Source organism: Medicago truncatula, chromosome 2 (assembly GCF_003473485.1).
Source record: "Medicago truncatula cultivar Jemalong A17 chromosome 2, MtrunA17r5.0-ANR, whole genome shotgun sequence".
Taxonomy (NCBI): Eukaryota; Viridiplantae; Streptophyta; class Magnoliopsida; order Fabales; family Fabaceae; genus Medicago; species Medicago truncatula.
The window spans coordinates 13,203,416-13,264,363 of NC_053043.1; the positions used below are offsets into that span (position 1 = coordinate 13,203,416).

At 33.2% G+C, this 60,948-nt stretch overlaps 6 protein-coding genes across 7 annotated transcripts; 2 read left to right on the forward strand and 4 right to left on the reverse strand.

Moving 5' to 3' along the window:
* Positions 1 to 5,950: 5,950 nt before the first annotated feature.
* On the reverse strand, positions 5,951 to 7,134 carry LOC11412496 (uncharacterized). The gene has a single exon (XM_003594721.4). The coding sequence runs from the start codon at positions 6,846 to 6,848 to the stop codon at positions 6,009 to 6,011; it is 840 nt and encodes a 279-aa protein (XP_003594769.1). The 5' UTR covers positions 6,849 to 7,134; the 3' UTR covers positions 5,951 to 6,008.
* Positions 7,135 to 13,904: 6,770 nt separating this feature from the next.
* Positions 13,905 to 16,671, reverse strand: LOC11412497 (glucan endo-1,3-beta-glucosidase, basic isoform). Its single transcript, XM_003594723.3, has 2 exons — positions 16,440 to 16,671; positions 13,905 to 14,969 (listed from the first exon to the last, which is right to left on the reverse strand). Exons 1-2 carry the CDS (start codon positions 16,654 to 16,656, stop codon positions 14,017 to 14,019), a joined length of 1,170 nt encoding a protein of 389 aa, XP_003594771.2. The 5' UTR covers positions 16,657 to 16,671; the 3' UTR covers positions 13,905 to 14,016.
* A 3,914-nt stretch (positions 16,672 to 20,585) lies between these two features.
* LOC11416839 (glucan endo-1,3-beta-glucosidase) lies at positions 20,586 to 22,277 on the reverse strand. Of its 2 annotated transcripts, none has more exons than XM_003594726.4 (2): positions 22,054 to 22,277; positions 20,586 to 21,731 (listed from the first exon to the last, which is right to left on the reverse strand). In XM_003594726.4, the coding sequence occupies exons 1-2, from the start codon at positions 22,130 to 22,132 to the stop codon at positions 20,722 to 20,724; spliced, it is 1,089 nt and encodes a 362-aa protein (XP_003594774.2). In that variant the 5' UTR covers positions 22,133 to 22,277; the 3' UTR covers positions 20,586 to 20,721. The 2 variants fall into 2 exon arrangements, with proteins under 2 accessions (XP_003594774.2, XP_013463108.1); XM_013607654.3 differs by having other exon boundaries at positions 20,586 to 21,764; positions 22,054 to 22,206.
* Positions 22,278 to 27,434: 5,157 nt separating this feature from the next.
* Positions 27,435 to 30,073, forward strand: LOC11417476 (glucan endo-1,3-beta-glucosidase). The gene is made up of 2 exons (XM_003594727.4): positions 27,435 to 27,616; positions 28,880 to 30,073. The coding sequence occupies exons 1-2, from the start codon at positions 27,451 to 27,453 to the stop codon at positions 29,896 to 29,898; spliced, it is 1,185 nt and encodes a 394-aa protein (XP_003594775.2). The 5' UTR covers positions 27,435 to 27,450; the 3' UTR covers positions 29,899 to 30,073.
* Positions 30,074 to 33,605: 3,532 nt separating this feature from the next.
* Positions 33,606 to 53,246, forward strand: LOC11416840 (PH-interacting protein). The gene is made up of 25 exons (XM_003594728.4): positions 33,606 to 34,013; positions 34,197 to 34,313; positions 38,563 to 38,910; positions 39,182 to 39,336; positions 39,468 to 39,707; positions 41,225 to 41,334; positions 41,437 to 41,514; positions 41,613 to 41,719; positions 42,864 to 42,955; positions 43,046 to 43,161; positions 44,614 to 44,717; positions 44,797 to 44,874; positions 45,010 to 45,088; positions 45,287 to 45,455; positions 46,673 to 46,743; positions 47,721 to 47,801; positions 47,891 to 47,961; positions 48,456 to 48,552; positions 48,637 to 48,696; positions 49,256 to 49,310; positions 49,425 to 49,825; positions 49,909 to 51,753; positions 51,897 to 52,469; positions 52,560 to 52,618; positions 52,700 to 53,246. Exons 2-25 carry the CDS (start codon positions 34,309 to 34,311, stop codon positions 52,893 to 52,895), a joined length of 5,190 nt encoding a protein of 1,729 aa, XP_003594776.3. The 5' UTR covers positions 33,606 to 34,013; positions 34,197 to 34,308; the 3' UTR covers positions 52,896 to 53,246.
* Positions 53,247 to 55,952: 2,706 nt separating this feature from the next.
* LOC11417477 (DNA-directed RNA polymerases II, IV and V subunit 9A) lies at positions 55,953 to 58,900 on the reverse strand. The gene is made up of 4 exons (XM_003594729.4): positions 58,742 to 58,900; positions 58,578 to 58,653; positions 57,762 to 57,920; positions 55,953 to 56,368 (listed from the first exon to the last, which is right to left on the reverse strand). The coding sequence occupies exons 1-4, from the start codon at positions 58,768 to 58,770 to the stop codon at positions 56,288 to 56,290; spliced, it is 345 nt and encodes a 114-aa protein (XP_003594777.1). The 5' UTR covers positions 58,771 to 58,900; the 3' UTR covers positions 55,953 to 56,287.
* Positions 58,901 to 60,948: the final 2,048 nt, after the last annotated feature.

Consider the following 60,948-nt stretch of genomic DNA (forward strand, 5'->3'; position numbering starts at 1 on the left):
TATATTACCTAATCTTTCTTCTGACCAGACCATCCATTCTACACCACGATCCACATTTAATCCTTCTTCCACTCTTAGAGTCTCTTCTAGAACTAAGAAAAGTCCATCTTATCTGCAAGATTATATCTGTAACCCTTCTACTAATTCTGTTTCTTCTGCTAATAAATCTTGCATTTTATATCCTTTATCCAATTTTATTTCCCATAAACATTTATCTAACTCACAACATACCTTTGCTTTGTCTCTTGTTTCTCACATTGAACCAAAATCTTATGCTGAGGCTATCAAATCTGATTGCTGGAAACAAGCTATGCAACTTGAACTTAATGCTCTTGATCAAACTGGTACTTGGACAGTTGTTGATATTCCTTCACAAGTTAAACCTATAGGATGTAAATGGGTTTGCAGAATCAAGTACAATGATGATGGTTCTATAGAGAGGTATAAAGCTAGACTGGTAGCTAAGGGATACAATCAAATTGAAGGGTTGGATTATTTTGATACTTTTTCACCAGTTGCCAAAATCACTATAGTCAGACTTGTAATTGCTCTAGCTTCAATTAATCATTGGTTTCTTCATCAATTAGATGTAAATAATGCATTTTTGCATGGTGATCTTCAAGAAAATGTTTACAAGAAGATTCCACCAGGATTATCCACATTCAAACCAAATCAAGTCTGCAAATTATCCAAATCCTTATATGGTCTCAAACAAGCCAGTAGAAAGTGGTATGAAAAGCTGACCACTCTCCTTATTTCCAATGATTATAAACAAGCTGCATCTGATGCTTCTTTGTTTACCAAATTAACTTCTGAGACTTTCACTATTATTTTAGTCTATGTTGATGATATAATTTTAGCTGGCAATTCTCTCACTGAATTTCATATCATCAAGAATGCTTTACATCAGGCATTCAAAATCAAGGATCTTGGCATTTTGAAATATTTTCTTGGCCTTGAAGTAGCTCATTCACACAGTGGGATTTCTCTATGCCAAAGAAAATACTGTTTGGATCTGTTGAATGATTCAGGCCTTCTTGGTTCTAAGCCTGTTTCTACACCCTCTGATCCCTCTATCAAACTTCATAATGACACTTCACTTCTTTTCCCTGACATTTCAGCTTATAGAAGACTCATTGGCAGATTGATTTACTTGAATACAACCAGACCTGACATTACTTTCATTACCCAGCAATTGAGTCAGTTTCTTAGCAAACCAACTCAAACTCATTATCATGCTACTCTTAGAGTTCTAAAATACCTAAAAGGTTCACCAGGCAAAGGAATTTTCTTCCCACGCGCTTCAGGATTACACATTCAGGGATACACTGATGCAGACTGGGTAGGCTGTAAAGATACAAGGCGTTCTATCTCAGGACATTGTTTCTTTCTTGGACAATCTCTTATATGCTGGAGAACCAAGAAACAACCTACAGTTTCCAAATCCTCTTCTGAAGCTGAGTATAGAGCAATGGCATCTGCTACTTGTGAAATGCAATGGTTATTATACTTGCTCAGAGATTTACAAGTTCAATGTGTTCAACTTCCTGTGCTTTATTGTGATAATCAAAGTGCTATGCACATTGCATCAAATCCTGTTTTTCATGAAAGAACTAAACATCTTGAAATTGACTGTCACATTGTAAGGGAAAAGCTACAAGCAGGCATCTTCAAACTCCTTCCAGTTACCACTCATGATCAAATTGGTGATTCTTTTACAAAGGCTTTATATCTTCAACCTTTTAGCCTCTTGCTTTCCAAGTTGGGGATGTTAGACATCTACCACCCTCCAACTTGTGGGGGGATATTACACAGTCCAGATTCTGATGATCAAAGGCATAGAAATACAAAGCTTATGGTACAAGCAACTTAGATAGTGTAGTACAATGTGTACTTTCTTGTAGTACAATTCATATTAGCAAGTACAATAGGCTGTAACACATTTTCAAGTTAATGAATCTTTTCACTCTTTCAAAGTTTCTTAATATTCTATATGAATATAAGAGCATCCACATTCACGCTATTCGTTTTAGTGGTATAAATGGACCTTACATAATATTTTGTGTGACTTAACACTTTCCAATTATTTATTCCCTAAAAAAAACAAAAAATATTTAAACAAAACAACGGAGATAATGAACCTTACATAGCTTATGTCTCAAAGATTCAACACTCTAACAAAGTATTGGTAACCATGGAGCCACACATTATTTTGTCTAGTATTTATGCTCTTAGAATCTACAATAGGTCTTTTACTACTATCGTGAACTACTATCTTAATTTGGCTTCATTGCACTAATTTGAATTTGCACAACTTTTTTGTTTCCTTTCCCATCTCTTCTATCTTAACTAAAAGAAAATTTTAATTGGGACAATTTACCTATAAACGGATGAGCTGGTTTCTCTTAAGAAAAAAGGATGAGCTGGTTCAATTAATCTAAAGGCCTAAAACGAAACTTCAAATGAGACCATTTAAAACTTTAGAAATAACAAAGTTAGAAGCCTTTTAAACTAAACTATTGTACATTGATGTAAGAGGGGTTAAACTTTACAATAACTCTCTATTTCTAATATATATAATATTTTTCATACGACATGCATTATTCAAAGAGACTTATTTAATACATGAAGAAGGAAGAAAATATGCATTCTTTACAAGATTTATTAGTGGTTCATGCATGTAGTTGGTGATGTTGTTATCAATTGAAATGAATGATTTTTTGAGTCATATTTAATACATATAAAATGAGGGAGATATATAATCTTTGCCAAATATATTAGTGGTTTGTGCATGAAGTTGAGGTTGTTTGTGATTGCAATGTATGACTCTAAAAGTCATGTTTAATATTGATCATGAGAATGGGAAAAAATGAATTTTGTGTGAATTATCTAATATTCAAAAAAAACTTTTTAATTTAAAATTAAAGATATATATTAACTTTTTTTTTATCTTTTCTTTATTTAATAATAAAGCATGATTGGGTCCACCATGGTTCGATATGTAAGTTATGGTGCCATTTAATTTGGGAAAGGAGAGTTCTTTCCCACCATAGGAAAGTTGATCATGTCCATTAAATTAAATGAGGAACATATTTCTATCATACTCTATCAACCACTAGATTATTTTTTTATACTATCTTTCACACAGTTTTACAAACTCTTTAACTATTCCTAAATGGCCTACATACCCTAGTCACCAAGTATAAAACTCTTGCCCCTGTCTCTACTTAAGAGGCAATCATATGAACAACACATCAAAGCAATATAACACGGCAATGGGAAAAAAAATAAGACAAATGACTTTTACATGATTTTATATTTTTACTATTAAAAAAAGCAGGGAAATTAGTGACGGAAAAAATAAAATCCCTCACAATTTTTTTAGTCGTAAAATTTATTGACAAAATTAGAAAGGGATTTCAAGTTTTCCATCTCTAAATTTTTCTCACTAATTTTTTTTTTTGTAGTGTTTAATGTTATATTAAGTGTGTTTTTTTTTTTGTACTGATCGACTGAGAAGCAAGTTGCAACTTTTTAGTATCAATTAAATTCATTCAAAATTATCTAAGCATAAGAGAGAGGGGGGAGCATCGGAAAAAAAAATAAGTTGTGAGGCAATGTAGCAAGCTTCATTGTAAGAGGAAATGGAAAAATCATAATCACATAAATGTTTAGATAATGTTAACAATTTAGATAAAGAGTCAAAGCATGCATGGCTACAGAGTCGCAAAAGGATTTAGGTCATGTTATAGGTCTTATTGAAAATTTACCAGGTACACGCACTTAGCAAAAGCTACAGACATTGGAACTCCAAAACACCTAGCTAAGCTCACGAGGACGAAGCATGAGTTGTCTATATGTGAGTATGATTTATGACCATAAATTTTTTATAAGAAAAAAAATATTAGCATAGAATAAAACTATTAATTCAGTTTGATATTAATATAGAGTAAAGTTTCCCATAGAAGGAAAAGAAACACTAGCAACCCTCATGAAGTAAAACATATTCATCATTAATTGGTCAATGATGATTGATAGATACATGAAGTTTTCAATTTTCATTAACTATTTTAAGGATATTTTCAAGTCAAGCAACACTAGCAACCCTGTGTACGTTTATTATTTTTTTACTCTTTTAAACATAATTGTTATTCTAACTTTTTACCTCTATACTAAAAGTTATTATTCATACTAGAGTTAAAACGATCCAAGTTCCAACAACTCCCTTACAAAAGTCAGCAAGTCATAAACGCCCTTTCGGGCCAAACCAAACATACATGAACGGAAGCAGAGCACAGAGTCGCATAAGTCTTGAAACTTCAATCGTAGTCCAAATCGAGGGATGAACAAACGACTAAAATTCATCATAATTCATCGACGGTGCAAAAAGCAATCGCAACGGATAAAGTCATTAATGTACGATGAACGACTACTACCGTCAACACGGAGCTTCTACGCACATAGCTCTTTCGAACAACATCCGGCAAAACAAGTCTTGTTGAATCCAGATCGTGGGATGCATCCAACGAAACAACACACAAATGAACAGAACCAAGAACCAGATCTTGAATCCAGGAAACCATAATCAAGATTATCAAACGAAAACAGAGAGTCGAAACCATACCACCACCCAACTTCATCTTCCTGGAACAAAAAGAAAACAGACGAAAACAAAGACTAAAAACACACCGTCGGATACCCACGAGAAAAACAGCTTGTCGCGACGAGAAGCAACCAACCCAGCGACGAACAATGCTACATCTCGACTTATTGAACTCCAGAAAGGACAACCACAACGGTTACATTTGGATTGGAAGGGGAGTTACGGCGGTGGAAACTTTTTCCTAGCTAGCGAGTTGTTAGAGCAAAATTTCTAGAGAGAGAAAAGCAATTATACACCTCCCGAATCAATTGGTCTTTCTAAAAATGGAACCAAACATACATATTTTAATAGGGAATATGGATTCCTTTCGCAACACATGAATAAATGGAATTCATTGGATTTTTGTCTCTAAATCACTAGCTTTACTCCAGGACCGGCATACACACAATAGTAGAATTTGTATGATCAATGACATGAAGATGTTATAAACAAATCATTAATAGTACAAGTGCACATGATGAATATAGAGACATAAAAAAATTTAAGTACATAAAAGTGATTTTGGTTTTTTCATAAATGAGAGTGATAATATTCTAAAAGAGAGAATAAGCTGCAACTACACTATTCTAATATAAATTATATAGCATAACTAAATTTTTCATTCATTTCTCCGTAATCATTACAGTGACCAGTCACTTATTTATAGCTTAAGATCTTAACAACTTAACCAATGAGTAATGACTCATCAATCTAGATCCTTCTAAAAACACGACTTCATCTAATATAACATGGCCTATTTTATTATGATGGACCTATCTTGATTCATTACATTTTCATATTACATGTTTCCTAATGACAGTCAGTCATTTGTTATTTTTAGAGTCATTTTATGATATTTTTGAGTTCACAAACAAGATTAAGCAGCAAGAAAAGCAAGAAAAAACTGAAGAAGCTGAAAAAAAGCATTGTGTCATGATTACTGAAAAACATGACACAATTTGGAGCTTTCAAGAAATATGCTTTCGGCATTTGTGAAAACGTGTCACGATGGCAAAAACGTGACACGATTATGGAAACCCTAATTTGGGTGATTTGTTAGACAAGGAAGAATAGGTGTAGTATACCAATTAGGGGAACATAGATGATTCGAAAGACCTGATCTCATCTCTCTTCATATTTTCTAACAATCAAATCAAAATAAACAAAATAATTTATATATTCTAAATATTTACTTTATTGCTAAATTGAGATTAAGACAGTCCTCGTGGATACGAACTTATTTTATTATTTCGATGCATTTTTAGTACACTTGCTAAAAATCTATCATTTTCATTTATCAAAATTACGTGGATACGAACTTATTTTATTATTTCGATGCATTTTTAGTACACTTGCTAAAAATCTATCATTTCCATTTATCAAAATTACAACCTAAAAAGATAGAATTATTTAGGGAACCTTTCGTGACTCCATTGGAATTGATAAGACCTTTGTTGGAAGCATATTTAACAAATTGAGCTATGATCTCATTGCTCTTCAAGGATGAACTATTATCTTCTTTTTTTGTATGATTAGACTTTGCTCCAGGAGACCATATACCAGTACGAATAGTTTCAGCTATAACTGCACGTATATCATCACTTGGATGTTTGTAAGGACCCTTCACTTCAACAATAAAACCTTTTCCTCTACTACGGTATATTTTTGCTGCAGAAGAAAGACCAGCAAAGTTGGTAACATAATAGTGTGCCATAGTCACCATGTAAGCATTGGCATGGTTTTTCTTTTTCTTCATTTGTAGAACAAAAAAATTGTCAGTGTATGAATTATCATATGAAACAATAGTGGTCTCTATAATGTAATCTTGTTTAACACTTATACAAGATTTGTATACCCCCGAATTTGCAATACCCTCTATCCCTCCATGAAGATAATCACTCCCAACCCTTTTGATATCCAAAGTAAAAGCAGATGTGATATCTGCATCGTCGTCCCTTAATCCAAAATATATACTCTCAACACCATTGTTGTCGTGTCTCGCTTCCAGTTGAAAACAACAACCATGCTCTAATTTCTTACCTACTTTGTAACGTACACCCCAAGTTTCTGTTTGGTCGTCTTTCCAATTGCTCATGGAAACCTCAAGGGAGTTTACCCATAGTGCCCTGGTACCGGTGGGAGCCGATATAAAACAAGGACAATTGATGCCAAGGTTGGAATTGCGGCTGCTGTAAGCATTTCCCATTGTAACTTGTAAGTATGTAAATCAAAGGTTTGTGTATCTGAAACTAGATCCTTTACGATTGCATGCAGTATGGCGATTTAGCCGTAGGCTGTTAGGTTTAGAGACAGAAACTTTGTCTAAAGAATGGGATATGGATAGTAGGATCGACGTTCGTAGCTAGAAGAAAACCATGAATGTCTATAGAGTTTGTTTTGAGCGTTTATATTTTTTCCCACCTTATTATATAATTACCTAGGGCATATACAATGTAAATTCTAAAGAACAGGTACATGTATGGTAGAATTTTTTAATGAGTAGTGGCTATGGCATATTGTAGAAAGATTCATAATGTTGGGTGCGAAAAAAAGAAGAGATTGAAGAATTGGATGCGTAAAAAAAAAAAAAAAAAAAGAGATTGAAGAATTGGATACCAAATTTCATAATGTTCGAAAGGGAAATCTTAAGGTTTTTTTTTTTTTTTTTTTTTTTTTGAATATTGGGAAATCTTAAGGTATTGGTTAAGAGAACAAAAATAAAAAATTGTATTGGAAAATCGTGAAAGTTTGTGATTTCAATTTTTTAAAAGTAAAAAAATTGTTGATTTTAATGCAAACTTAATAATTTTAGTTTCTTTATCAGTCCAAAAGAAAGTGCTACTACCATTTCCTACCACCCTCCTAATATTATCATCAAACCAATTACCTACTCCTGATCCGACCCCTTCCCTCACCTTACACATCATTCTCCACCAACCAGACACCTCTCTCCCTCCTTCCTTCCTGAATTCGACCACCAACCTCTCCGTACCGTGCCTTTAAGACACGATACCACAAACCATCTATATCAACCAACAACCTCCAGCACCATTTCCCTAACAAAGATAAATTAAATTCACCTAACCTCCGCACCCCCAAACCACCTCGATTCACAGGTAAACAAATAGAATCCCATTTTATCCAAGCAATTTTTTTAGAGACCTCACAACCCCAAAAAAAATAAAAAATAGATTCGATAGAAGAAATTATACTTGCAGGTGTCTTGAAGAAGGAAAGAAAGTAAACCGGAAGAGAGGATATGACATATTTCAAAAGAACCAAACAGTCACCAAACGATAAAAGATTATTATTCCACGACGACAATCTTGCAACAATTTGGTCCACTACCGGTTTCAAGAATCCATAGCACATATCAAATTGCGTAAAGAATCCATAGCATAAGAATCTCAAAGATCCCTTTCTATCCCTTCGTTCCCATTTACTGGTTCTTACTTTCTCACATGAGATAAGATTCTCCAATATCTTTTCTATAATATGATGCGACACCCATATAATTAAAATATCAACAAAAAATATTAGTGAACCAAAATTTTAGTAAAAATAATATTATACCAAGTTCTTTGAATTTAGTAATTTATTGTCCCTGAAATAACACTGTATACAATAACGAAGGTGGAAGTATAACAAATTGAAGAACCTACCCCAGAGAAAATCCATCACGTATGTAATTGTAGACTCACCATATATATAGACTGTTTATAGCTATGCCCTAACATGAACATTATTTTTTTCTTTTTAAAAACTAAATATAGCCATATACATAATCAATGGGAACCAGTCACAACACTCGCACCAACCTTGGTAACGATAGTACTTGCATGAGCAGATAGAATGAAAATGATCACACAGGTGTTTGATGTGTAGAATACAAAACAGGTCACAAAAATCGTACTTGTGGTTCGAGAGCATACATTTTGCATTATGCGATACTCTTTGTGGAGGGATCTTGAATGTGTTTAGTGTGACTATATGCACTCAGCCACATTCAAATTGTCTAATTAACATTACACGGCTAAATTTCAATGAAGATTTTGATTTATATAATCTTTTTAATTTAAAATATCAAACTTAAAATTTAAATTGTCTTGATCTCGATCAAACGACCTAAATATGGTTGACTATTTGAAGTCGCTGGATTGTGACCGCATACAACCCATATTACCACCTTATGTTACAAGAGGTTACATTACATGATCTATATACTCTTAGAGAGTAAGTTAGTAGCATCTTATCAAGCATTATTATAAAATAAAAAAAATAAAAAAACTGATGAAGCATATATTTTTTTTTTATCTCTCCCATAACAAACAATTTTGGCTTACTTGCATGTTTGATGCCTTATGTTTATTTTAGGTTTTAAGTTGGTCTTTTATGTTTTAAAAGTTTTAAGTTGGTCACTTACGTTTTAAAGGTTTCAAGTTGGTCCAACATGTTATTACTCATGTTGGAATAAGTTAGTCCATTCCGCGACATGATATTGAGTATAATAAAATAAAATAATTTTAAAAAATTTAAAGCTGCTTTTCTAAATAAGTTAAATTTCATCGTCCATATTGTCGGCTCGAATCTTCAAACAGTCAAGTGATAGAAGAAACTAACTTATTATAATGTGAGTAACGTATTGAACCAACTTGAAACTTTTAAAATATAAATGACCAACTTAAAATCTAAAATAAACACAAGGGACCAAACATGCAATTAAGCCAACTATTTTCTACTATGTCTCCCTCTTCTCGTTTTTCTATTCCAATGATTCTTCCACTATTTTTTTTAATTCATATAAGTCTTTTTTTTTTTATCATATTTGTTCTTTTATTTTTTTAACAATGTTACGTACCTATCTTATTTATCGAATCTCAACTTTTTATGAAACAAGATTTTGTTTAAATTTGAGGATAATAAAAAAATACTTTGTTTAAAGAAAACAAATTTCAGTTTTTCAAATAGATAACATTTATTAGTTTTATTGAAAAATATAGAGTAATTGAAGAAAGGTATAATTGATAAATTATACCCTTAAAATACCAAAATGACGAATTGGTGGTATAGATATTCGCTTGAACTTAAAAAAAACAATATTTGCTTTTTTTTTTTTTTGGTAGTGTAAACATATATTTGCTTGATTAAATATTATCATATCTTCGGATCGCTATCAGAAGGAAAAAAAAAACAAAAAAACTATAAATAATATGATAAATTAAGTTTACTCCTTTTGTTTTTATAAAAGTTTGATATTATGAATTAATGAAGCGAGACAAACTGGGAAATAAAGAAATTAAGGTTACGAAAGAAAATCGCCTCTTAATTTTCCAACATGACATCTCTAGTGTTCTCATTATAGGTTTTCTCTTCCATTTTCTTCTTTGATGGGTTCGTTTTGGTCAATTTTTGACCCAAAATCATCCATCATCATCTTTTTATTTTCATTTCAATCTAAATAAGTTTTTTTTTTTTTTTTTTTTTTTTTTTTTACAGATTTAGATCTTTTTTCTTCGTGATTTCATCGTCTAAATGTGACTTTGTGTTGTTCGTCGTTTTGTGCATTGTTGTTTGATTTTATGTCTTGTTTTGGTATTCATTTGGTTCCTATTTAAAGATCGACTATTCGATCAATGATTTGGACGTCAACGTTGTAGATTCTGAAGCATGAATATTCCAGCCACTTTTAGTTTATCATATTATTTGTAGATATTTTATCGGGTGTATGTTATTAACTTTGATATTGTGAATTTGTTCTCATCTTCATCCTTTATATTTTTAACAATGTTGATTGATGTAGTCTGTCAATTTGAATGAACGAATATCATTTTTTTTTAAGTAATATTTTTTTTGAAAAAAAAAATATTAAAGTTCATATAATACATAAGTAATTGATTCTCATTCTCATGAATTAATTATTACTATGAGAGTTCAATTTTTTAATCACAAAGAATACCACTAACTGCATGCATCACATTCTTCTCATTTTAATGTATTCAATATGTTTTTTTTTTAAATCATACATGTTATGTGAGAATTAATATTATATATGTTTAAAATATAAAGTGATATAGTTTATTTGTACATAAAGAATAATAATAAATAAAATGCAAATTGATGGTAAAATTTAATATTTACTTTTTACCAAAAAAATTATAACATTAAGTACATTTATGTGGTATATGTTATTATCTTTAAGTAATTGATTCGTCTTCAATAATAGGGATGGCAATTGGACCCAGACTCAATAGATACCCACAAAAAATACCCACAATGGGTAGGATAAAACCCCGCTTTTATGGGTCTGGGCACGGGTACAGGTAATACCCACAAAATTAAATGGGCAAGGGCACGGGTAAGGGTACTATACTGCCCAGACCCGCATATACATATTTATATAATATCATAAATTATTTATTTATTTTTTATGTATAATTAATTAATTTTATTTAGTTATTTAAGCCTAAACCTAAACTTAAACCAAACAACTACTTAATACAATAACAACTCCATCATGCCGGTGTATAATTTTTTAGGAATATTTCGGATGTTTTCTATTTGACTAAATACCACGGTTCATATTATTTTATGAGTTAATTTTAAAAAATTGAGATCGTAGTTTTATTTCATTTGTGATGTTTTTTTTGTTTTTCCATAGTTAAAGTGCGGGTAATGGATGCGGGTATGGGTACTTAAGTACTCATAGGGTATGGGGAAGGGGACTAAAGTTGTTGCCCAAGAGGGTACGGACACGACTACAAGTATTTTTTATAAATGCGGGTATAGGGACGGGCACCCATTGCCATCCCTATTCAATAATGACATAAAGGTCTGTAAGATTTCACTATTTTATAAACAGATTATAAATTCAACAGTTTTTTTTAATAAAATAAGTTACATCAGTTTTCACTTTAACTTATGCGAAAAAATATTCTCAACATTGGTTTTTTTTTTTCTTTCCAAAAAAATTAGTTTTTCTTTAGTTTATTTTAGAGGTTATTTGTTTAGTTTCTCATTTGTCTTCTTTTATTCATTTTTATTATCTTTTTTCGTTTCTTCCTTCTTTTGGCACACATTAATAAAAATAAAAGATTATTGTGCAAACACAGAGGTATATTGCTAGTACTAAACAAATATGGTTTTTTGTCCTGATGAGTTTAGTTCAGTTGGTATGAACAAACAATGCATAATATATGCAAGGTCGGGGGTTTGAACCCTGACCACCACAAAAAAAAAAAAATAGGGTTTTGTTATAAAAAAAAGTTCACCCATCTAAATAAGGACATATATTAATTATTATACAATATATTTGTTGGTTAAATTTATTATACAATATTTAATTCTCATCTAAACATTTATGCTAGCGAAAAGACGAGCAAATGACGTCTTTCGGCTCTATTATTTTGCATTAACATGTGACTTTTTTGTGTCAAGTTGTTTATTGGCTGGAGCCCACACATTTTAAATGTGGAGATGTGGGGTGTCTGAAGAATTTATAACTAACTCTGGTGATGTGGCAAGTTAGTTACTTGATTCACTTCTAGTTATTCACCCTTTCATTCATGTTTTAAAATCTATACGATTCTCCTTTCTTTCTTTCCATCCAATCACTACATTCATCATTCTCCTTTTCTCCCAAACTCTATAACAGTCTCAACATATTCCTTCAACAACATTCCATTCTTTTCTATAATCCTCACCAACTTTCAAAGATTCATCAACATGCCTATTGATATAACACGAGTTTCATCTGACTTTGGCACCTTCACTTATAAGGTTTATGTCGACCAGAACCATTCTTTCTGTTTTTCGACGACTTCAAACAACATTGTTGAAGAAGAGTAGCTAGCTGCGACATTGAATACTAGCTAGGTTGAATCCTCTTTAGTGCGTTGTGGCGTGTAACAAAAACGAGGGAGAAGAGTTTGCTTCCACAATCCACCTATGTGTTCGTGATAGGGTATTAATCTGTCAATTAGGCAATGAGAACTCCCGAATTACACTGGCTCACCCACCACATTCTCTTCAATTTCCAAAAAAAGTGGTAAACATTCGACGTGGTTTACCGATTCAAGAGCGAAACGACACATTGAAGACGCTTTTTGAGAGACATATGCAGATTGTCACACCTAACTTTAACAACAAAATGGTTCACAATTGGAGGGCCCGTAATTACTCACAGGATCAATTGTTGTTTGGTTCACCAATGCCCTATGGTGCGTATCTCATGCATGTTAAATTTGTGTAAGTTTGGTAATTTAACTTCGTACATTGTTTTCATTATTTGATTTGTTCTTTATTCATTCTTGAATCGAATAATTATAGTGAAAAATACTAATTATTGTAAGTTTGGTTATTATTGAATAACGATATTTTATCATTTTTGGTCTTGTTCTTTGTTCATTCTTAAATCGATTTTAATATTGTAAGTTTGGTTATTCTTGAATAATAATAATAATAATAATTCATAATTCTTGATGTTGTTCCTTATTCATTCTTGATTCGATTTTATTATAGTGATTTGATTATTTAATAATGTGTTTATCATTAACACATGAACATTACACATATGAAAATAGCACACATAAAATGTTGGTTTAACTTGGTTTTTTTTTTTTTTTAATTCTTGATGTATGGTGTTGTGTGTTATTTCAAAAACATATGAAATTTACTTTATTCATTTCATTTTAATCATTTGTTTACAATATTTTAATATTGTTAGTTTGGTTATTCTTGAATAATAATAATATTTCATAATTCTTAATGTTGTTCTTTATTCATTCTTGAATCGAATTATTACAGTGATTTGATGCTTTAATAATGTGTTTATCATTAAAACCTACGAAAATTACACACATAGTGGTTGATTTTTGTAAACATCGACGTGTCATTCGTGTACACTTTTCTCTGTAAAAGGGATATGGAAATGATCCAGCAGCGGCGGCCATAGTGGAACCTTGACTTTCTATTCACTTTGAATATTTTTCTCATTGCTATATGCTTTTATTTTGAGGGTGCCAATTCTCATAATGTATTTGCATTACAATTTACAACCGAAGCTGCTTTAAAAAATAAATTATAACTGAAACCAATAATATGTTTAATAAAAAAAATCTTTTGGTAAAATTACAATTATCATATTTTTATATATACTATCATATTTTCTTGATAAAAAAAACATATTTTCTTTAGTGTTAAATGATCAAATGTGACAATTATTATAAGGCAGAAATAATATTCAATTTTATTATATGAGTCGTGATTACAAGATCAAAACAAGACAACCATTTTATTGCAGACATGCATACAAAGAGAAACCTTAATTATATAAATAAATGTCACTCTTAATCCATCAATTTCTCAATCCATGTTCCCTAAAATCCAAATGGATACTTTTTCTGTTTATTATTAGGATTAAATACTCCAAAATGTTTCTCCAACTCAGGATTCTTCTTATTCTCATCAAACAACCCAAATATATAAGTCTCAATAGGTCCAGACCTCATTGGTGTTCCACCATTAACATGCCTAATCAAATTATCAAGATAAACTCTTGCATTATCATAAGTAGCTGCAAATCCACCATCTGAAGGCCAACCACTCTCAGACACAACAACCTTAACAAAACCAATTCCAGTATTGTCAATTGCAGCATGTAATGAATCCAACAAAGCATCAAATAGATTTTGGTATCCCCTTGAACCATCCCTAACCACAACATTAGGAGAAGTGAATAAAGCATATTGAAGTGAGATGTCTTTTGGGTTATCTTTATAGCTAAAATAAGAGTAAATATTTGCAAATAAAGGTGCATTTGCATATACTAAGTAGCCTATAATTGGATCCAAATATGACCTCACATCGCTTCTAAATGAACCTTTAGACGGCGGGTACGAAGTTCCTATCATGGTCATGTCAATAGCCGTTGAAACCTTGATTTGATCTTGAAAATTTTTCGCTCTTATTGCTTGGTATATGTTTTGGATTGCCGGAAGGACGAATTTTGCAAATTGAGAAGAGCCGCCAACTGGATTAACTTCATTACCGACCGCGATGTATTTGATTTTAACACTAGGGTAGAAGTTTAGTACATTTTTTTGTACCCATTGATTTGCAATGTCTTTGTTGTTAGCAATGTTTTGAAGATCGGAGTTAGGCACACCTAACATAAGCTCAATACCAGAGTTTCTAAGTGCTTCAAGAGCATCTGGGTTTGGATCATATAGCCTCATTCTTTTGATGTTGTTTGATTTGCAAAGATCTATTGCTTCACGTTGTGATGGTAGATTGGTTCCTTCCATGCCATAACAAACACCTATTTGAGCACCTGCTTGTGAAAATATTGTATGCATCTCTTTAATCAGCTCAAGTTGTAACATTGTAATTAGTGTTAACATATAAACTACTAAAAAAAATTACATTAGCAAAATTAGAGTTTAAAAAATGAAATTCTTCATTAATTTTGTCGGCAAACTATCCACTAGATTTGTGCTGGAAATTAAGAAGTGGCTGAGAGTTGTCCATGCCAATTGCCACACATAAAAACACTGCGGTGGGCCTATGCTATAAAAATATTAGTATAGTTCCAAACTCAAATCAAAATCATTTAAATAGACGTTTATAAAATACACATAATTTAACTATCTTTTATAAATACATATTATTTAATTATTTTCTCTGTCATACTTAATTTGCATTCATGTAAGTGTTTAAAATATTTTATTTATGTTTGTGACCAAACTAATGTATCTTGTAAATTTTTAAAGCCGACTCAACAACGAAAACAAAAAAGGAAATGGTATAGATTTCCTTAAAAAAAAGTAAAGATAGTCACACAAAGATAGTCACACAGTACGTCTCCATTGAGAACGTGTCATAGAAAAAAGAAAAATTTAATATTATTCATTGTAAGGAGCTTTCTGACTTAAAGTACAAACATGACTTTGTTAAGGATGTCATTTATCAAGCGGGCAGGAGTATTAATGAAGAATGAGGCGTCTGTGAACTTCCTGATTAACCCACTAGATAGAAGATCGACATTTAGGCATGTAGATGTTATGGTGTACGCATGGGTAGGAAGAAAACACGGATGTGTGAACTTGACTGTGGTTTCACCACTTATGGGATTATGGACGCGTCAAGAAAAGTGGTCAAACATGAGAAAGCGTGTTCTGACAATCAGCATATACTTTTTATACCATTTGATTTTGACACTTTTGGTTTTCTAACACCAGAGATTGTTGACCTTCTTCATATAGTACAAAGGGTCGTGCACAACAATGTCTTGTCTTCTAAGTTCATGAATATTGTATTTACGAAAATTGATTTTGTCATCTAAAAAGGCCTTACGGCGCAATTTATTGCATGTTTATCTTCTATTCATGTGTAATAATCTTTGATATATAAAAAGAGTGTATGGTTGTTGAGAGCATAAAAAATGAGAGTCTCATTTTGACTTAAGATCCTCTAAGAAATTAAGAAGTCTCACATTTATGGAAACAATGAAAATAAATGTATTTATAAATGATAGAGAGTTCCATTCATAGGTTCAAACTTTTAGACGATAAACATCTCACAATTAAGAACACAAACTAACCCACTATGTTGCAAAACTTCATTGGACCTGTGTAATATGTCTACTTAAGAGACAAAAAATTAAATACATAAATTTAATTTATTTTTTTATCTAATTATTCAGTCACTAATTCAATATTATCTATTTCTGTCCAAAAAAATCAACTTTATTGTTTAATAGTAAATAAGAAAATTAGCTAGGAACTTCTACTTGTTTACTTACTTGTCAAGCGAAGAGTTACTGTAAACAGTGCAAACAGTAGCAGCAGAGAAGCCATTACGGTACTGTTGCTTGTGATCATGCTAGGAAAGAAAGCTTTAACACAAAGGAAGTGTAATAAAGCTTGAGTATTAAGTTGAGTCCTAAACTTATTTTTGCAAGTCACATATTTATATAGAGATTCATATGCAGTGACCAATACCTCGTGGTCATGGGTCATTAGTATTTAGAAATTTCTATGGCTATATATCACTTTCCTCAATAGAAACTTTTTGTCCTTTATAATTAATTCATAATTTCAGTAGACTAGTCGTTTTGGGTAGATAGCTTATCGTTTCTGTCCTTATATTAACGTAAGGTGGGATAGATAGTTTGTTTGGAAGTCTTGAGGATATAAATGCCCATTGAAATGGCAAGGAAATGGGGTCAAACAATATTGAAGTGTGGAAAAGTCTTGGAGATATAAGAATCATGTGGCTCACCAATTTTTTAGCAAGATTACGAGGACAAATAAAATGTTGGATGAGTGGATAAGAAGTACTTTATTTCCAATTTATAAGAACAAAGGGGATATACAAAATTGCTTGGATTATAGGGGAATTAAACTAATGAGTCTTACCATGAAGTTATGGGAAAGGGTGATTGAATGAAGACTAAGAAAAGAGACTCGAGTTATCGATAACCAATTTGATTTTATGCCTAGGTGTCAACTATGGAAGCGATCTACTTACTTCGGCGTATGATGGAGAGAAACATCGGATGGAAAAAAATGCCCACACTTAATCTTCATTGATTTGGGGAAGGTGTGTGATAGAGTGCCTAGAGAGATTTTGTGAAAAGCCCTAGAAAAGAAAGGGGTTATAATTGGTTATATTAGAGTTATCCATGATATGTATGATGGAGTTTTAACTAGAGTAAAGACGTAAGATGGGGCTACTGAAGATTTTTCGATAACAATAGAATTGCACCAAAGGTCTACCGTAAACCCTTACTTTTTTACTTTAGTTTTGGATGTACTTACAGAACACATCCAAGAGCTAGCACTAAGATGTATGCATTTTGTAGATGATGCAGTTCCGCTTGGAGAGTCGAATGAGAAATTGAATGGGAGGTTAGAGATAAATTTTAGAAGTGTATGAGTTCTGCTTAAGTAGAACAAGACATATTATATGGGGTGTAACTTCAGCAAAAGGAGAAATAGTTTAACCTTGGAGGTGAAAGTTGGAGATCATATCATACCCCAAGTTACACGGTTTAAATATCTCAGGTCCATAGTACAAAATGACGGAGAAATAGAAGTAGATACAAATCATCGTATTCAAGTTGGATGGTTGAAATGAAGAAGAGCTTCAGGTGTTTCATATGATAAGAAAGTACCACTCAAGTTAAAAGGAAAATTATATTGGACAACAACCAGGCTAACGATGTTGTACGGTACAGAGTGTCAGGTGGTTAAGAACCAACACGAAAATCAAGCAAGTGTAACAGAGATGAGGGTGTTGTGTTGGACAAGTGGTAAGACTAAAAGGGATAAGATTAGGAATGACACCATTTGAGAGAGAGAGAGAGAGAGAGAGTGAGTTGGGGTAGCACCTATAAACGAAAAGATGATAGAAAATAGACTTCGGTGGTCTGGCCATGTAGAGAGAAGACATGTAAATGATGTAGCTCGAAGAGTAGATAAGATGGAGGAAAGTCAGATCAGAAGATGTTAGAGGAAGACTTAGGAAAACTATAAGAGAAACTATTATGAAAGATTTAGAGGTTAATGAGTAGAATCCAAATATCGTTGATGATAGAACATTATGACATAATTTGATCCATATAGCCGATCTCAATTAATGAGATAAGACTTGGTTGTTGTTCACGTTTATTGGACCAATAATAATAAATGTATTTATACAAGTGGTAGAGAGTTTAATTTTAGAAATTTAGGTCTTAATATAAACAGATTTCATAATACATGTTCAACAATCGTAAATCAATAGCGGAAGCAAACAAAACATTGAACATGATTATGATCGGATCTACGACATGTTTGATTTATCAAGATATTAAGAATTAGGGTATTAAGAATACCTGATAAAACTTTTGTAGCAGCCCTCTCATCAACAACGATAACCAAAGAGAGGAGATGATCTGAAACACACAATAGAGTTAGCGGCGGCTGATTTGGTTCTTCCTCAACCGGTACCTTTATGCCTCAAGTTCTCTTCAGATGAGATGAGGAGAAGAGAGAATATTGCCGTGTACGGTATATTGGGGACCATAACCTCTTTTATATTAGATGACCATTAGGGTTTCCCATTATTCCGTTAATGGGTCATCCGTACATCCACTCATTGAGTCCATATCAACTAATTAAATATTTAATTAATTATCCAATTAGAAATCTAATAGCCTTATTACTTAATTTGATCAATAATCAACTAATGCCCACAATTGATAAATAGCTAATATAATTATTGTTACGATATTTGCCCACATAATGATATTGAAATATAATAAATAATAAAATATTCCAACATTTAATTCATAGATTTAGACTTTTGGACGATAAACATCTCACACTTAAGAATACCAACTAGCCCACTAATACATGAATTTCATTTTTTTTTTTTACCTAAAAATTACATTTTTTATTTAAAAATTTAGTCACTAATTCAATATTATATATTTCTGTAAAAAAAAAAAATCATTTTATCGTTTATCGTTTAGTAATAAGAAAATTAGCTAGGAACTTTTACTTATTTTTATGAAAGTATTGCATGTGATCATGCTAGGAAATAGAGCTATAGCACAAAGGAGTGTAATAAAACTTGAGTATTAGGCTGTGCCCTATACTTACTTTGACAAGCCACATATTTATTTATATAGAGATTCATGTGCAGTGATCAATACCTCGTTGTCACGGGCCATTAGTATAAATATCAAAATGTTTTTATCAATTGGATTCAATGAATTCTATGGCTATCACTTTCATCTATAAAAATTTCTTGTCCTTTATAATTAATTCATACTTTCATTAGACTAGTCGTGTGGCAGATATGAATCTCTGTTGTTAGTCAATAGCCTATATGCTTTCAGCCCTTCTTAGTAAAGACGGACAGATAGTTTGTCTGGATATATTTCCACATATATAGTAAATAGAAATTCAATCCATATACAATGGTCTATTGAATGCCATTTTCAATATATTGAAATCATTATAGTGGGGTATTGAAAATGAGAGAAGATGAAAGAGGTGATGAAAAGGTTAAACATGTTGAAATTTTGACCGGAGAGGTCACATGGCACGCTCGTATTGGACCAACCAAGGCGTGTGGCATGCACGCGCCGACAAGGCGCGTGGGAGCAGGCTTCCGCGGAGAGAAAGAGAAATGGATTAAATTAGTGACATGTGGCGCGTTTCGATTGGCTGCTTAGATTTTTATCATCTTAATAATTTGAACTCAATTATTTCATTGCAAATAATTTTTTTTTCTCTATAAATAGAGACTTGGATCATTTGATTTCGACACAGAAAAAAAAAACTAAATTTTTCACTCTCTTAATCTTATTATTAGCTTTTCTTTTGAAGTTTTAGTCTTAATGTTAAGTGTTTTTTTATTTTAATTTAATTATAATCGATAATTGTAATTTTATGTAATTATAAAAACAAAAATATAAAATTAAATAAGATTAAGAAATAAAAGGTGGTGGGGTAGAGTGTTGAATGAAAAAACCATTGGAGAGGGTAAAAGTTGAATGAGTGTTGAATTAAGAGAAAAAAAATTATGTGCAGTGTTGGGAATTGAAAAAGTGGGTGTTGAATGTTGTTGAATGGTTTTAACCCTTACAACGAAAGCTCTTTTATCCACATACACTTGCACTTGTACGGTCATTGCGCTGCTCAACAAAAGCTTCCGCCTTAACACCTTTCTAGAAGACTTTGGATACAAGAAGCCAATTCAAACCCTTGGCGACCCATCGACTTTGACACCATTGTTGAGTCACATTATCTTTTTAAGAAAAATATACTAAAAAATATCAAAACTAGAATATTTAAAAATAATGATATAATATAATATCAATTATTTTCTTTTTATATACCATATTATCTTAATATGTGTTAAATGGTCATATGCGACATTTTTTTAAAAGAAAATGTGACAATTATGTGGTGGAGATATATTATATGAGTTGTGGTTACAAGATCAAAACAAGACAACCATTTTATTTCAGATATACATAAAGAGAGCAACCTTAATTATATAATTAAGTGTCACCCTTTCTTAAAACAAAATTAAATGTCACTCTTAAGAGGAAAAGACACATTAAACAAATTAGTACCATCAATTTTCCCCTGAAATCCAAATGGATACTTTTTCTGTTTATTAGGATAAAACACTCCAAAATGTTTCTCTAACTCAGGATTCTTCTGATTCTCATCAAACAATCCAAATATATAAGTCTCAATAGGTCCAGACCTCATTGGTGTCCCACCTTTAACATGCCTAATCAAATTATCAAGATAAACTCTTGCATTATCATAAGTAGTTGCAAATCCACCATCTGAAGGCCAACCACTCTCAGACACAACAACCTTAACAAAACCAATTCCAGTATTATCAATTGCAGCATGTAATGAATCCAACAAAGCATCAAATAGATTTTGGTATCCCCTTGAACCATCCCAAACCACAACATTAGGAGAAGTGAATAAAGCATATTGAAGTGAGATGTCTTTTGGGTTATCTTTATAGCTAAAATAAGAGTAAATATTTGCAAATAAAGGTGCATTTGCATATACTAAGTAGCCTATAATTGGATCCAAATATGACCTCACATCGCTTCTAAATGAACCTTTAGACGGCGGGTACGAAGTTCCTATCATGGTCATGTCAATAGCCGTTGAAACCTTGATTTGATCGTGCAGATTTTTCGCTCTTATTGCTTGATATATGTTTTGGATTGCCGGAAGAACAAATTTTGCGAATTGAGAAGAGCCACCAACTGGGTTAACTTCATTACCAACCGCGATGTATTTGATTTTGACACTAGGGTAGAAGTTTAGTACATTTTTTTGTACCCATTGAATTGCAATGTCATTGTTGGTAGCAATGTTTTGAAGATCAGAATTTGGCACACCTAACATAAGCTCAATGCCAGAATTTCTAAGTGCTTCAAGAGCAGCTTGGTTTGGATCATATAGCCTCATTCTTTTGATGTTGTTTGATTTGCAAAGATCTATTGCTTCACGTTGTGATGGTAGATTATTTCCCATCATGCCATAACAAACACCTATTTGAGCACCTGCTTGTGAAAAATTATGTGCATCTCCTTAGCCTAAATAGTGTAAAATTTAAGTATTCATAATATATTCTACTATAAGAAGTAAAATATCAACAAAATTTTGAAAGAAATAAAATTCTTCATAAATTTGCCACTAAACTTATCATCATTATATCATGTGTGTTGGAAAACAAGAAAGTAATGCTAGCTAGACTTTAGTTAAAAAAAGATTAGAACATGAATTTAATTTTTTTTTATCTCTATTTCAGTCACTAATTTATCTATCTCTATAGAAATAAAAAATAAAACTTGCTATTTTTGATAGTAACGAACTTCTACTTACTTGTCAAGCGAAGATTTACTGTAAACAGAGCAAATAGTAGCAGTAGAGAAGCCATTACATTCCTGTTGCCTGTGATCATGCTTGGAAAGAAAGCTATAGCACAAAGTAGTGTAATAAAAACTTGAGTATTAGGCTGAGTCCTATACTTATTTTTGCAAGTCACATATTTATATAGGAGAAGAGATTCATTGTGCAGTGATCAATAATATCTCATGGGCATGGGCCATTAGTAATTAGCATACTAATATAAAGGTCAAAATATGAGACTTTATGTTTATCAATATGATTCAATGAATTCTATGGCTATCACTTTCCTCTTTAGAAATTTCTTGTCCTTTTTAATTAATTCATGATTTCATTAGACTAGTCGTTATGGGTAGATATGAATCTCTATTGTTAGTCAATAGCTTATGCTTTCTGCTCTTGTATTAAAGTAAGGAGGGATATATCGTTTGTTTGGATATATTAATTTTCAAAAACTAAATAGAAATTCAATCAAAAATAGGAAGTCTTCAGGAAATCTTGAAAGGATTTCATAAGACTAAAACTTTACGTACAATAAGAAGAAATTACATCTAATCGACATTTTGTGGGACTTAAATGGACTACAAACTCTTCCTAAGAGTTTTAACGTTGCTGCGTGTCCAAGACTGTATTCAAACTCAAAACTTGGGTTAAGTTAGAAGAGACTTATGTCATCTCATCTAAGTGTTATTTGGTCAGCACACTTAACATGTTATTTTAGGTTAGCTATGTTGAAGTTTTTAGTAAATCATTTAAGTTGGCCCGTCTGGTTTAATCCCCACATATTTGCTAGTCAAAAACACCCGTCAATGTGAAATCGGCCACAAATATCTTATTTCATGTAAACCAGAAAATCCTTTGTGAGGGACCAATCTGTCACAAATTTGTGAGTGTTAGGTCACAATGGGAGGCCGAGAGATTATTCACATTAGACTAAGAGCAACTACACACTTTAGCCAAATTTGTGAGTGTTAGGTCACAGTGGGAGGCCAAGAGATTACTCACATTAGACTAAGTGCAACGACACAAGTGAATTGGACACCCCCCACTTTAGCCAAAACTAAGACAATGAGTTTATTGGTTATTTTCCTTATAAAGTGTTCAACCTCCACTTTTCTAAGCAATGTGAGACTTCTAACTCATACTTGCTACACAACAATCTTCCTCTCAATTGCGAGTCCACCAATTCATGATGCTCACCCTTAAATGGAAGCTCTTTCATACATGTACACTTCCACTTGAATTGCCATTGCGCTGCTCAATGAAAGCCTCCACTTGAACACCTTTCTAGAAGACTTTTGATATAAGGAGCCAATTCAAATCCTTGATGAACCATCCTTGACGAAGATGTTAAAATATTACTACTCTTTTAGACATAAAATAGAGAGAAAAAAATCAGAGAGATAATATATAGAGAAATTTTTTAGAGAATGCAGTGAGAAAAAAAATTAGAGAGTAGAAGTGAGAAATGGGAAAATATGGTAGCTGTGATGTGTGTTTAAGTTGTCACCATCAATTTTTGTTAAAATTCATGATGGTTGATTGTTGTACAATTATTTTTATGAGATGAGTTGTGAATGACTAGTGTGTGGGAAATCTGGAACGAAAGAAATGCTAAAAAAATTTTATCAAAATGAGTCCTCGTTACGACAACTGCTTGACAAAATTAAGCTTCAAACTTTCTCATGACTGAAAGCAAACCACAACATTGTTTTTAACTATCACTTGTGGTGTCTTAGTCCTCTTAATTGTCTGGAAATCTATTTGTAGTGAGCTTCAGACCGTTGATATAATTGTTTTGACTTTTCTATTTTCAAACATTCCTTATGCTTAAATTGTCAGGTTTTGTGAGTAATGAAATTCCATTTTAGCATACATTAATTATTCATTTAAAAAATATTAATTTTTTGTTATAATAACGACCTTCAAAGTAGCAGCCATTAAAGGTTATATATGGATAGTTGCCAACCTAGTCATGAGTCATGATCAAAGGAAGTTTGAAGTTGAACCTTCATGATTTTCAAACTCCACGCTGAATTAAAAGTTGAAGTTAACATTTTATAAAAAAAAATAAAAAAAGTTGAAGTTAACGTTAATTAGTCGACATATCTTTACTTGTCGTGCTCTAACAAGAGACGTTACTATAATCACCAAAGTCTCCCCCTATGGACTCATTGATCCTTATCCTAGGGAACGTTGGTCAACGTAATGTATCCCTCAGATGAAAGAATTAATCTGCTATAAGTACTCCTTTTAAAAAAAAAAAAAAAAAACCTACTATAAGTACTCTAGACCAGATGAGTTAAATAAGTTTTTTTTAGCAAGAGTTAAATAAATTTTTATTCTAATAAGATACACATGAGTTTATTTAAAAGCAGAGATCAAAAATCATGAAAGAAAATATTTGAGGATCAAAATTCACTGCAAATTTTTTAAGGACAAAAAACAAAATTCGCTGTAAATGTTATCAGAACTCCTAAAGAGCAACTGAAAAATGTTGATAAAAGAAAAGTTAAAATGAAATACATTGGATGTGGAAAGTCTATTTGAAACTATAAATTTATTATTTAAATGAAATGTGTGCATCAATAAACTTATATGGAAAATGTATTCAAATAGTTTGATATGCACAAAACTATTTTTTTTGTGTGTACTAGAAAAGTTGTAATATCACTTTATGTGAACAAAGATAATGTCATTCCTCAACAAAATAATGAACAACTTAAATTTGTTATGAAGTATCATATCTTATTTCAAATGAGAATACTAATGTGTTTAATTTTTTTTTTTAAGGAATGTTTAATTATATATGTCTGGGTGTTTTATTTTTGTAAATATTAATACACAAAGATATTGGAGTAAAATCATGATCATTGAAAAAAATAAAAGCATAGAGAATTAAATATAGAAATCAGGAGCGATGAAGTGTTTAATGGTATTGATGTTGACACTGCATGAAATTGTAGAGATTTTCACTGCAGGAGATTCATTCCCGCAAGAGAACTGCTATATATAGCGAGATATTTTGTCGCGAAACTCTCACGAATTCAAAGCAACCAATCATAAAGTTTCCTGGCATGAAAACACACGGAGGCATTGCTAATTACCCTCAACATATTGCCACATTCTTATTTATGTGTCATCGTGATGTCTTCGTTATAATATTTGTCGTTGTGTATATCATTTTCCATACCGCAAATTTTATCTTAGAGATGCATGGTGTCATTCAATGATGTGAAAATTTTAGCACCAAATTAAGGAAGTTCAAAACGAGCTTTTAATTGAGGTATGTAATTCTACACATAAATTTTTTTATCAAATGATTAAAGTATATTATCTTAATAATTTGTTTGCTTAAACTCATTTAATCGTTTTGGGATTAAAAATATTTCGTTCCTAATCCTATCACTATTTTTTTTTTCTTTTCAAGTCATTCTCATTTTCAAAGATGTCATCCAAGTCCACAAGGATATACTTTTTTTTTTTTTGTGTTCATTTGTTTAATTTTTTTTCACATGATCAATTCAAGTCACTTGCAAGTTGCATCCTTCAGCCGCCGGTGGCATCATTAAGGAAGTACTTGCATTTTTAATGGCTAAATCAAAAACTAGTTGCTTAGTAATATCATTTTTTTTGTGGGGACATTTTTGTTTTTTAAGCAAGTTGTTGTGTGGGATAATGTTGAGTGTCCGGAAGGACCAAAAGTAACAATGGATTATGATCATCCATCAAGTAATTTTTAGCATAACTTTTGATTTTTATTGAAAATTTTAAGACATTAAATAAATGAGTCATATTTCTTTTTTATTTTTGAATAAGAGTCATATTTCGATATGAAAATGAGTCATATTTTTTATACACCATTTATTTGAATTGTTTTTAATTGATATGAAACTAACCGCTCGTACTTAAATTCTAACATGTATGTGATAAGAAATATAGTTTATTATTATTATTATTATTATTATTATATATATATATATATATATATATATATATATATATATATTAAATTATATAACCATCCATTATATACTATCCAAGTTGAACATGGTTCTGCAAAGATCTTACTACTTTTTGAAAGATATAAAAACCTAATCCTTGACGGAATTATTTGGCGACCCCTAGCTAATTACTATCAAGTAGTTGATATGATAAGCTTAGATCAATTGAGTTGAAAATGTATCACGCTCACATTTTGTTTATAAAAAAGTGTCTACCTTTCTAAGTGCATGCATTCAAATTCAATGAGTTGATTATTCTACCTATAACTCCTAGAAATATAAGAACTATATGTTTGTTGAAGAGTGTAGAAAACGTCAAGAGAAACACAAATGTTTTAAGACTATAAGAAAGAGAGATGTCATGTCTCTGCAAAAAAAAACTTAAAATATTAGAATTTTATTAATGAGTGGTCTGGAACTCTCGTTAACAAATCTAAAAATAAATATTTACTATTTATAGTCCTTAAAGAGTACATCAGATGCACTAGTTAACATTTTTCTTTTTAAAATAAGCATCTTTTGCATACAAATGAATGATTATTCTAAGTCAAAAATAAATACATAAAACTTATTTTTAGAATCAAATATAAATTATTTCACCTCAAACTCAATTTTTAGTTGAGTCAGAAAGCTCCATGTTTTAAAGTACTGCTGTTATAAGGCTAGACTATATCATTATCTTAAGGGATCGATTAACTCAAGTGGTTGTCCTTGTAATGAAACGACAAAACTCATTAAGGTCAATATGCCTTCGATTTAACTTATACGATAACAAATCAATCTTGTTATAGGAGAAGGTTTCAAACATTATTGTTGATAATATATACACCATAAATTATTTTCAAATAATTATATGCATATAGATAGATACATGAGTTATCCATATTCTTTTAAACATAAATTATATCTTCGTTTAGTTTTTCCTCATATTTTTTTAGAGGAATATTGTTATTTGAACCACTATTTTTAGGATAATTTATGAGACAACCAAAAAATACAAAGAAATATATATTGACACAAATAAGAATTAGTTCCATGGGTTAATTTATCAACTTTGAAGTGATTACTTTTTTTATTGTTATGTATATTGATATATTATCAAATAGGGATTTCATCTTGAAATTAACAGTCTTAAAAGATAAAGTGAAGGTTTTCCCTAATCTAAGTTTGAAGACAAAAATGATTACATAGACAAAGACTTCCATGATAAACCGACAAAAAAAAAAAGATAAACTATGCATATTTATTAGGTGGAAGCCGCAGGCTGCTGGATATATATTTTACTTATATTAATTCATTTATAAAATAATTCAAATTAATTGTGAGATATGGTCTGAAAAATTATATATATACACATCAATGGTAGGAGATGTCAATTCAGTGCCTAGTAGGGCAAATCCTTCTTTCATATTCATTTTTAGTGTATACTTTATTTTGCATCATACCTTCTTTCTTTGCTCCAACCATGAGGTTCTCTTTGGCTTCTCCTCTGTTTCTATTGGGATTGTTCACAATAAACCTTATTCACACAGCAGGTTTGGTCTCTGTCTTAATATAGATGGAAAATTTCTCCCATTTTCATTAGTTTATAAGAAAATAATTTACTTATTAGTTAGTTTTAAATAGTTTTCACATATATTCAATGTATAAATTTTTTGTATATTTATATTTTAAGAATTAATATTATGACATAGTTAAAAAGATAATGAGATCTAGTTGAATGTCATTATGATAATTTTTTATATTTTCAAAGCATACAAATTAAACTTAATTAGTTTAATCAGTATTTTTTTAAATATTATATTATATTTTTGAAAAATAAATTTAGCATTATATCGAGTTCATCTAGATTAATGATAAGTAATTTTGTTTTTGACGGTGCGAGAATCTCTTTGATGAATTATTTATAAGTAATCTGTAAGTACTTTTTGACCTTAAGATATGTTTGGTTCTGGTGAACCGCGGAAGCCGGGTCACTTAAACTTTGTTTATAGAAAATATATATTTTATCTTGTAAAATTTAATTTAATAATTTATTTATTCATTTATAAAAACGAAACTCAAATAATATAACATATCCTGACTCTGCATAAATTATACAATGTCCCTACCAACTACGGGGACATTAATAATCATTCAGTTTGCTAGTAGATATTATGTATAAATATGCGTAACGATTTCACAAATAACAAATATTTATTAAATAACAAATTTTTATCATAATTTTCAATACATGAATTTTTTTGAAAGGATGATTTTTATTTTTTGTATAGTAAACATTCACATGTTTGCGTTTCCCCTCAAATCCTCAAGTATAATACATGGCTGACTGAGTCAATTATAGAAAGAAAGTTTTTGAAATATTTATGCATGCATCTAATTCAACGATACCTTGTCACATTATTATTTTTTTTAAAGAAAGGACCTTGTCACATTATTTAAAATACGATAAATGATATATTTAAAATATCATTAGGTTGTACACTACCTAGATTTAAACCTGGAATTTTACAATTGAGTTTATAAGTCCCAGTGGTATTGTTTATCATTTCTCTTAATTACAGACAAAAAAAAAAAAAAAAAAGGCAAGTCAATTACTACCAATACATATATAAATTAAAGTCTATAGTAATTAGTACCTGGCCCTAAATTATACTCCTTAATACCGTTTTTTTTTATTTTTTATAAACTTTATACCATTTTGATGATAAAAGAAAAAAAACTATTGATATGATCATATGCTTTTTTTTTAAGAAATTACGATCATATACTTAATTAACTGTTTTTTATCGTATCAGATGCTCAAATAGGAATATGTTATGGTATGATGGGAAACAATCTACCACCGGCAAACGAGGTTATAAATCTCTACAAAGCAAACAACATTAAGAGAATGAGACTCTACGATCCTAATCAAGCTGCTCTAAATGCATTAAGAAATTCAGGCATTGAACTCATTCTTGGTGTGCCAAATTCCGACCTTCAAACCCTAGCCACCAACTCCGATAATGCACGTCAATGGGTACAAAGAAATGTATTGAACTTCTGGCCTAGTGTCAAAATCAAGTATATTGCAGTTGGTAATGAAGTGAGTCCAGTTGGAGGCTCTTCTTGGCTAGCCCAATATGTTCTACCTGCCACCCAAAATATATATCAAGCGATAAGAGCTCAAGGTCTTCATGATCAAATCAAGGTTTCAACCGCTATTGACATGACCCTTATTGGAAATTCATTCCCTCCATCTAAAGGTTCTTTTAGAAATGATGTTAGGTCATACCTAGATCCTTTCATTGGATACTTGGTATATGCAGGTGCACCTTTACTTGTCAATGTTTACCCTTATTTTAGCCATGTTGGTAACCCGCGCGATATATCTCTTCCTTATGCTCTTTTCACTTCACCGGGTGTTATGGTACAAGATGGTCCAAATGGGTACCAAAACTTGTTTGATGCTATGTTGGATTCGGTGCATGCAGCCCTAGATAACACCGGGATTGGTTGGGTGAACGTTGTTGTATCTGAGAGTGGTTGGCCCTCTGATGGAGGGGCGGCTACTTCATATGACAACGCACGTATTTATCTTGATAATTTGATTCGTCATGTTGGTAAAGGTACTCCACGAAGGCCTTGGGCTACAGAAACTTATATTTTTGCTATGTTTGATGAGAACCAAAAGAGTCCAGAATTGGAGAAACATTTTGGAGTGTTTTATCCTAATAAACAAAAGAAATACCCATTTGGATTTGGTGGAGAAAGAAATGGGGAAATTGTCAATGGTGACTTCAATGCAACTATTTCTCTTAAGAGTGACATGTAAGAAAAAATCAAGGTTTTCAAGATTTGAGTGATTTTATATATGTATAAAATAAGAGAATTTCTCCTGTCTGTATTTTATTTATCTTTCTTTTTTGGTTGTAGAAAATGTTGGAAGGTTGAGGTTCATATTATATACTACTCTATCTATATTATATGAGTTGCTACGATTCTCTTGAGTTCCACTGGCTCTTATTTTTTACTGATTAATTTCGATTTCGTGATGCATTTTTTCTGTTTTCCTTATATAGCATTGCTGATAATTTTAGAGTGGTGTTGACTTTGTTCAAAAATTAAGGAGGATATAGGTATATATGGAACCAATAATATAAACAAAATTTGTGTTCAATATTGATTTCCACACACACACGGTTGGATTTTAGGTATATATTGATTTCCCCTTCACTTGACTTGATATAAAGGGGGATGAGGATGGATTGTCGAAATTTGGACGTGATGAAATTTGTTTGTTTATCCTCTCAAATGTTTTCAATGTCCATATTAAATAAAAGTATTCAGAGCAAAAGTCTTGTTTGGTTTGGTTAAAAGATAGTGATGTAAATAAAAACCTTTTTCATGGAATGACATCAAAAAGAAAGAGAAGTAATGTTATTTATAGTATCTTAGTGAATGGTACTCAAATGGAAGTGGTTTAGGGAGTTCGATAAACAGTGTATAACCACCACTTTAAAGATCGCTTTCTGCTAGTAAGTTCTGACTAACCTGTAATTAAGAATTTAAATTTTAAATTTATCAATTTTAAATATGCTTATGAGTTAGAGAAATCATTTAGCGAGAAAGATGTAAAGTAATTAAGCAGTTTTGAATTGTGATCGTTTTAAGAGTCCCAGAACACATGGGGTTAACTTTTGTTTTATAAGGATTTATGGATTGACATCAAAGGTAATTTTATGAAATTTTTGCTGGAATTTTACTTGTATGGTAGGCTGGTGAAAGGATCTAATTGTTTATTTATTTATTTAATACCTAAGGTCTCTAAATCTGATAGGCTTGCGGACTTTACACCTATCTCTTTAGTTGGGTGTATGTATAAAGTTTTGGCAAAAGTGATACTGAGGAGGTTCAAATTAGTAATTGATAAAGTGATTTTAAAGAATAATCATCGTTTGTGAAATGAAGATAGATATTGGATGGTATTTTTGTTGCTAATGAAGTGATATATGATGCTAAAAAATGGAATAAAGAGTTGATTATGTTTAAAGTGGATTTTGACAAGGCGTATTACTCACTGAATTGTAATTATTTGGATGCGGTGATGGAAAAAATGGGTTTTTCGATAAAATGAAGGATGTGGATTATGGAGTGTGTTAGTACTGCAACCTCCGCTATGTTGGTTAATGATAGTCCACATGGTGAGTTTTGATTTGGGAGAGACTTAAGGCAGGGAGATCGTTTGTCTTTGTTCTTGTTCTTGATGGCAATTGAAGGATTAAATGTTTGTTGAATGCTTAAGTTGATGTTGGGTTGTTTAAAGGTTATATAGTTGGTGATGGGCAAGACCCTCTCATGTAGTATTTTTCTATCAATCAAAAGTAAGTATTGTATATCGTCTCCTCAGGGACTAGTGCGATATCATAAACCGTTCAACATCGATTATCATTTTAAGTTAAAGATTAATTTGGTTGTTTGTTTAAAACTACAAGAACTAAATTGCGAAGATAAAAGTTGAGAGTAATAAGGCGTAAAACTTGTTAGGATTAGAGTTCATTGACCAAGAATCGCATATAACATAATGATCACATATACAGATTCTAGCTTTTAATCAATATTATCACGTATCCCTCGACAACATCATTCATGTCTAAATGATATTGTGAAATCAATTGTATCGTTTAATCGTTGATTTCCCAAACTATTAAACGATCCAACATTCGATCGTATCGTTTAATCGACGATTTCTCACTCTATTAAACGATCTGAAACCATGAAGCTTAGATACTCAAGGTGATTATCAAAACGTAAATCCCATGTCTAGAATTCCTGTTTTGATAAATGATTATTCTAGACCTAGATTCAAAAGTATTTTTCAATAGCAATTAAATCAAACATAAGCATAAATTGCAAGAATAATCTCAATATCAAATCAAATGCTACAATCATATATTATAGATCAAAAGATTACATGTTTTGCTTGATCAAGTACCTCTAATCCCAACAATGGAGATTTAGCTACTCATTGTCATGGTAACTTTGCAAGATTGAAGTAAAAGATGAAGATTCATATACAAACTTGTGATTTCTCAACAAATATGGAAGAATCCACCTTCTATCACACTCACTCTATGTTTCTCTCCTAAATTCGCCTTATTCTCTCTCTATGGAAGTGATAAGATCTTGTCTGAAATGAACTTTTATACTTCTGCATAATTTTGCAATCTCGCCAAGCAGGATTTGGTCGCTCGGGCGACATTAGCTTTCTTTGCTAGTGGGTTTCTGCCACGTCATCATCCACTTCCCCCAAACCGCCTTAGCTCACTGGGCAGGACAATTCTCGCCAGGGCGAACTCTGGTCTTCAAAAACATGGTCCCTATAACTCTTCTTCCCGCCATGGCGACATGTGTCGCTCTGGCGAACTCTCATCCTTGAAAACATGGGTTATGGAACTTCATATCCGCCACGACGACAGGTGTTGCTCGGGCGACAAACCCTTTTGCTCCTCTTTTTGTTTTTCTTTCATTGGTTCATGTCTTGATCACTCCTTTCCTGCACAATTGGGTTAAGTACGACATAAAAAACATAATTATTCATTTTGTCACTTTTTCATATATTTTCTTTGGATAACTTGTACAACAAGTAACCAAAAGTGCTTAATATAAATCATGAAACTAACACTTTTTAGCATTCATCACCCTCATATTATTATATCTTATCTTCAGATTGCAACGACACCTTGATAGTAAGAGAAAAATGTAGGACGAATATCAGAGCCATGAAGACGAATCTTATCCTTTTTGAATGGATCTCGAGGTTAAAGATTAATTTTCATAAGAGTTTTTTAATGGTGAGGTGTGATCACTCTCATCCTTTTAGTTTTATTCCTTACGTATATCTTGTCTATGTTCACCCTAATTTTTTCTTAGAGTCTATATATAAGACCTTGTTGATAAAAACACAAGAAATAAAAAAAAAAGTTTTAGCTCGTATTTCATGTTCTACACTAGGCCTAGATCAATCTATGAAGGATCCATGATCCATATGCGTAAGTTATACCAACGATACACCAAATTAAATCACCGTGATCTAATCATGACACTTTGATAACAATCAAACGATAATCCACAAATTATGTCGGAATTCGCGTAACAAAATAACTGTCATAGAAACCCATCGTTCCTTACACATCAGACGTAAAAGGTGTCTAACCCCTTACGAAAAGTACATTTTCAATTTTGTTTAAACCTCTAGACTCTCCTAAAACTCTTAACATTTGAGTCCGTATCCCACCCTTTTACAAAATATTAATTTCATCTGCATTCAATCAACTCCAACAATCATCTTCAAGTGTTCCATATTTGATAAGGATGAGAGATGAGCTGAAAAAAAAAATCCGATCAATGTAAAGTTAAAAAACCTAGAATCCAATCCAATCAAATAAAAAAAAACTATATATATAGTAACAAAACAAAAGATTATCCGTTAAAATCTTTAACAAACCAAAGGCAGTATACTAGAGCTACTAGTAGTTTGTTCCCAGAAGTAAGCTACACGGATCTAATTAGCGCGTGTAAAACCACCTTAATAAAATTTATTTTTATTCATTTATTTATAGATTAGAAATTATAAATAAATATTATTCTCTTTGATACTTAAGCATATTTCGCCGAAACCGTATCACAAACCTTAAAAAACGCAGCGTTTTGTTCTATCCCTTTCTTTCTCTCCCTCGCTCTACACTCAAAAAAAGAAATTAAAAAAAAAAGACGTAAATCACTGCACAAAACTCTTCTTTGAATCCACAATCGCATTACGGCGCGTGTCTCTCACTCGACTCGTTCTTCACAATTTCGAATTGCACACTCTCTCTTTATCTTCCAATCCAAAAACTCAACCGCATCGCTGTTTACACTTCTGCAAACTCAATCCTATTCATGGCACATGTATGAATAACAATCTTATTCATTCATATCATTTTTTTTTCAATTTTTTGTTTGTTTTTATTTGAATTTTCATGAATTGGTATTGTTTCTTATTTTGCCGCATGAATTGATTCTTTTTATTGGTTTATTTGATTGTGAAATTTTGGTACATTGAAATTAGGGTTATGATTTTTGATGTTGCAGATGAATGTGTAATGGATTCTATTGAAGGTCAGGGTTTGAGTTTTGCAGAGCAGAATTTTGGAGTATTGTTGGAGTCTGCTTCACTTGTTGAATTTGAATCTGTCATTCATTCATGAGGTTTTTGTTTTTTAATTATTACTCTGTTATTTGGATTTTTAATTTGATGTGTGATGAATGAAATTTGAATTTATCTATGGTAGAATTGTTCCACATGATTTGAAATGCAGCACATCATTGGTTGCATGTGTAAAACTTTTTCACAATGATTGTGTATATAAATTAAACTCATTTGCATTGTATTATGAGAAATAGATGTACCAACAGAGTAAAATAGTTTTACGCTGACATCCAATGAGTATTTTGTATCCCGTCAAATCACAGAGATATTTTGAAATTAGTTGTATGACATGGCAGACCGATGGTTTTTTATTGGATGACATTGTGAAACTATTTTACAATGTCAGTGCATGCACATTGAACTCTTTTATTAATGCATATTACATCTAATGCTGCGGATATTGTTTATGGATTTTATTCATATACGATATCATTGTAGAGTTTTTACACCGTCAATCAATAATAACTGTCAAATCGTTAGAAACATTTGACTTTTATCATAATCACTTCTAAAGACACACATGATTGGTTGTATGTGCTGGCAGTGTAAATTTTCTTAGACTGACTGTGTGAAAATTAAACTCTTATTCCATTATGTTTTTGCTTTTGTGTGAGCCATTTTTGGAAAGTGAATGCAGGACTTAGTGGCTGAAATTGCTCTTTGTTGCTTAATTTGCTTATGTTTGGTGATCCTTTCTTTTGATAGTTATTTTTTTTCTTTCTTTTTCATGTTTTATTTTCAGATACCTTGGCGTTTTAATAGAAATACTAGGTTTTCTCTTGAGAAATATTTTGAATTAGATGGGGTAATATTCTGCCAGATGATATTTGCTTCGTTTAATATTAATATTTGAAGGATGTATAGCTTTGGGTTGTAAGTTACTTGAAAAACTTGGGTGTTATTGGAATGCTATTTTAGACGAGGTCATCTCCAATGACATTTCCTAGTAAGATTCATAGAGATAACAATCGGTTCTTGCATGTTCTACTTTTGTAAGAATCGTTCGTACGTAAGAGCCACTTCTTAACTATTAAAAAAACTAATTGAGGTAACTCATCAAACCCGTTTTTAAGAAATATAAAGATGTGTGATAACTTGTGGGACCTATTTAAAGTTCTTAAAAAGTTGCATCCTTGGAGAGAAAAGTAGCGAAAGTTTTTGAAACTGATGTGGCCTTGTAGGGCTTACCAAAAGTGTTATCGTTGGAGATGCTCTTAGTTTAGTGTATTACTAGTTACCACTTCGCGGACATGTGACATTGGCATGCTAGAAGAGGGATGCGGAATGAAAAATGGTCATCTAATGAAGAATACTAAATTGGAAGCTTAAAAAGAAGGTCCTTAGTGGTTCATCTCATTGAAAGTTAATAGTGACTAGTGAATTTAGATATCTTAATCTTAATCATACTTTCACCGAGTCACTTATGTCTTGAAGAGATGACAGAGAATTACTAAATTGTGTATCCCATGGAACCTGTGATCGTTATACTAGGTGGTATAAAGTAAACAAAATGATAGAGAAAAGGAAAAGTTCACCTGCAATTTAATTGAATGTGCAGATTTAAGAAAGCACTTAATTTCTTCCTCATATTTTCATAGATGAACCATACACTTATTCTGAAGGAATTTTGGTGATTTTAGGCGATGATTTATAAATAGTTGTAGCTTAGAATTGAAATTAAGAGAAAAGAGAGGGGGTGGGGTGTTGTTCTGTCTTTTTTGATGCATGCTTATTTCAGGGGATATTTCTTTTTACATAAAATTTAGCAAATTTTAGATCTGGGTTCTAAAATATCATTGTGCTTTGGAGATAGATCTTAAAGACCCGTTCCTTGACACTAAGACCTCTTGTTAACTTGTTAGAAAAGGCATGTCAAGCACGCACAGTTCTCTGCATTTCCTCAAAGCAAATGGAGTGGGCTTGCCGCCTTACCCTATTATAGTAGGATTTGAGATGAAGGAATGCTTCCTATGAGTCGCTAGGTCTTAAGGTCGTCGGAGTCCACACCACTTACAAGGCACAATGTACTTTTAGTTAAAGAATAGCATGCTAGTTTTAACCAACCTCACTATGACCTTGCCTACCCCTATGTTTGCTGACACATAAATCTAATCAATTAAACACTATGCTAATCTTCCCTATCATACACTCTAATAATAGAGGCAGTGAACTATGCCTCTAGAAGTTGGCATTGCACACTTAGCAGTTAGAACCTATGTCTCCAAGTGAGATTACACCTCTTCAAACGAGAACCCTAACTCTAAAACACAATGTTATTTGTCTAGGTGGATAAATAAAAGCTATGTCACCAAAATCACAATTTCAATTGTGAAATCATCCCACTCCCTTGGTACGAGTCAAATCGCATGCATAATTGCTTTTCACAAAGATTGGTGCCGAAATTGCAGTTTTGATCGTGAGCTCGTTAAATTTTATGACTTTGCAACCATACCCCCCTCTCTTAGATTTCACAATTTCCGTCTCTCCCCTCTCTCATTACCTCTTTGTGCATCCGTTCCTCGCTGAACGGCTGTCCCTGCGCAATCATCTCTGCACAATTGTCTCCGGTTGTCATTGCAACCATGTTTGTGCACTCTTTGGAAGAAGAAAGATGGCGCAGTGCTGCTGTTAATGGAGGAGGTGGTCCATGGAATAAAAGAAAGTTAGGGTTTCGTTTCTTTCTTGACAGAAGGGTATCTAAGGCTATTTTAGGTCCAACTCATGATTATTATTATTATTATTGTTGTTGTTGTTGTTGTTCAAAAAATGAATGGGTCTTTTTTATTTTTTAATATTTTATTTTCTAATTATTTTTTGACTGTTGTGTTATGCTCTACATTAGCTTTGGTTTGGGCTGAGTGTTATCCTTGAAAGCCCAATAATGAATCCAGTTAAGAGTAATAAATTAATTTCAAATATTCCCCAACAATGTTAAATAACTTAAATCTTTTCTTTACAAAATGAATAAATAAATATTTCTTAGCCACAAATAATTCTCTTACTTTCTTAAATCAACTATATTTAAATGGAAATTTTTTAATTTAGTTTATGTAATGTGTTTGTGTAATCTTGCAAACCCCTCGCGATACTAGGTAATCTTGCAACCCCCTCGCGATACTAGGTAATCATGTGTGAAGAATCTTATGATCCTTGTTACGGTTAATCGATCGTACATTTTACAATCTTGCTACCCTTCTCCGATCATAGGCAAGATATCATCAATCTTGACAACATTGAATAAAAAAGCCTTGCTTTCCTTTGAAAGTGTTTTTTTTTTAATTAAATTTTTACTATGCTGTTTTAGATGTTATTTATCTTTAGAGTAAGCAGCTGGTGGTTTTAAATGCTCCTCGGTCATGTCTCTATGTCAATTGCTTAATTTTAGGTTAAATTAAAATTTGTGGTGTGATTTGGGGTGAATCTTATGATCCTTGTTACGATCAATCGTTTGTACATTGCACAACCTTGTTACGCGCTTCTCCGATCACAGGCAAGATATCGATCTTGACAACATTGAATAAAAAAGCCTTGCTTTCTTTTGAATTTTTTTTTATTTACATTATTACTATGCTGTTTTGGATGTTATTTATCTTTAGGGCAAGCAACTGGTGGTTTTAAATGGTCCTCATGTCTCAGTCAATTGCTTGATGTTAGGTTAAATTAAAATTTGTGGAGTGGTTTTGGGGGTGAATCTTATGATCCTTGTTATGATCAATCAATCGTGCATTTTACAATCTTGTTACCCTTCTCCGATCATTGGCAAGATCGCAATCTTGACAACATTGAATAAAAGCCTTGCTTTCATTTGAAAGATATATTTTTTTAATTATTACTATGCTGCTTTGGATGTTATTTATCTTGGGGACAAGCAGCTGTTGGTTTTAATTGGTCCTCGGTCATGTCTCCATGTCAACTGCTTGATTTTAGGTTAAATTAAATTTTTGGAGTGGTTTAGGGTGAGGGTGAGTTTGTGGGAATGGGATTTATGGGCGGTAGTTATCATGTTTTTCTGTAGACATTAGAACCATGCTAAACAAGAAAATCAAAGATAATCTTGCTTTTGTTTATATGGTATGGTATTGTTTCTTGATAAATGAATTCAACGTCAGAATATTGGCTATTTGCTGGTTGTTGCTTTTCTATCTAATCATTTATGTAATAATTGCCTTTTGATTTTACTATCACTTTGTAAACCATAGGGTGCTTTTTTTAGCTTGGTGCTTTACATGTTTCTCTGATGTTTTGTAGGGATATGGCTTTGCAGAAGTATGTTCCATCCGGCGATGCACCTACTGTTAGTTTGAAACATTTGAGTTCCAGTAAGGCCCCTGAGAAAACTCAGCCTGATGTAGCAAATCAAAATCATGACATGGATGTCGATGTTGACATTGGGGAAGTTTATTTTCTCATTATGCGCTTCCTTTCTGCTGGGCCATGTCATAAAACTTGTTCACATCTTTGGAATGAGCTTCTGGAGAATCAACTTTTGCCTAGAAGGTATCATGCTTGGTATTCAAGGAGTGGGGCATCCAGTGGAGTTCCACACGATGATGGTCAATCATTCCCTTTAGAAGATTACAATAAGTTGGCCGAGAGGTATTTACAATGCTTTAGTTTAGTGTGTTCCCCCCTTAGCCTCTATCTGTTGACAATTCTGAGTTTACCTTGTTAAGGTCTTGAAAGGTCATCAGCACGAGTCCATTTTATCACCTTTTTGCTAGTTTTGTTAACAGTATGGTTGTTTGATTGCTAGTTATGGGCTCTAACTTAGAGCCTCTAAGTAGTGAACAAACGAGAATGCAACTATCTTTATGTATTATTTTCCATTTAGTATTTTCAGTTGATGTTGTAATTAACTGTTGTATAGGTATCCTCATATTGAAAAGGATCACCTGGTAAAGCTTTTGAAGCAATTGTTATTAAATAAAGCCTCCCTGTCACCAGGCATGAGTACTGGAAATCCTCCAAATGCAGCTGATGTACCCACTCTTCTAGGAAGAGGATCATTTTCACTTCTGAGCTGTACGTGTAATTTATTTGTGCTTATTATTATTATGACTCTCAACACTTTTGGTTTCCCTTATTACTGTGCTTCTAATTGAATTAGCTTTGCCTGTCTGTATCTGTATTTATTGTTTTTTTCTCTACTACAGATGACGGGGATAAAGTGAATGAAGAAGTTAAACCACCACCTCCTTATATGCGCTGGCCTCATACGAAAGCCAATCAGGTTCATGGGCTTCATTTGAGGGAAATCGGGGGTGGTTTACCAAGACACCACCGTGCACCATCTATACGTGCTGCATGCTATGCCATTGCCAAACCTTCTACTATGGTACAGAAGATGCAAAACATCAAAAGAATAAGAGGACACTGTAATGCTGTTTATTGTGGTAAGCTATTTTATATAATACGAGAAAGTATTTAACCTTTTGTTTAATTTTTAGTTGTCCGTGTTTACTTAATTATCTTTGATGGTTATAGTACAACCTATTACTTATTTTAAATATTGGGAACAGTTTTATTTCAAAATAAGATGACCGATACAAGAGCAAGTCTCATATCAAATCTGAATTCGAAAAATGAGACACTGATTCCTATTCATCTAGATATATTGAAGCGCCATCTGTGCCATTAATACACCCTTTAGAAGAAGTAGTAAAGAAACTTCACGGCGGAAAAATAAAAGAAAAATAAAGGAATGCTCATGAAAATAATAAAGAGAATTTAAATTTGCTGCGGTGTTCTAGGAGTCGTGTAGGTGAGGGAGTGACCAGTCAGGTTATTCCTTGATAGTGTCTATTTTTCTAACATTGTTACAGCGTTACTTCAAACAATCAAAATCGAACTAAATTACTCCCACCCAAAGGAATAGTTTGTACCCAAAATTTGAAAGGAGGGATGAAGATTCAATGATGTAGGGAAAAATATGGTGTTTGATAGAGGATCATTTGATAGAAAGATGTAGCATTATGAAAATGAGGGTAGCAAACTTCCAAGTTTTGTTGGTTATTCTTGCACACACTTCTTACATTAAACAATATATTAGCTTGAGTCCATCCTTGTTCCTGTATTATATTAATTATGTGAAAACCTCAAGGTTAAAATCCCTGCTGTCTCTGTGATCAACAAATTTGTAGTTTTCCTTTGCATGACAGAGAACGTGGATCATATTTTACCCAACTCCATTAGGTCTGTTTAGCCAAAGTATCCTTGCTTTTGTTTCAATTATGTTCCATTAGTGCGTTTTGAATATTCATAAATTTTTCACTTCCTATCGGTTTTGAAAAGCCAAGAATACTCTATACTCGCCCCTTTTCTTTTAATGCATTAGATTGCTTTTATTAAAGGGGAAAGGGAGGAAGTACAATTGAGTGGAAAATTTAAATACTCTAAAATAAAATACATCAAAGCCCAAGGAACTTGGAAAATCTAGACTGCCCCTAAGGTATCCATTTCCAGTCTATGGATGTCAGAAATTGAAACTTCTTGCTTCAAATAGCCAGAGCAGAACAGGAAAGGAGTTAGCCACAAGCACAATTCCGTGACATGGAAGTTTGGGGGAAAAAGGTCGCCCATAAAGGAGAAAGCCTTCTACTCCAAATACCCCATACAATTGATTAAACATTATGCCACAAAATCATAAAATTAACACAAATGCCTGAATTAACAAGACAGGAGAAGCTCCCCTCTCATTTCAAATATGTACGATATCATTTTAAATATGTACAATATTCTAAGTAAACTCAACTCAATTACTGTACCTTCCAAGATGAAATAAATAATAAATTCATGCTGTGTGGGTTTTACTATGAGTATTATTTCCCTTTCTGTTTTTTATGAATTTTTCTGTGTTTTTGGAGTTGGGCTGTTTAATAATATCATGCAACTGAGTTTCCTTTTTCTACAGCTATATTTGATCGGTCAGGACGATATGTTATTACCGGTTCAGATGATCGACTCGTAAAAATTTGGTCAATGGAAACGGCATATAGTTTGGCCAGTTGCCGTGGACACGTTGTGAGTCTTTTTTTTTGGTACTTAAAATATGTTTTCTCCTGTTTGTATAGATTTATATTACTTCAATATTTGCTGACCATTAGATTGAATTATGTTTGATAGGGTGACATTACTGACTTGGCTGTGAGTTCAAACAATGCTTTAGTTGCATCCTCATCAAATGACTATATCATTCGAGTTGTAAGCTTTCATGCGACAAATTCTGCAATTGTTTTGTATCTTCTCTCCCTTTTATCTGGAACTTTGGTTCTTAAAATTTGACTATTTGGTTTTTATAGTGGCGCTTGCCAGATGGCTTACCGATATCAGTTTTACGGGGACATACTGGAGCTGTTACAGCCATAGCCTTTAGTCCCAGACCTAATGCTGTTTACCAGCTTTTATCGTAAGTCTAATGTTTATTAAAGAAAATGAGTTTATAATAGTCTTGTGGTTGGCTTTTGCAAAAAATATCCTTATGCTTGGTAGTGTGGATGCATGTTGAGTGAGCAAATGCAAGTTATGCAACAGTTTCATTCGATTTTACAAATATTGTAGTTACTGATCCAGTCATTAGGCGTATTTAAGTCCCAGTGGGTAATTATAACCATCGTCAAAATATATATAGTTTGCTGTAGGTAACATGTGAGCTTTCTCGAACCGTGATATGGGCTAATATGTGTTTCCCTATGGGTCCGTTTGGTTCAATGGATCGGAGGGGAGGGGAAGGGAAGGGCGGGAAAGAGAGATATTTTAATTAAATATATGTTTGGTTCAAAAGAGAGAAGGGGAGGGGAAGGGAGGGATTTTAATTAAACACATGTTTGGTTCACAAGGTGAGGGGAGGGATTTTAAAATTAATTAACTTTTTTTCCCTTAAAATTTAATTAAGAATAATTTTAAGTTTTAACATTAATTTAAGGATAGTTTTGTCAATGTAATAATGACATTAATAATTGCACACTTTTCCTCCTTTGGGGGAAGCAATAAATGAGTCTATGAGGGGTTTTGCTCCCCTTCCCTCCCCTCCCCTTCTAAAAATTGAACCAAACATGTCAAATTAAAAATATTTCCTTCCCTCCCCTCCCCTCCCCTCCCCACCCCACCAAAAAACTCAAACCAAACGGACCCTATATCACTCAGATATTATTGCGTGCAGGCATGTTTGTATTGAACTCTTGACGGTTAATTCTTCTGATTTTCAGTTATATTTATTTAGGAGTGCCACATACTTGTCTATGAAATATTAAGTAGCTACTTTATTATAAATTCACTAGTTACTTTAGCTAGTTTATGAGAGATCATCTGTGAGAGTTGGATTGATGCATCGATTCATTAAGTGGGCATTTGATTTCGTCTATTTGTTGGTTTCTTGAATCAATACTATGCTGCTTGATTATGGCACTAAGAAAATATCTCTTATTGATGGATTCATGACACTAAGGTTTTGCATGCATTTAACCTTTTAAATTGGTTTCCGTGGATGACCCTTTTGCTTACGCATTCCAGGTTTTCCGTTATAAATTAACTGTAATGTTTTCTTTTTGCAGTTCCTCTGACGATGGAACTTGTAGGATATGGGATGCAAGGTATACCCACTCAACTCCAAGGTTATACGTTCCAAAGCCATCTGATTCTACTGGTTAGTTGATTCTTTTGTTAGCTAAGTTTGTGATGCTTCTTTTTGGTGAAAACTGAAAAGAATTAACTTGATATAACATATTGGCTTCAGGAAGGAGCAGTGGCCCATCCTCAAATACAATGCCACAGAGTCATCAAATTTTTTGCTGTGCATTTAATGCTAATGGAACTGTCTTCGTCACTGGTAGCTCTGATAATCTTGCCAGGGTATATACATAAATATAGTGTTTCTTCATCGTTATAGAGATGCATTAGTATATTCTGTGGTCTTTATTATTGAAAACAAATGTAGGTTCTATGAATTGCCATCTATTTTTACATTTAGTTATTTCCATTTTCCTCTTTTGATTTTCTGGCATGTGCATGAAAAAATAACCTCTCAAGGGACTGCAGATGGATTACTCTTCTCCAAAGCAAAATCTTTCATCCCTGTTCAAGCTTTTTATAAGAAACCAATGTCCATATTCAATCAACTTCAACCATTTGTTGTTTAGTACTTGTTGATTTCTGGTGTCTTCATCAGTTAATGGTTATCTCCTGCCAGTTAGTTACAACCTTCTAGGTTTTAACCATTTTCTGACCACCCTGAGATGGTCAATGACCATTTTTGTATGGTTGTCAAATGCTAACAATACATTTTCTGTGATTTTGGAACCTGAAAACTTGCTCTGTAAACAGTTTCTAAGATTTTAGAACCTTTTTGACATATAAGGCATTGCTAGCTTCTAAATCAAATTTATTAATAGCATGCTATAGTGGCGGAGCAGAGTGGCTGGTGCCTGCTATTTGAAGAATGCAGATGAGCTGTTTAAAGTCAGTGCTTCCGCGGCCTGTATGGTTGCCCAGATCACAGCCCGTCTTGGTTACGACAGCTGCCAATGGTTTCAGAGTAGTATTTGGAGATATTTTCAGTATTTTTCATGTAGAAAAAGTGTTCAAAAGAAATAACCCCTGTGTAGCCTTTTATCATTCCTTAAATTTGAACGCAGTCATGCAATCCCAGGATTCCCGGCCTCCTCTCGATGAGCTGAGCTTCCAATTTGACCTAGCCCCCTATCCGGCGACCTTTTCTGTAACCCAGCCTTCTGTGTTGTTTGTTCTTTTTTATTTTTTCTAATAATAAAAAAATAGCCTTTCAAAAGTTAATTAGCTGTGTTTTTTATGCATAATCACGCACATACCCAGCTCCACAAAAAAAAATAGCTCTTTAAAGCTTTTTGTGCGTTGGTTAAACTCACTGGTACATTGACATAGCACGGCAAGGGAACAATTTGAAAGGTTTGGACAATAGGAAGAGCGTGCCCTATGACTTCTTGTTGTTAATTATGAATACCTGATGAAAGGTTTGAAAGGTTTTTTTTTTTAACTCTTAAAAAAATGAATACTTTATGAATTTTGAGTATTTTTTAAGCATTTCAATCTATATAGTTTTAATTATTGCTAAAGGGTTTTTGGGGTCAGCCGTGACACGATTCTGAGATTCTTAACTATGAGCTAAATGCATATTTGGCTAAGCCTATCAAATAGATTTTAGAAAAACTTGTTCAAAATGTTTGAAGAGAAGAGATTTTTGGTTGAGGGTAATATAATGAAACCAGACATGTATTAAATATGGATTTCCTGCTTCACAATCTTCAGAGCTAACTGAAGGTTTTGCAGGTTTGGAATGCTTGTAAACTTAGTATGGAAGACGTGGAGCAACCAAATCATGAGATAGATGTACTGTCTGGTCATGAAAATGATGTAAACTATGTGCAATTTAGGTTAGTATTTTCAGCATGACATAATTTTAATAGATGATTTTTTTTTTGCATGCTGATGTTTTCACTGCCTCTTTTGCAGTGGATGTACAGTAGCATCTCGATTTTCTACAACAGAAACTTGGAAGGAGGATAATATTCCCAAATTTAAGAATTCCTGGTGTGTGTAGTAGCATCTGAAATGATCTAAACTCCTATCACGCTTCACCTTTCCTTTGCTTCTTATGAGAAATGTCATATATCTAGTTCTCGATGCTTCTGCTATCTGATATATCTATAATGGCTATATTTCTAGGTTGAATCATGACAACATAGTTACCTGCTCTCGTGATGGGAGCGCTATTATATGGATTCCAAAATCACGTAGGTCACATGTAAGTCTGTCAAATATATTCTCCTTCTACAGATGCTTTCAACTCCATTCCCCCCACCCCTCAAAAAAGGGAGAGTTGTTTTGCCTACTTTATTGTTCAAATTGTAAAATATCAATTTGGTTATTTAACAATTAATTATACTTATGGTAAAAAAAACATGTTATATTTATTTTAATTTGTTAAACTTATTCCATTTAGGGAAAAAGTGGTCGCTGGACTCGGGCATATCATCTCAGAGTTCCACCTCCACCTATGCCTCCACAACCTCAGAGAGGTGGTCCACGCCAGAGAATTCTTCCAACTCCACGCGGTGTAAATATGATAGCTTGGAGCCTAGACAACCGCTTTGTCCTTGCAGCTATTATGGGTAAGTTGGTTGTTTTCTTCTTGTCTTGATCCCCCCTTTTTCTCAATTCTTGGTGTCTTGGGATGAGATGGTGAATACAAAAAGCGAAGTCTTTCCACAGCTATTCAACTCTCCTACACTGAAATTCTCCAATCAAATCAGGAGTCGCATGACTAATTCTCCCTCTTCACTATTCATTTGTGTAAACTCTGTTACCATTAACTTTCTACCGGACAGATGCTAGTCCTTCCTATTACCTATTTATTCTCACCTCACAATGTTATGATCAACTGTCAACTGAACAGTTACTGTTATTTGCAATTCACGAGGTTCTAATCTTCTGTTCGTTTTCTAGTCTTCCAATTATACACCCTCCTAACAGTGCGTTACTAATATAATGATGCGGCAGTCATCAATTGGCTTATCTTGAAACATGTAAAGTATAAAATAATACTTGACTGTCATCTGTCATATCACAGGGAACATTTAAGCTAGTGTTATAGTCTTAGGAAATCAGCAATTCTAATAGTTTAAATAGTCAATTTAAGATTGATTTTGATATTCCTTTTGATTGAAATACTAAGGTCTTAAAGTGTGGAAAAATATATTCTGAAGTATCATTCAATTGTGTTATGAGCACAAACGCTAATTTGAATATGTAGACTAAGCTCTAACAGAACAAATGAGGCTAACACAAAAATATTAATAATCACTTAATATGTACCTACAACAATAATTACTTATCTACAGCACTCCCCCAAGCTGTTGAATGAATATCTTATTTTATTTCTAACACACCTGTCAGCTGGTGCTCAAAAGGGATGTATGTCGTTATCAATTCATTATCATCTTTTTCTTGGAAACGAAGATATTGAGTGAGATATGATTGGATATATGTTTATAAGTGGTGGACAGTCCTCACTTTACAAACCGATTATGTAAGGTTAGAGTTAGGGGCCCATATTTTAAGAGTTCCCACATGAGAACGTGCAATGTCCTGAAGTGGGCCTTCTATCGCTCACTGAGCCTGCATAATGTGCATGAATATAAGCCTCCATAGTCAAGCTCCCGCCTCTTTTGAACAAGAGAAAGCGTTTTATTTGTACATTGTTTCGTATGCACTGAATTTGTTATCATGTCACACTTGTACATGTGTCATGATAATGCAATGACTATTTTGTTTTTGTTTTGCGGTTTTGAAGGCCGTAGTCTATTATTTATCTGACTTCAACTTGCAGATTGCAGAATCTGTGTTTGGAATGCTTCTGATGGCAGCTTAGTGCACTCATTGACTGGGCATACTGAATCTGTAAGTGTTTAATTTCCTGATTTAGGCATGTCTCCCTTTTTCCCTACTTTAGTACTTTGCCAGCATTTATACTGTCTTTTGCAAATATAATAATGTATGAGGCGTGACTCCAACTATTTAAGACATATTTAACGCACAAGCTGGACACCTGATGCTTAAGGTTGCGTTTATTAGTTTTTGTTTCAAACAGTTGTATCAGAACATATCATTCTATTTGATTAATTTTCAGAAAATTGGTCTTTTGGTTTCATGGTCTCAATATGATCTCTGTTGAACATATATTATGATCTTTGTATTTATTGTATAAGCATATCATATCATGTAGATAGGGATAGAATCTATATTTGTTTTTGTCTTTGTTATCTTGAGCCTATATGTAGTTCAAACACACAGTTACACCATATGCCTCTATCATCATCCCTCTTTCAATAATGTCTTATGGTTATGTGTTTTCTAGAATTACCTTTTGGGGTAGCTAGTTGTGACATAGTATCTAGGACCAACTGGTTTAGAGCTTGATTCTTAATACCCACTTTTTTTTTAACAACCATTTGAATTTCAGCACAAGGTAACTAGGATCTTGCATTATCTCCACAGCCCAAAGGGCTGTTGTATAAGAGAGCTTGCTAGCGATATATTATAAAACCATTCACGTATTTACTTACAGGTTTTTGACATTGAATTTTATAATATTTTTAAACAATATTTGAATAATTCTTAAAGTTATTTTTTCCGCGAAGGAAGAATTTTATTGAAGTGATTTTATTTATACCCATTAGTTTACTTTATCTGCTTTTGATTGGCCATGATCATCAGTCTTCAGTTTCTTAACTGCTGATTTTCTCTCTGAGGATATGCTAATCTATTTTCTTGGTTTAAATCAAACACTGAAGGGATAAAAGCATGTAATTTTGAGGGTTCATTTTTCTTTGTTTTTTTTTTTAGTTTAACTTGTTTTGTTTCTCTGCTCATTTTAGACATATGTTCTGGATGTTCATCCTTTTAATCCGCGGATAGTGATGAGTGCTGGATATGATGGAAGAACTATTGTATGGGATGTGAGTCTTCAGTTTCTTTTATATTGATTTCTTGTAGGCATTGGCAATCCTCTATCTTTAGATGACTTTCATAGTTTTAATGACTTCAGATATGGGAAGGCGTGCCTATCAGGATATTTGAAATTTCACGTTTCAAGATGGTGGATGGAAAATTTTCTCCGTAAGTACAAAATGAGTGTGCTAGCTTCGAAATTTTTTTGCTTCAAGTTGGTATTGTATTTTCCTTATGTTATTTGCAGTATCTCATATCATAATTGTTAGAAAATGCGGTTTGAAGACAAATCTTGCTTTGTTCAATTTCTTGCCATGAATCTCTATCAAGTTGTTGATCAGTCCAGCTATCTGGCTAGGCTATTTATATTGCAATTCTCTCCAACTTAACTTGTATCCCTGAGTTGCCTTTCCATCCTTTTAATTTATTTGCGGGGCAATACATTACTTTCTTGTAACAAAAGCTTTAGCTTGAGGGGGAGTGTTAGAAAATAAAATAATATCTGATATTATGCCAAATTATCTTTGTTTATCTCCTAGGATCAGTTTCCAATATAAGCATATTTTAAATTATCTTTTAAGTGCATGGAATATAGCTATTTTATGTGGACTTTCTGTTTATGGTGTGTCATGAATTCATATGCACACTACCTTATGGCATAGGGATGGGACATCAATCATACTATCCGATGATGCTGGTCAACTATATATATTGAACACGGGCCAAGGTGAATCCCAGAAAGATGCCAAATATGATCAGGTACAAACAACGTTAAATGTTAACTGCTGTGTTACTCTTTCATTTGTTACTGTTTTGTTGCTAATGTTGTCTGCAAATCTGCAGTTCTTTCTTGGTGATTATCGGCCTCTCATTCAAGACACGCATGGTAATGTACTTGACCAGGTTAGTTGATTGCTTGCTTGCTTCCCTTTTCGTTTATGATGCGTTTTGAACATCTGTTTTTGCTCGTTGTCTTGCCTACTCGTTTCCCTTTTTATTGTTTGGGCGGGGAAAGGAGTGAGGCTTTTTTTCATTAATATTTCTATATTTTTCTTTTTAGTCCAAGGGTAATTTTTTTCCTAGAGTACTCCTGGTCAAAACTGACTTTTCAATGCCTATAGAAAAACAATTCAATTATTAAGTATTCTGTTACATCAACTTTCACATGTAGTAAGAAGAGTAAAAATAATAAATGAAATGTCAATACAACAAACCCAATGTGGAAGTCTATTGAAATATTTAATTTTCACACCGGCACATTAACTGATGCATTTTGTGGTGGACTGTCTACCCACTGCTTCTGTAATAAGTTTTGTAGATACACAAGTTTCAATTGCAATCAATGATATCTATCGTTGTAAAGATTTCTCTCTTTGATGTTTTAGGTTTTATTTAGAATGCTTGTTTTATTTTCAATCTTACACCATCTGCTTTTTTAATTGTGTGATATTTAATGAGTCAGGAAACTCAGATCACTCCATATCGGCGTAATTTGCAAGATTTGCTTTGTGATTCAGGTCAGTTTCAGTTCTTGGTTCTAATCTTCACACCTATTCACACGCATAATGTAAACATATTGTTTCTCCCCACATTTATTCATTAGTTGTTTGTTATATGCTGGCAAACTTCAGCAATGATACCATACCCAGAACCTTATCAGAGTGAATTTCAGCGGAGACGACTAGGAGCTTTAGGCCATGATTGGCGCCCGTCACCGCTAAAGCTTGCTATTGGCACTGATTTCAGCCTGGACCCAGCGTATCATATGCTTCCATTGGCTGACTTGGACCAGCTAGCAGAACCCCTACCAGAGTTTATAGATGCTATGGATTGGGAGCCAGACATTGAAGTGTTAGTTGATGATACCGATTCAGAATATAATTTAACTGATGATAGTTCTTCCCGGGGTGAGAAAGGATGTTCAAGCTCCAATGCCTCTGGTGATCCTGGTTGCAGCACAGATAACAGTGACGATGAAGACACTCACATGGATTGCATTCGTAGATCGAAGAGGAAAAAACAGAAGACCGGCGTAAGCACACAAATAGAAAGTATATAGTGAATACTTGTTATGTTTGAAATAAATTTAAATTATTCCCATTTTCTTCTCTGCAGATTGAGACTATGACTTCTTCTGGGAGACGTGTTAAAAGGAGGAATTTGGATGAGTGTGAAGGCAATGTTCACAGTAGTAGCCGAAGTAGAAAGGGAAAAAGTGGAAAAAAATCATCAAGGAGGAAATCTTCAAAATCAAAATCTTCCAGACCTCGAAGAGCTGCTGCACGCAATGCTCTGCATTTATTCTCAAAAATTACAGGTACACCAAATGAAGGAGAAGAAGATAGTTTGGTTGGTGATTCTTCAGATAGTGACTCAACATTGCAAGAGTCTAATATTGACAGTGATGAATCCGGTAGAGCTTCCGAAAATGACCAACGGAATTATTCCAAGGGAAAAGAAGTATTACTGTATGAATCAGAGGACTCAAAATCTCATGAATTCACTGAGACTCGTGTAAACAGGAGGAGGTTGGTCCTCAAATTGCCAATTCGGGATTCATCTAAACCTGCGCACGAGTTTGAGAACCAGGCTGAGTTGGTTGGCTCATCGTCAAAAACTGCACAAGAATTTCCTGATTTTAATAGGAAGAGACCAAGTTCTTCAGAGCCAGGATATTGTTTGGGCAATGGAAGTTACTCTTCAATTGAAAGAACTGATCAAGTAAAACTTGACCAGGTAACGGACCATGTAGACTTGCTAGAGAAACTTAGATGGGGGGTGGTTAGAGCTCGTTCAGCTAAACCTCTCAGAATGAGAGAAGATGTGCCACTAGGTGCAAATCCCAACTCTGTAGAATGTCGTAACCATCTCAATGAAGAAGAAATTGTTAGTGTTGGGCATGACAGAGAGGACAAGGACTTCAGCGGTACCTCAACCCCTGCTTTAGAAATCCAAAATGGTGATAAGGTAGATAGTTTGACAGAAATAAATGAAAATTGTGCTGGCACTACCTCTCAGCCTTTCAATCTTACTGAGAATGGAGAGCCACTCACAGCTTCCAGCAATTACAGGGATCAAGATGAATCCCTAGTTTCTGCAAGCATGATTCCTGAGAATAATATTTTTGTACCTGTCGGCCAAAGTGGGGCTGACCAACTACCTGAACCAAATATTGGTTTTCCTTCTGTTTCAACAAAGCTAAGATCTAAAAGAGGTACAAGGAACCCTGAAAGTCCATGTAAGCCTGAAACAAAATCTTCAGTGCTAAACAATAATGCATCTAGCAGTAATGCTAATATTAATGTGAACAATGAAGAGCATGTGGTTGTGGTTAAGGATGACAACAATACTGGAGTAACATCTAATCAGAGAGAAAATTGTTCTCCAGAAGTTGATGTTCAGGCTAAACAAGTTAGTACTTCTCATGATTCTCTAGAACCACATTCAAATAGAGATAAAATGTTCAAAGCAGTTTATAGAAGATCAAGATCACATAGGGCTGTGACTAATTTAGCTGATGGTAGTGGCTTGGGAGAATCCACTTCAAATGGCAGCAACAGTAATTTTAATGTGGCAGTGGACAGTAATGGCACAAATGAAGCTCTTCATACCAATGGTTCCCTCGAGTTGGAACAAGGTTCTTGTGTCCCAAATAATGAGCAGAGTAATCTTAAAGTGCAGCAAGGAAATGGGTCTTGTATGGTTAGAATTCCTCAGAATGTTTCCCCAAATAAAGGAAAACTCACAGAAGAAGAAAGGGGTTCTAGTTCAAAATTGACTGTTGGTTTGAGGTCCACTAGGAATCGGAGGTCTACTTATAATATCCGTGAGACTAGTCCTGTAAATAGACGGAAATCACTACAATCTGCGGTGAAGGGGTCCTGGTTGCTGTTATCAACACATGAGGAAGGATGTAGATATATTCCTCAACAGGGCGATGAAGTTGTATATCTAAGACAGGTTAGTACTGAAACACTACAAATACACCTTTTGTCTCATTTATAGTATTTTTATAATTTTTGCATGTAACACCTTTTCCTTTCATTTTTTTCTTTTCTTTTTTTTATTTTAAAGTTTACCTTTTGAAAATGTCACATTTTCAGGGACACCAGGAGTATATAGAGTATAGCCGTAAAAGAGAATCGGGACCTTGGGTGTCACTTAAGGAACATCTGAGAGCTGTTGAATACTGTAGAGTTCAAAGCCTTGAGTATTCTCATGTTCCAGGGTCTGGTGATAGCTGCTGCAAAATGACCCTCGAGTTTTTAGATCCAAATTCAAGTGTTGTTGGCAAAACTTTTAAATTAACCCTACCTGAAGTGACTGGTTTCCCTGATTTTCTTGTTGAAAGAACTAGGTTTGATGCTGCTATCCAAAGAAATTGGACACGCAGGGATAAATGCAGGGTTTGGTGGAAGAATGAGGATAACTCCTCCGGTAATTGGTGGGAGGGACGGATTCAGTTTGTAAAAGCCAAATCATCTGAATTTCCAGACAGTCCATGGGAGAGATACAGTGTTCGGTACAAGAGCGACCTCTCTGATGAACATTTGCATAGTCCTTGGGAGCTTTTTGATGCTGATACTCAATGGGAACAGCCTCATATTGATGATCACACAAGAAATAAACTGCTATCTGCTCTCACCAAAGTACAGCAGTCAGGAAACACAGTTCAGGTATCATTACAAAATCCATAGCATGCATTTGTCTTTTACCTCTGCAGGTGAATGTAAATATTCACACTTCTATGTGTTACTGATATCCAGGATCGCTATGGATTGCATGAATTGGAGAAAATTTCAAATAAATCAAAATTTACAAACAGGTATTCGATCCATCCTTTTTGAAGCAGAACTATGCAAAATGTATCTATATTTTACCTTATATATTTCTGGTGAATTTGCAGATTTCCTGTTCCTCTGTCAATTGAATTGATACAATCAAGGTTGGAGAATAGTTATTACCGTAGTTTGGATGCACTAAAGCATGATGTCTCAATTCTACTGACCAATGCCAACTCGTTTTTTGAAAAGGACTTAGTGATGACAACCAAAATCAAACACCTATCAGAGTGGTTCACTAGGACTTTATCATCTCTATAACTCTTTGCTTCCTTAGGACATGGCCAGTATTATATTATGGTCAAGGCAGCTCCAGCTGCTAATTTTCCCCCATAATTTTATTTTTTTTGTAGATATATTCTTCATTGTACCTTTGGATTTTTTTTTTTTTTTTATCTTGTTTATGAATTAGATTTTGAGGTTAGAGATAGCAAAATCAGGATAAAGTAGCATTTTGCTGTGGAAAATTCTGCGGCCGCCATTCATCATTTGTACAGCTTATTGATAGCAAACGTGAAATTCAAACTCAGAATTTCTTTTGCTCTAATCTTCTGGTTGGGGTAGTTACTACCGGTTCTTTTCATTATTTAATCGAGGTATAATTCTCATAAATTATGCTTTTGGTTTAATTTTACTTGATTATAATGCAACCAATACACATCTGATTGAATTTTGGCGAGTTTGGTTAGTGACAGAAACGAGTAAAGATCCTCTCAATTTACTTAAAACAAATGGATAATGCCATTTGGTGAGAGATACAAAAAAAAATATAGTGGGTCCTATCATGAGTCCCATCACTATTAATTATTTGTATATTTTTTAAACTGTGTGGTGTCTTTATCTTTTCAAATGGAAGAAATGGAGAGGACACTAAATAAAGAGGATCCTAACTCGGTAGGAACATAGAGAATGGAATTTACGAAACGCATACTCACTGTGTTGTGAGGGTTTTACGCACAAAAAGAAAGTTTGGAAATATAAAATAAAATAAAAAATTGGTAGGGTGGGGGAGTGTGGGAACCTTTTTCTACAAAATTTTGTGGATACTTTTAGAGCAAATTACTCTAACCATAAGGTTTTATTAAATAACACAAACACCCAAATTAAAAATTACACTAACCTATGAGTTTTCTTAAATAATACATACAAATACCCCTTCTAACTTAAATTAAACACTAACCTCCTTTTAGTTTGTTATTAAATTGACAAACATTTATCTTTCACCTCAACATTGTTAAATCTCCACTCTCACACTTTCACTAACACTGAACTCTTGTTAATTGTCTCCTCTATTTGCAAACATATTAGTGGTATAAAATCAGTGGTATAAATTTACTGAATAATGAATGGCAACTTCCTAAAAAAATTGAGAAATATGATATGATCGAATAACAACCTCTTTTAGTGGCAATTCATATTAATTGCTTCAAATGAAATCCATATTCCATATACAATTTCACATGTCAAATTGTAAACTAAAATTTCACATAATGTATATTTAGATATGGTGAGTGATGAGAGTGAAAGATTTAGGATGAATTGAAGATATCGAAGACCATGGTGTTTGAACCTAACAGTGACTGAGTAGATAGGAGGTTGGCCATTTTTATGAAATTTAGGGAGAATCTGGATTTGTAATAAATGTGCAAAGTTTGACGATGATTGAGGGTGTTTCGAAGATGTAGAAGAAGCGAGATAGTGGTTATGAAGAAGAGGGAGAGGATAAAAGTTCATAATTGTGTGAGTGAAAGTGAGAGAGTTGAAAGATATTTAACAATGTTAAGGTAAAAGGAATGTGTTTGTCGATTTAATAACAAAATAAGAGAGACTAGTGTTTAGTTTAAAATTAGAAGGGGCATTTGTGTTATTTAAAAAAATCTTAAGGAAATTAGTGTAATTTGCACATTAGTGTCCTGTCATCAACTTTCACATAAAAATCTCACTTGTTATTATCACAATAAAAATTAAGCCCCAAAATTTAGTAAAGAATAAATAAATTAAGCCCAAAAATGGATAAGTGGAGGAAAAAACATCAAACATAACCTAATAATTTGGTTCATTCATCACATTTGTCAGTTTCTCCAATTTTTAAGTAAAAAATCTGATGGATGGACCAAAAATGTGTGACTTAAAATAGGAAGATTAATTCCGTGAATGAGTGAAAATATGAGGACTAAAACTAATTAAGTTAGTTTTTTTTTTTAGTAATATATTCAAGAACAATGTTATAATATTACATTTCAACTATATTTTATAGGGAATGATTCATCTAAATTTTAAGTTGTCCATTTATCAAATTGTGAAGATATAGATTTAACAATGTATTATTAGATGGGGTCCAAATATCCTCTCCGGTACGCCTCAAAATTGAAATTACCCCAAAAAATGAGTGATGAAAAGAAGAAATAAAGAGAGAAAATAGAGGATCCATTTCCATTTTATAAATATTATGTGTAACTTTGCTAAGAAGCACATTGACATAACGCAGATTTGATTGAACAATACTATGAAATTTTTTGAGAAAATGAGGGTAATAAATTTTTCAACCAATAAGCGTTTAATAAGAAACCTTTAAACATGTTGGTACTTGTGGAAGTGGAGGAATAAAACTATTTTTGAAGCTGATTTTATTAGGCCGAACAACCCAATTTCTTTAATTTGGAGATTTGTCCAAAATATTGAAGATTGTAACTTGGAGCATGTTCATATTGGTCGAAAGTTGAAGGAAATCATCTATATAGGTTGGAAGCGGCCTCGAGAAGGTTTGATCAAGCTTAATAGTGATGGTGCTTGCAAGGATATGGGGGTTATTGCTGGATGTGGCGGCCTTTTTCGTGATTTAGACGGTAGATGGATCAAAGGCTACACTAAGAAGATTGGAGCTTGTGATGCCTTACATGCTGAGATGTGGGGACTATATTTGGGTTTGGACATGGCTTGGAGGGAACATTACTCTCATCTTATAGTGGAAAGTGATTCAAAGATTTTGATCGACATGATTTCTGATAATTTCAAGTTCAATGGAAATATTCCTGTTTTAGTTTACCGTATCCGGAAGCTGCTGAAGACGAGTTGGAATGTTCAACTCAATCATACTTGGCGTGAAGGAAATAGGAGTGCTGATTGGCTCGCTAATTTAAGCATTTCTACATATCATTTTAATTTTATTGTGTTGGAGTCTCCTCCTTGTGAGGTCAAAGAATCCTTTTTGATGATTTATTCGGGGCTTGCATGCCTAGGAATGTTCGATTAACTTCTTAATTTTGTTTTCTTTTGGGCTTTGCCCTCTCTTGTACCAAAAAAAAAAAAAAAGAAACCTTTAAACAAATACTATCTCAAAGCAAACACAAAAATGGCCATTTTGATTCCACATTTCCCCATCCCTCAAGTTAACAAACCAAAGAAATTCAGGGCCATCCATAAAAATTTCAGCACGACGACCAGCAAGGATTTGTCCATTAATCATTTGATCGACAGCTATAGTTAAAACAGGTAGCACACATAATTCTCTAATCTGTGTTAAAACAGGTCTTCTCCACATCACTTGATTTTTAATAACTACAACTTTTCTCTTCTATTCTAGAGTGGACAACATAATGAGTTCGATTTCCCCCAACAGTTGAGTTGAACCTTGATTTGGGCAGGCACGAAACTCAGTCTCTCCAGCGGTGTCCACAGTTTGGGTTGCAGCAAACAAAGAAAAGTGTCATTCCTTCCTCGCCTCTGGCAGTTGCCTGCATATGCATAGAAAAAATTCAGATGATCCATAAGTAATAGAATAAGGTTTCTGATCAACATACTGCTTGATATTTACTCAATGCATATTTCTTCATTGCTTTTCAAAAGGGAGCACAACTTTTCAAAATTAGAAGTTTACACTGAAACTTCTTTCACCTACCTGACATATCCACATTACATTTCGCGGGCAGATAGAAATGTGTATATAGTGAATAAAGGTTAGAGTATAGAAATGTCATTGAGGAACTTGGCCAGTGTTTAGTGTTCAGCTATGGAACTAATTTTCCATTTTTTTTTTTTTTTTGTGGTGAAGAACTAATTTGGTATTTGAACAAGAAAAGAAAGGAACTTGCATAAAATCAAAGGTCAAAGGTCCAAAACGTTTCCTATTCAACGTATGAGAGATACAGAGTGAGTTTACAACATATAGGATGCTGTAGTTACAACTCTGCCAAACTGTTTGGCAGATGGCACAAGCTGCCACCTGTCTAACTGGGTCAGAGGGAGCACACTAGTTACAATGAGCTTGCATATACCCTATGAAACCTTCGTATACTCATTTACGCTAATGACAGTACTGCATGTCAAGAATATTTTGCCACTAAAACGAAAATATAATAAGTTTATGAATTGGGTGTGGCTGTTAACCACAAGGTCGGAGGTTCAACCCCTCCTTCTAGTGGTTTCTCATTTTAGCAACCCCACTTAGTGGGATAAGGCTTGGTTGTTGTTGTTGTTGCTGTTGTGGTGGCAGACAGATACACTAGCTAATGAATGTCAATGCACTAAAAACAAGATAAAGACAATAGAAAGGCTTTCAAGCTTGTGTGATCTATACAACAACTCACATGCCTCCTCCTAGCATCTATGCAATAGTCATGATCCGTGACACTTTATAACCCTAAACAATTCATATTGGAATTTGATAACTTAAGCAGCAGAAAAACATAATATCTGCACACATTTACACACTATCAAACAGTCAAGACTCAAACATATGCTATAATCTACAACATTCAGGTTGTGGGTTGAGTTATAAACATTTCATATTTTCATTCACTGCTTATCCCTTAGCATGAAAATGCTTTCCTTCAAAACATATAGGTTTTTTCTTGCCTTCTTTATACGATTCACTTCTTCATAAACTAAGGGAGTGAGAGTAGAAAGATCAGAACTAATGCTAAATTGCTAATCAGTGTATTATTTCCACAAAATATATAAAGCTCAAGAGTCACAATTGTCCTTAAAATCCCTATGACTCTACCACTCTAATTGAAAGTCAAAATCAAGAGTGACTTGGGAACCCTCTCTTCCCTCAACTTCTAAAAACCATACATACAAAACGAAAATAAAAAGCAAATATTGAGTGTCATCGAACAGCAACTTTACCTGGAAAAACACAGCTTCACCATGATTGCATTGAACGCAGCGAACGGCTTTGGTGCGAGGAAGTGTTGGATCTGCAGCTACATCCTGCAACACTTGAGTGCGCTCAGCGACAGAGTGATGAATCTCATTTCTGTAGACACAGAAGTTATCAGCTGCCTCCTGAACAACAAAAACAACAACACAACCAGTAAACAACTAGTCAAACAAGCATGTCATATAAAGGCCTGTATGGATTGTCCTATTTAAGCTTACCTACTATGATAAGTACTTGTCAAACAGCTTGGAAAAGCTTATGGAAACAATTTATAACATATCCATAAATTACTTTCAGCTTATTTCCATAAGCTCTCCATAATATTTTTATGAAAACAACTTATAACTTACATGAAAACACTTTTAACTTTATTGTACCTTTTGTTCAAATGTAGCTTATACAAAAGCACTTACATGATAAGTGTTAATACTATAACCACTTAATTAAGCTATTTATCCCAACAAAGCTTAAATTAAACAAACTAGAACAAGAAATGACCCCAGTCAACACCACCTTCAAAACAAACCAAAAAAACAACAAATTGATTTATATTTTGTTAAACCCTAATTCTAAAAATATTTTTTTTCCTTCATAAACCCTAACAACCTAAAAGAAAAAAAAAAAACTTTTTCCACTCAAAATAAGCTAATAATGCTGAAACGCACTTAAAATATCAGAAAAATGAAGGAAATAAAAATTCAAAATTTCAAAACAAACTCAAAAATCAGAAAATGGGTCGTTTTTTTTTCACCAAAATGATTTGGGAAATTGAAATAACAAACCTGGTGATCGCAATTACGGCAAGCATAGAGAAGAATCTTCTGCTCTCTGTCTTCCTTAGGGTACAGAATGTTGTTACTGAATCAAACAAATTCAATTTAGAAAGCAAAAAAAATGGGTAAAAGGGAAGAAGATGAAAATGAAGATGAAGAGAGTAGGAACGAACCATTCACGACAAAACTTCATGGTACTCATCTTGTTGGAAGAAGAATAAGACCTAATTCACACTCTCTTCTCTGCTGCGTTATTCTCCTGTTTTCCCTCCCACTTCTCTGCTTTACAATCTCTCTTGCATCAATACTATTATTTTTATCTATTTATATTTACTATTTCATGTTTAATCTTAATTGGTTAATAAACTCATGTAAATGTACATAACAATACAAATTAGATTTTTGAGTGGAACATTTCACGGGTGTTGAACTCTTAATTACAAGAGCACATTCTCTTAGAAATCGAAAAGTTAACACCAAACGAATTTATCGTTTGTGTTGGTAAGGAATTGATTCGTTCGTAAGATCGTGAGTTTAACTCATGTTGTCGGTGTAATGACCTTTTTGGTGGATAATTTGTAAGTATTGTTAACGTTAGCCGAATCTTAAAACTTGTTAAACTCATGGTAAACTCTCGAAACCCACTCATAAACTTTTTTAAAAACAAGTAAATTATTAATTTGCCTTTTGAAATTAGAGATTATACTTTTATGATTTATCTCTGAGATTTAGTACTCTCTTAATTCTTTTTTTATTATCGCATTTCTTGGGGAATTTTGTTTATATTGAGTTTGTCGTTTTCATAGTTCAATGGCATATTAATTATTGATTTGTCGATCATACCTTTAGTTACTCAAAAAGAAAAGTTCGACAAAAAAAATTATTTGTTGTCTTGGTATGTATAAAAAACCGAAAAATGACAATAAAAAAGAAAGAGACAAGTAATAGACAAAAAAGACATAACTTGAACGATGTCGGACAACATGATAACTGTTAATTATAACCCCTGAGACTGGCGAGGAGGAGTAGTGATCGTCAGTGCACAAGGCATGGCAATTAGCTACTCCTGACAGCTTCTAAGCGACCAAATTCATATCGAAATAAGAGGGATCTCGAGGTTATGAGGTATAAGACTGCATGGTTCAAGGAAGACTTATAAGAATTGTTTGGTACTACATATACCAACAAGATGCATCTTCTTTTTGGTAGTCCATTTTATAAGAACTCCATAGTTATGTGTGCTTGACTTGAAGAAATTTTGAGATAGGTGACCTTCTGGAAAGTTTCTCAAAAAGCGTGTGAATGCGGACAAAACACGCTAAAAAGACTAGTGTTGGTTTATGGAGTCAGTCGACAATCTTGAAAGTCATATGGGATGTTACAAAAACAAGAGAATAACATTATTGAAAGTTGTTACAACACATAAAATCTTCTCTCAAGAACCTCATGGCCCCCAACAGACATACTCTTCAAAACAAATACCTAACTAAATCTTATAACACTCTTAGAAAAGAGCATAAGAGAATAGAAACGAGTCATATACAAGCTTAAAGTGTTATTGAATGGTGCATTTTTTAACGAAAAACTACATCCCAATATTATTGATAACCTACCAAATATTGATTATTACCTTGCACTTATCCCCCATGTTTTGTGAGATGTTGAGTGGTTGCATGACCTATAGCATCTAATCGGTGACTATTTAGAAATATATTTATTTTCGTATGTTATTTAGTCATACAGTCATAGTCTCAGATTTCTCACATTTCTCTCCTTCCGCATTTCACACCCTCAATCTCTCTCTTCTCCAACACCATGACAATTGATCGTCATCATCTCTTTGCTGGATAATGTATTACAAAATGGCACCCGATGTTGAAAAAAATTATTAAAAAAAACTTATGCATTATGGGACGGGGATACCCAAACGCGTCAGAGACAGGGATTCGATTCGATTTCTCATCCCCATTAGATATGGGTAGTGTAACAATTAAGTATGTGAGAGTAGGATATGGAGACGGGGAAGGAAAAACTCATCCTCGCCTCGCCCTATTGTCATGCCTAGATGCAAAGAGCTCACCTCTTTCCACTTTGGAATGTAATCATATATTAATATAGCTATCATGTTTTCATTCATATCTTCTTTATTTTCTAATGGTGATTAATCTCATCATGAGCTAAACCCGTTAGTGGTTTAGGTATTATGAGATTATGATTATAGTTGCATAGATTAAAGAGTTACAACTTCAAACTTCTTTTAAATAAACTATTTTAATGATGATATTTAAAAGTAACACTTGATCACTTTTAATTTCTTTGTCAAATTCCTTGAGAGTGGAAAGAGATAGGAATGAAACTGGTTTTTTCATAAGTTGCGTCC

Excerpts from the sequence above, each read along its gene's own strand:
- LOC11416839 (XM_003594726.4), bottom strand. The coding sequence starts at position 22,132 with ATGATCACAGGCAACAGGAATGTAATGGCTTCTCTACTGCTACTATTT. Across the intron at positions 21,732-22,053 it reads AGTAAATCTTCGCTTGACAA|GTGCTCAAATAGGTGTTTGT; the intron begins GTAAGTAGAAGT and ends TTTCACAAGCAG.
- LOC11412496 (XM_003594721.4), bottom strand. The coding sequence starts at position 6,848 with ATGGGAAATGCTTACAGCAGCCGCAATTCCAACCTTGGCATCAATTGT.
- LOC11417477 (XM_003594729.4), bottom strand. The coding sequence starts at position 58,770 with ATGAGTACCATGAAGTTTTGTCGTGAATG. Across the intron at positions 58,654-58,741 it reads ATGAAGTTTTGTCGTGAATG|TAACAACATTCTGTACCCTA; the intron begins GTTCGTTCCTAC and ends TGTTTGATTCAG. Across the intron at positions 57,921-58,577 it reads GCCGTAATTGCGATCACCAG|GAGGCAGCTGATAACTTCTG; the intron begins GTTTGTTATTTC and ends TTTGTTGTTCAG.
- LOC11417476 (XM_003594727.4), top strand. The coding sequence starts at position 27,451 with ATGTCAATTCAGTGCCTAGTAGGGCAAATCCTTCTTTCATATTCATTT. Across the intron at positions 27,617-28,879 it reads AAACCTTATTCACACAGCAG|ATGCTCAAATAGGAATATGT; the intron begins GTTTGGTCTCTG and ends TTATCGTATCAG.
- LOC11416840 (XM_003594728.4), top strand. Across the intron at positions 46,744-47,720 it reads TGACTGGGCATACTGAATCT|ACATATGTTCTGGATGTTCA; the intron begins GTAAGTGTTTAA and ends TGCTCATTTTAG. Across the intron at positions 48,697-49,255 it reads ATGGTAATGTACTTGACCAG|GAAACTCAGATCACTCCATA; the intron begins GTTAGTTGATTG and ends TTAATGAGTCAG.
- LOC11412497 (XM_003594723.3), bottom strand. The coding sequence starts at position 16,656 with ATGACCCATGACCACGAGGTATTGGTCACTGCATATGAATCTCTATAT. Across the intron at positions 14,970-16,439 it reads AGTAACTCTTCGCTTGACAA|GTGCTCAAATAGGTGTTTGT; the intron begins GTAAGTAAACAA and ends TTTCACAAGCAG.